The following is a 72,089-nucleotide window of genomic DNA, read 5'->3' on the forward strand; positions in this document are numbered from 1 at the left end:
ATATTGTTAGGAATATCCTCTAAATTTAATTAAATAAAAGAAACTGATAACAAATCGTATAATTAATTTTAACAAAATCAGTAAAAGAATTTATAAAGCAAACACGGTATGATACGGAGATTCGTTCGAGAGCACGTCTGTCGACCAAAAGAGGCCGCACACCGGGTTTCGCAGCCTTTTATAGACGCGCCGCCCGACGGTGGCGCCACCACAGGAAGTTACACCTAACACGGCCTCTCCTGACGGAGCATCGTCCCCGATGCTTTCTGGTCACGGCGCGTCGTCTGGTCCGACTGCTAATCTTATGCGCTCCGTCCAGGCTGAAGGTATTCTCTGGGCTATTGCTCGGAGACGAGTCAACAGTGACTCTTCACAACCTGTGAACCATAACTTAGTGGTAAGCATTTTATTTTTGGAAGTAGGATCACGTTGCCTCACAAGGACTAATCTAAATCTGATCTAAGCTTGTATACATAGAAGCCACACAAAGCTTTATACGAGAGGTAACCTATAACACACTTTACGCTACACAGAGCCTTACACGAGATGTATATATAACAAGCTGGATGCTGCCCAAAGCTTTACACGAGGTGAGGTGTATCTTATAACACACTCGATGCTGCACAAAGCCTTACACGAGGTGTATCTTATAACACACTCGATGCTGCACAAAGCCTTATACGAGGTGTATCCTATAGCACCCTCGATGCTGCACAAAGCCTTATATGAGGTGCTACCTATTACACACTCGACGCTGCACAAAGCCTTACACGAGGTGTATCTTATAACACACTCTATGCTGTACAAAGCCTTATACGAGGTGTATCCTATAGCACCCTCGATGCTGCACAAAGCCTTATATGAGGTGCTACCTATTACACACTCGATGCTGCACAAAGCCTTACACGAGGTGTATCCTATAACATGCTCGATGCTGCACAAAGCCTTACACGAGGTGTTACCTAAGTACCTTACGATAAAATTTATCTCAAAAATACAAATTACATTAGAAAAACTCAAATTCCTTTATGACTCTGCACTATTTTGACTCTGTATAGGTTAGAACAATAGAGAAAGCATCTGTGTGTACGAGAATATATTTGTATTTGTTACATTTTATGTACTGCATCATAAGGTATTGAAAGTATAGTGGACCTGGACATTGGGTGGAGAGGAACGTGATATAAGATATAAGGCAACATGTTTACACATTAAACAAACAATTCCGTGCCCTATAGTATTTCTTTACAAGATGGACCCTACTTTGAAACCGTCAACTAATTTGAACTCGATAACGTTTCCACGTCAATATGGTCAACACGTAGTCTTTAGAAATATAACAATCGCGACCTTTTCCTATAGAGATATGTTAATAATTATTTTCTTTAAGATTTATTTTCTTTATATATCGCAAACTATTCAACTGCCCTTGTACAAGTAGTTTCCTCATCAGCAGCATATGCTACTACGATTCGTGAGGTTATTAAAAGGATTTCGATACGTGAGATATGAACTAACCTTTACGATATTCGAACGTCAAATTACGATCCTGTAGGCACATTCACCAGCGCACTACCCTAGGCAAGAAATCCTCTTGTAATTTTCAGGGCGCTGCAGTTAGTTACTACCCTAAAAATGTTTTCCGATGAGATGACGAAAATGTTGCAACGCCTTGACAACAGCAAGTATCTCGATATATACCTTGGAATATTGTAAAGCTACTGCGTATATGTGTCTGTCTTTTTTATTTGAATTAGTACCGTAACCTAGTGCACTTGCATCCGTATGGACTTCAGTCCATAAATGGTCAAAGATAAAACGCGGATTTAGCCAAAATAGAGGTGATCTCATTTTTCTAGTTTCTATTCTTTCCCCCGTTAAAATTTCAAGAGACGATTTGGGTGTATTACGGGATATACCGCCTAAGATAGCTGACTAGTATCACTAAATGCTATCCACTAAATACTGTACAAACCGTGTCAGCTCTCCTTACATCATATTGTTTGCATTTGATCAGTTCATGAACATGAACGAGGACTGCTTGTAGAGACTTTCCTACTCTAACACCGCTTTAATCTTATTTACTTAATCACCCGATTGATTGCGTATTTAATATTTAGATTTTAATGATTTAGTACTAATTCGCAGTTTGTATTCACACATTTGAACTTAAAATGTAGAGTTACCACAAGGGTTCAAAAGAGCAACAGACTTAGTCTTCCTCATTCGTTCCTTATACGATAAGATAGTTCACGCGGAAGATTCAAAAATAAGTATTACTTGATGAATGAATGAAGTGCTCAAATTGAAATTTGTTTGAACGAAGAATCCATCATTTCTATTTGTATACGCTCGGCCTGACCTGACTCTTACAAATAGTTCCAGTCTCCTAGGATACACAACCTCAGGAGTGAGGTAATTACACTTAGCGGAAATTAATTGTAAACCTGGATTTTCACACGCATGCTTAATTTATAACCGTAAAATAATTTATATGGTCGATTCGGTAATTAACCGTCGTACCTACATAACGCTACTTTGTTAACAAGTAGTCTAATGTGTATCTCTATACGGTATTGACCATAGCTGTGACTGAACCACTAAAAAATTATTCAGAATGTTTATTCATTAAGACTACAAATTTTCTTTTTCATCACCACGATACGGTGTATTTATCAATTGAAGTCTCGCTATCGATTCACTACACGCTATATCATTTTCAAAGAGCGGTTTCTAAAAATACGCTAAAAATCGTTATTTCATATACGCAATGTCTTTTCAATATTAAAAATATCATTACCAATGAGTACCGACGTCTTTAAGATAATCACAAGGTACTAAGAAGTTACTTCTTGTGAGACGTTATGAATTTTGCAGATAAAGTAAGAAAATAATCAAACCGCATATCCGTTTCGTCTAAACAGCATAATATGTGCACCTTACAACACGAAAACGATCATTTGATTTAAAAGAAGTTGAACTACTATCGTACTAAACATTTGTGGGTATAATCAGACCGCATATCCGTTTCGTCTAAACAGCATAATATGTGCATCTTACAACACAAAAACGATCATTTGATTTAAAAGTTGTTGAACTACTATCGTATTAAACATTTGTGGGTATAATCAGACCGCATATCCGTTTCGTCTAAACAGCATAATATGTGCATCTTACAACACGAAAACGATCATTTGATTTAAAAGTTGTTGAACTACTATCGTATTAAACATTTGTGGGTATAATCAGACCGCATATCCGTTTCGTCTAAACAGCATAATATGTGCATCTTACAACACGAAAACGATCATTTTGATTTAAAAGTTGTTGAACCACTATCGTACTAAACATCTGTGGGTACTCGCATATTACGGCGCGATAATTTCGTCGCGATGTGCATTATCACTAGTCCAAGTCACGGCGAAAACTTGCGTTAGCCTAATTCAGATTATTTCTTTGTAAAGTAAGCGTATTCAGTATGACCTATCTTCTCACAAAACGCATATACGATTTTGTCCGTAGGTTATTTTTCAAAAGAACTAAATTTACCTACTCGACTATATTGCAACTATAGCACCGTATTTAAGAATCTACTTCTATACTACGTAGTTTGCTATCATATATGACCAAGTATGATCATCACTAGCTCACTCACGTTACTACGCACTTGCTTCACCTTTTAATGACAAAACTGACACCGTCTGTCGGTTCACTGAATGACCACGATCTACTTCATCGCAACTATTCGTCAATGTTGCGCATACTTAAAAGTATGAAATATAAAAATGGAAAGATCTCACCAGATTCATGACATTAAGCGTCGATAAGACGTTTCGTAATGTCTGTTGAGGTAGCAACCGATCGCGCCACCGCACCAGGTGCGCTCGTTGGCGGGTCTGGCTGGCGCGCCGACTGTCTGCGCGGGCGGCGACAGCGTGGCGGGGCCGGTGCCGGCGCAGGCACGTCGTCAGCATCTACGTCGGCAGCTATATGCGAACCCTGTTTCGCTGAGCTACCCGTACGTTGTTCCAGCGACACCAATTGTTGAGACTTGCGTCCATTAACGCTCCTAGTTCACCTATATTTGATAGGTGGAGAACGGAGACGCGTGCTCTCGTAACGATGGGCGTTTTCTACTCGACATGTAATCAATCCTTAGTCAAAAATGTTATTCGCGACCAAAAATGGCCTCGAATCCCACTTCTGATGTTAGGAATATCCTCTAAATTTAATTAAATAAAAGAAACTGATAACAAATCGTATAATAATATATATATATATATATATATATATATATATATATATATATATATATGTAAAATTAGACAACAATTACTTGTTAATGCAAACGTTTTGTAGGCACGTACCGTGTTAGTCTATAAGCGGAATTAAGGTTAATACGGTAGTAGTTGACACCTTTATTAGCAATTGGTTGGAATAACATCAAACATTAGTGTTATATATAAAATTATATCTACATATGCACAGTAACGAATTATCTCTTTGTCTTATACGCTTTATTGTGAAGTCCGATTTGTTTACAGGTAATAAAATAGGGTCAAGTGTAATATAGTTTATATACCATATATATATACATCATATCATATATATCATTCATTCTACCATCTGCTACAAGTCCAATTTACTAAAGAAAACTACTACAAGAATATTCTTCGTTTATTATATAACCAATCACAGTTAATCGTACAACTCACTGTGACGTAATCAACTGTCCTGTTTCCTAAATCATAAACATGACTATTTATGATTATTGATGCGAAATATTGTTGACAATATAATGCTATCTAGAAGTAACGGCAAACAATAAAATTGTTATAGCTGTTACGAAGGTAGATGCTATTTTCATTAGAGCATTAAGTCAAGCTGCCGAGGTGGGGAAGCATTAATCTGTTTACGAGATATCAAGTTACGTAACCAGTTTACAGGTACACAACACAGAGGACAATCACTTAGAGCAATCACTGAATATGTACATTCAAGAATTTGATTCACAATTAAATGTTTATGTATATAAAGAACTAGCTGTACCCGCGACTTCGTCCGCGTAAAATAGTGACCTTGAGCAAATAATAAAAAATATATATTAATAATCTAACCCAATAGAAAAGTTTCATCGTTCTAGCTTCAAAAATGAAATTTCCATACATAATTCCATACAATTCAATCAACAGCCAAAAACTAAGTTTCAAAGTACTATCTTTAAAATGAAGATACTTCCATACATACCATACATACATTACATCTCCCCTTTCAACCCCTATAACCCTTTTTCTTGTTTTTTTTAATGCTACTTATATTAGTGTCATCGTGTACCAATGATAAGATGTCGCTATACTGTAACCATTTATGGCTGAGTCCTGTGGCGGTAGGTACTGATATTTTCTCAACAGCCTAAAAAATGGGTTTCAAGTTTCTAGCTTTAAAAAATGACAATACATGCATACATCATTTTATTTATATTTAATAAACAGTTTAAACATTTCTTTAAATTCTTTTGAAAATTGGTTGTCCAGTTGGCCAATAACATAATAAAATTTTGTTAAATCAAAATAATAGATGTGATATTCTAAATTGCAAACTATCCCTCTACTTGCGCGAACCATATCTCTGACTCTACTGGCCAGAATGGAGAAACGCGTATTCCGAACCTGAATAGCTCGGATGGAACGGTAGATGTTGTTTCTTCCAAGGAAATGTTGTTCATATGTATTGACAACATTTTTAATATTATATGTTGTTTTATTCTTCAAAAATATTAATAATATGTAAGAACATAGAGCGTAAGAACGCTCTTGTCCAAGAGCAGGGTCATCAGTTATAGGCTATACCAGGATTATATTTATGTATTTATAAAATAAAATTGCAGAGCAAACGTTTATTCATTTAAATTCGTAAGGAGACAACGGATTGACAATAATCAGTTGCGCGCGCAACTTATACAAATGACATATATGTTTATTTATGACATATGAGCGTTAATAAGTCGCATATCTAGTACAATACTGGTGTAATTCAGAAATTAAAAATATTTGAAAATAGACTTAATAACACAATTATAAAGTAGACTTTCCAAAATATCTAATTTTTTAGTTAAGCCATTATTATAATAAGTGTGTATTCAACCGCATAAAGATAACCTTGCATTACCATTTTCAACCCCTTACAACCCTTTTTTCGCATTAAAAAGTAGCCTATGTCCTTCCTCGGCGTCTAGACTATATGGGTACCAAATTTCATTTAAATCAGTTCAGTAGTTTTGGCGTGAAAGCGAGACAGACAGACAGACAGACAGACAGACAGACAGAGTTACTTTCGCATTTATAATATTAGTAAGGATGAATATTTTATATTTACACACATCGACATATATATATTTCTATGTTTCCTTTAATAATTAAAATAAATTTTCATTGCATTATATAATTATAATGCAATGAAAATTAATTTTTTTCCATCTGCAAAAAATAAGACTAACACATGAGTAAAGTGTTGCAAAAGTAATCATCTAAATACATATATTAAATATTAGGTAAACACGTATTCAATTAAAATAAAAAAATATTGAATTTAAAACAACCATCCTCTGTACTAGGTAATTAAAAAATCGACTACATTCATGAGAAAATTAGTATGAATGAAAAATAAACATATACCTACATTTTAATTATAATCGTAAAAAATAAATCAAACAAAAGTTGAAAAAGTTTTTATCGTTTCGATGCTATATTCATTTATCACATCTAGTTGGTTTGTTGCCTTTTAAACTTGTGTATATATAAATATACTTGTTTATAATTTACACAATGGAATTGAATTTAAATTTAATCACAATCTAATCTATAATAGATGAATATATAAATGATCACGACACGATAAAAACTTTATCACGACTAGATTCTATTAGAGGAAATACTTATTAAAATAAAAGTTTTTTTTTATTTTAAAGATAAATTATCTATAGGAACTTGGAAGGTATATTCTAAAATGCTAATTGTAACAGATATACATTGAGTAACGATTACGCTTCAAAGTCGATGGACGACTTCGTGTAAGAATTATTCTTTGTGACGACGCGAGGGAAATTTCTACGGACGCCCGATATTTCCACTTCGTTCACAGTACTGTGAACAAAATGGAAATATCGGACGCTCATAAAAAATGTTACCATGGTAAATTCCCTATTAACATAGCGCTTTTACAAATGCCGTGGTCACGGGTCGATTGGAGATGGTGGTAGAAGTAAACAGTTATTAACCAAGAGACAGATCTTAGACTGATTTGTTAATCTTTTCTACAAATACTGCCACTTCTGCCTTTGGCAAACCACTTGACAATCCCGACAAAGCAAACTCACTGCATCACTTAAACTTTTGGAACATACATACTCGTATGTACATATCTGTTTCTCACTTATTTTTAAGTATACAGAACAGAGGGATTAGCATACTAGATAGCTTGAATGCCTCTTCCCTGTTGCATTTTGATATTTATAATAAGTTTAATTGCTTCCTTCTAGGTACATGTTCTGTTTATATAAAGTATATATATACATATATATATATAGATATATATATATATATATATATATATATATATATATATATATATATATATATATATATATATATAATTATATGTAAACAAGAAAAAAGTTTAAAACCGGGTTTAAAAAATGTACATTTAAGAATATTTTTTGTCATCTCTAATCTGTATTTACGATTCCAAATATAAATTCTTTGATACATTCATAGTGAAATGTAACATGATCTTATAATATCTAATATATAACTCACGATAAAGTTTGATTGAAAATCAAACCCGCTCCATAAAGTTTACCTCTGTGCATAAGTATTAAAATGTCACGAATTTATTACGCCTGCTATATAGACTAGAAATTTGCCAATATTCCTGATAATAATGATATTATTACAGTTGCGTTATTAGATATATTCGATTACAGTTTACAACAGAATGAGTGGGTACGTAAGTCAATTTGTAACCCGTGTATAGATTATGGTCTTGGAAAATTTCGCTTGGTTTACATATATTTTTTAGATGGATCGAAAAACGCTTGTGACATCCGACCACGCATCTATAAATATGTAAATTTTAGAAACGTTAGAGATTGGCTCAACATTTTACAGTATACCATTTAACATCTTTTTGATTTGATTTTGTTGCAAACTGTGGTCAGGCACTGATAAATTGGGAAGTTAATATTCTGTTTTACGCTATTCATTGTAGTGAAATAACTGATGGGAAATGAAAAATAATTATATGATATATTATGCAGGTATCATACAGATACCATAGATATATTGTACTGTTTATTATTATTAGTCATTCGCTAATTAATCCTTATGTAAGATGTTGTTAATACATTGACATCTAGGCAGTATTACTGATGATAGCACGATATTGGCCGGTTACCGTCCTGACCAATTCGCCATGAATAACAAAGATGAAAATTAACAGGATAAGATTTCGTCCGGTTCTTCTTTAGTTACTAAATAAGACCAAATGGTATACATGGGATTTTGTTTCTAATTTACCCACAATAAAGTATAGATTATTACATAGTATAAAGTAAAGTCGCTCTCGAAATCTGTCCCTATATATACTTAAATCTTTAAAACTTCGAAGCGGCTTTTTTTAAAAATAGATAGAGTGATTCTAAAGGAAGTTTTATATGTATAATACATGTACAGCCGGGCGAAGTCGGGGAGAGTAGCTAGTAATATATAAAACTACTAAATACATAATATACGCTTTGTTCATCTGTCATTGACGAACCCCTGTCAATGCTGGTTTTGGTTTCTGAATCGTCGTGGGCGGTCTTTGATGGTTCTGTATAATAATATACTTAAGTCAGAGTGTTGACATCAACATTTGTTTGCTATGAAAATAAATCTTTATAATTTTATAATAAATAGATAGTAGACACTGACAAAACAAGCAAAGTTAGCGAAGCATATCGTGAAACGTGCTGCTATAAATAGCAAACAATTTCCTTCCTGCTTCGAGCTCTCCCGTGAGATTTAGAAGGAGCAGTGTAACTCTCTTTGCTCTTTTAAATCCTATGAATTTATACTAATATTAAAAAGGAAGGGAAATGTTATGTTTCTATATGTCATGATTATTTGTCTTGGAAAATGGAAATATATTCCACGTGAAATGTATGTGCACGCCACATATAAATTTTTAGTTGCATCCGTAGCTTTTTCCGCAATTGTATAACGTATTCTGTATTATCATATTATTATTCAAAGATACTACAACCACAGATGACATTATCTACAACCATAATATCAATATAAATACTAGCAGGTGGCCATGGCTTCGTGTGCTTGTTTTAATTAAAATATAGCCTAAGATTATCTTTTATTTATACAACAAATAGACAGACAGACATACTTTCATATGTGTAATATTGGTGGGGACGTGGTATTCAATTTATTCTTAAATAATAAAATATACACAGTTTTCAATGTTGAAATTGTACAGGTAATATGATTTAAGTATATGTGATTTTCCTTGGAATTGAGGTGGCAAAAGGATAAACATAAGCGGCTTATAAGTTTAAGTTTATTTGTAAGTACCTCTTTGTTGACATTGTCAACCCTTCAGCCCTCTCAATTCAATGGATAATACATACTTGCTGTAGTATTATTTTGTGTGTTTATAGATATTCACATAAGAGAATAGAGTTAAAGTGATAACGTTATATAAATCGTAGCAACTAGAAACATTAGAAGTTGTCAAGAATATCGCATAGCTTATTATATTATTTGAAATATATAATATCATGTACTGAGATATTGTTAAAAATCTACTGCCATTATTTCGACTACCCTAACAAATATTTAAGCAGACTGAGCTGAAACAATAAATAATATTCAAAGAAATAAAATATTTTTTATCCGGAAGCGATATTTATTCATTTTACAGAATTTTCTGATATAACCTACATCATTTCACTAATATTATGATCTGAAACAGATTTTACCAAACAAGGTAATGTAATAACTTTACCACCTCATCGAGTCTGGAAACAATTTGTTGAACTTCTGAATAATTTATATGTATATTGAACAGGCTATCTTCGCCATTTTTATATAAGTACCCACATTTACACGCGAGATCGTTCGACTGATCGGAATAATATCTATTGAACAAAATAGGATAGTAGCCTTTCTCCTTTCAGATACTACCTGTGGCTACATAATTTCATAATGTCTGGTTGAACAGTTAAGACGGCAAAATATAACGAATATATAGATTCATTTTCATATTTTTATAAGAAGGATAATGATTATCACTACCGCTTTAACATACTATTTAGCATCCAAACCGACTTCGTGTTGGAACAATTTATGTATATTGTTATATCTTTCAAATTAAAAAAATATACTTTACTCAAATTGGCCTTGTTACAGAGATTACTTTACACATATACGCAAACTCAAATCTCATTATATTATTTACTGTATAGTATCTAGTTCATAATATAACTAGAATAAATAAAATTGACAATCTACTAACGTAATATAAAAAAATGGCTTCCACTATATTTATTGAAAATATGTTTTTATGACTTTAGCTTACGAGTTATCCTGAGAATAACGGTATTAAAGGGGTTTTAAGCGATCTAATTTGTTTACACTAAATCATACTACTTTGAAAATAATTCTCAATAGAGGCAAAGCAATAAAACCATCTCCACACAATCCTAAAAAGGTTTATCTTCTACTAAGGCGGGAGAGGAACGTTTACAGGCACGTTTCACAATGGCTTGAAAGGCATAGATTGTAAGTGCGCATGCACGCCACCGCGCCACAGTACCAGCCGACTGAAGTACCACTCCAGTACGACTAGGGGACCCGCTCGCGTGGTGGTTCCTATCGTGCCACTGCGTATACCGAAATGTAAACACTTTAATATAATCTGCAAAAACATAAGTGCAACGGATGTGACATCATTGTGTGCTTAAAGTTTACCAAAAAGTTTTTTAACACTTTGTGGCTCACTTCACTTGGAATTTGTGGTTTTAAAAAAAAAAACAATTAATATTGGCCATTGCAATTTTACTGTTTCGTTGAGTTATTGAAGATCGCAAAATCCAGTTCAAGGTAAAAACAATTTAGTTATTGCATAAAAAGTAAAACTTGACAAAGTCACATAACGAATGTAATCATTAGTTTTAATGTGTACTGTGAGCTTTAATCAGAGTTCTAATCACGCAACTTTGCATTTATAATGTAAATTATCTTTATTACGTTTTTATCGTTGAAATTAATAATAAATAATCAGTTTCAATAACGTTATATTTACCTTCCCCGTTGTGAATTCCGCAAAATATTAGACTTCATTAGAGTTGTGTATGAAATAGTTCATATTTAATACAAATCACTGTTATACCAATAGCCTATTATCAAATATTGATGTACAAAGATTGTATAAAAGAAATTCTATCTTTATATATGTTGCATGTGTTATATATGTGTACACATATATTTATGTTAAGAACAATAGCGGAATGAAATCAATATCAAAGGGAATAAAAATAAATTATGTAGCTAAAGTATAGTTTTAAATGTAACAATTTATTTGTTAACACACTCTCTCTGAAAAACTGGCACACTATGTTTATGATATTTTAAGCTGATAAGTTGTAATAAATGCAATTACATTATACAATATTTATAGTTATTATTTTAAAACAGGATTTGAAATTTGATTAAATATGCTATTAATTTTCCTGATAGCTTATTTTGTAAAGTTGGTCAGTTTAATTTAACACTGGGGTTTGATTTAGCATACCTTATTTGACTACGATATCGAACCTTGAGTGAGATTTCCTTCTTTTGCACTGTCATGTGCTCAGTTTTCCTAATCAAAAAAAGTTGTCATGATATCCTGAAGAAGGAATAAGTAAAATTACAAGATAATAGGCATGACATCTTACTGTTTTGGAATGGCAACAAATGAATGGCATCGTGGGTGTCACATGAAAATGTAATACCCGTAGTGCTGTTTATATACATAGGCGATGGTTACTGTGGGCCATCAGGTGGCCATTCCCGTTAATTGGAATGGCAAAACACTTGATTGCTGTTCCAACGTACACTATATAAAAAAAATAGTGCTATAGCTAGATATAGCTGTCAAAAGTTTACACAATAATGGTGCATCATTATACATCGCAGAATATACAATAAACTACGTAACCCGTAGCTCTATTACTAACATTGTTAATCGGGTCTTAACACGGACTATTTTATGGTAAATGTTATTTACTCCGAAACATTCATATGTTTCAGCTAAACTGTGCTAGTCGTAGTTAATTGGAGTAGAGCGATGTCAACATCACTAGATTGACCGATTGTGACAGACAATATTCACAGTATCCGTACACTTATTGACCGATGCCACTGAAACTCGTTTAAACTTATTTATCACAGTATTCTCCTTTAACCATATTTCCGGTTGAAATTTAAGTATTTTTAATGTATGACTCCTTCCGTACTATTCATAACGTCAATAGTGACGATCAATATCAAGACTCGATTAATTAAGTGCATATATTATTAATGTGTACAAGTATATATATTACTCTATAAATTGAGCTAAAAAGTAATAGGCAATAATTTTTTAATGTGAAAAAAATAAATAAATCATCAAACCATCACACATCTACAAAAATTTGCTTTATTTTAGCATTATCATTCTAACAAGATACTTCACACAAATTATTAGTTATTTGTTCAGTAATAATCAACCTGAACTTATGAAATTATATTTAGTTCAGATTGATATTACTGAACAATAACACAATTAGTGTGGAAGTAAATTCTGTTAACTCATATCAAATATTCCAAGGGTATTTAATACTACCAATAGAAAAAAGAGTCATGGATATTCTTTTTTTGGCGGCGATGTCGTGTGATATAATAAGATATATACAAAAAAGTGCCTTCGATTTCATACAGACACCCTCATACATATCTCGTTTATTCTTATACTTTATATATCAATATAAAAATAACCAAAAGAGAAATAGCCGTATCTATGTATGTACATTATAATGTTTGAGGAAAAACTCGACTAAACATAATTCTACATGAAACATTTTCTGGATGTATCAAGAAATCAAGCCGACATTATATATGTCATCTTTTATTGTGTCTCCATAAGAGCCTACTCAATATTCAACATACATGTACTCGTATTGAATGCGTACTGTTTCATTTCTGGAGACCCGGCACTTACTCCGAGACCGTTTAACAAATAGAATGGATAAAACGATCGAACACTGGAAGAAAAGTCTATTAATTATTAAAGATTGTAAATCCAGGTCAAATGGAGCATTATATTGTTATGAACCGACTGTCAGAAGACGAAGGTTCTCCGATCGAATTTTTTTTTGCAATTAATATACTGTATCGGTATATAAATTACATTATTAGCAAGATATATCTTTTTGTGGTTCACAATTTAATAATAACAAATAAGCATAACCTTGCCATACCTTCTTGTACATATTGTGAGTGGAATATTTAGTGAGCTTCGTCTTTATAACTGAAAAATTATTTCTTTGTATTTATTACTCGTTAATAATTTTCTCTTAACTCCAATAATGTCCTGAATAGGTTTCTAGAGTTAATTGCATAGCGATATAATCTTTAGCACTACTTACTTTTATTTGCTTTATTTAAAACTAGTTACTTTATAAATTAAATGATTTGAACAGAAATAAATACCTTTTTCATATATTCCGGTTTCAAAAAAGATTTGATGGTTAAATATATTTAATTGTATTTAAAATATGTAGATGAAGATTACACAGTTGACATTCAAAGTCTTAATATTGGTATAAAATATGTGTCATAATTTATATGCAACAATCACGATTATCGAACTATATTAATTGAAAAGAATCTTCAAGTCTTTTTCAATTAATAGAGTTTAGTTTGAACTTTAGATATTTGTTTAGAATTGGAGAAAATATATATTTAAAAACTCTATACCAAGAGTATTCAATTGATATAGAAAATAGTATTTTGATTTGCCACATTATGTCTTATTTTATAATCTTAAATTAATTGAAATTACATAAATTATAACAGAACACTAATAATAGAAAGGCAGCTCTATCGAATATCATTTGTTTACGTGGCAAAACAATGCTATTGAGTTGTAAAATTAATCTGACAGTATTTCAAAGTTTTGAGTATCAAAATGCTTGTTTTAATGGATATTTATAGTGACAATTCTAATTCCTTGCGAAGACTTGAGTAGGCGTCGCGTTTCGTTTATGAAAGTTTGGTAATAAGAATAAATTGGATTTGAAATTAGTTATGTCTAAAATTAAATTAATCATCTAAAATAAAATGACGTAATAACGCTTCTGATATCTTAGGGATGGAACAATTTGGTGGTAATATTCGTCCTTTGTCACCATAAAAAACCACACGACAACATATAATAAAATTATTAAATTGACAAATATAACCTATATTTATGTGATTGATTTCACAAATAAAAATTACAATCAAATTACTCTTCTCAGGTGGTCACTGGACTACATCTCGAAAGTTGAAGACAGTTTATATATCTACTCAGAATATAGTGTTTTATACCCTATACCTACAGTTGATAATATAATAAAAAAACTAATTTTATACTTTTTTGGTATCCAATCAGAAATTGTAAAAAATGTCAATAAATCACCCACTTCTATTGTTCGCTTCGATATGTTATATTTTATCTATACATAACACTTAAGCAGAATAACCGGTAATCATTCAAACACAGGGTGGCCCAGAAGTCACTTTACATTTTGAAAATTAAATAATTTTGTTTTATTAATATATTTCTTTTTCTCTTTTCAGAATTAAAAAATATAATCCCTGGAAATTTTTATCATGGATAAGTTTACAACAGAACGTGAAGATAATTGAATTTTACTTTGAAAATGGATGGTCAATTGTTGCAACGCAAAGATCGTATATGCGCCATTTTAATGTTCGACATCCCCCTAGTAGGTCTGCAATAAGGAACTTGGTGAAGCGTTTTCAACAGCATGGCTCTGTAAGTGATAGGACTAGAAGTGGACGAGGTCTTTCAGTACGTACACGTGAAAGTACTGAAGCTGTGAGCCGTAGCATTGAAGAGAACCCAACCACATCCACTCGAAGGCGTTGTCAAGAACTTGGCATCTCACGGAGTTCTCTGCAGCGCATTCAAAGAGACTTGCACATGTACCCTTACAAGGTTCAATTAGTGCAATCTTACTGCAGGCCTACTAGGGGGATGTCGAACATTAAAATAACGCATATAGGATCTTTGCGTTGCAACAATTGACCATCCATTTTCATAGTAAAATTCAATTATCTTCACTCCTTGTTCTGTTGTAAACTTATCCATGATAAAAATTTCCAGGAATTATATTTTTTAATTTTGAAAAGAGAAAAAGAATTATATTAATAGAAAAAAAGTTATTTAATTTTCAAAATGTAATGTGACTTCTGGGCCACCCTGTACTTGTTCTGTCAACATCATTGACCTGTACTTATCCATTGCTAGTCTTCCTTAATATCTTCCGCCATATACGAACCTCCAGGTTTGGAAGCCAAGAGTAGCTGGACTTCCAGGTTATAAAACGTTCCCCTTAAATGATGACTAGGCGGATTAGCGATTGAGTGATTGTAAAATCTATTAAAATGACTAAAAGATATTGTTTGTGAAAGTCTGTCAGTGGCTTAGTTTATTTTATAAATTGTTTCAAAATATAACATACTGGCTGACGCCGCAATGTTATTTTGCCTTTTAAATTAAAATCGCGATTAAAATAGGGGTTGATAATAGAAGGGTGAAAATTTATTTAGAATATAAAAAAAATAAAGTTTGTCCAAAATAAAAAATCGGTTAAGCATTTCGGAGGAGTATATAACTAAATATATAAATATAAAGATAACTAACACGAGAATTTTATATATAAGATATAGCATGGGCCTGGTCTCCTATAATAAATAAATCAATTTTAAAAGAAGCTATTATTTAGAATGTGTTTTAAAATAATAATAATGACAGCTTTGGTTCATGAGAGTAAGTACGTAGCATGTGTACGTATTTTAAATCATATGTTACTTTATACTATGAAGATATCGTGCCTGTTTTACTCGCCCCCCATCGGTATATGAATGACGCCTTTAAATCATCATCTTCTCAGCGATTAACCAGCCTTGTAACAGGCTCAGTTCTCCTTATTAATGTCTTCCATTTCGCTCTATCATGACCGTCGTTTTTATTAAGGCCGCAGATGCTTAAGTTCTTGTTGATAACATTGAGTCATTTTAATTTTTGGTTTTCTATTACGCTTTTCTTTTAACATATATTCATTAAATATAATTAAAATTTATATTTTATAGCTACCTAAATATACATTTCATGTAGGGATAATCAGATAACATGTTCTTCAATATGAAAAAAGGAAAAGGCAGATATTTTACGTTAGTAATTGTTATACTAGTAGTTACGTTTGTGTATTGTTTCATTTCAATCAGTCTACACGTTTATCTTTTTTATGAATTTTGCAAAAAATATTATGAAAAAGTACAAATAATTATGTACTTTCGGTATAACACTTCAAAAAAATTCCATGTATGCAATAATATATGTTGTAGATGTTGATATGTATCTTAATAGAGGAGATTATGTATATGTCCGATATTGCCCTATTGGCGCAATTACAAGTTTGCTATGCTGCCTACAACAATAAAAACATTATTTAATAATTAATGGTGCTATTTCTTGCAATAAGAGATAAAATAGATTAAAAATTCTTTATTGTCAACATAACTATATGACGTCGTCTATTTAAAGTATTCTCTATAACTGTATATAATATCTCAATGGTTCTAGGAAGTTAATAAAGCTAGTAGGTGTGATTTTTTAATTAACATTTCAGAAATAGGTTATGTCTACAAGACATGTTTTTGAATAATTGTAGACAGCTACCTACTCGTCGCCCAAGCCTACGAAACCAATAAAGGCACGGAATAATTACTATGCAAAGTTATTACGTGTTCAACCTTTTCATATTATTCCAGGAATTCATCACCGGAACTAGTTTAAATCTAAATCGATCCAAAGTTACGTATCTATACTTGAAAAGGTTCGCCGGTAGATAAATGAAACAAAACAATATTAGGAAGTTTAGTTATGCACTGATGTAACTATTAATTATATTATTAATCAGCACTTTATTAGTAAGTTCAACTGATGGAAAACAAAAAATATTAGCGGTATATTACACTATCAATAGGCGGTTTAATGATTAATTTATAAATACAAGATAAATGTGCTTCTAATCTCCATTTTTACAGACTAATAAATTTAGATAGCACTGGCCAGCGACGTAACTGTTTATTATCAGATATGCAGTCCATATGCATAGTTAAAAGATACTCTATGGCTTTCCTCATTGTCTATCTGCACTTCGAATTTCATTGAATTTTTCCTATTTAATTGTATAAATATAACAAAGGTAACAAACCGTAAAACATCCATTCGCATTTATAATAATAGTAAGTAACACATATGAAGTTGGCAAAAGTAACAATAGAAAAATGTAATTATCAATCATATATTGTCATGGCATTGATAACGGAAAATAATGAAGTTTTATAAATCAACAAATCCAAGAACAAAGTTATAAAACTTAAAATGAGTTACTTACATAAAACAAAAAAATAAATTTATCTCTTTAAAACAAAGAACCAATAATTAAGTAAATATTGTAGTAAAATTCTAATTAATTTACTTGTATAATATAAAAGGTTTATCGGAAGAGGCGTCTAATGATAATATACAAAAGTGTAAAACATACCGAAATCGCTGGATAATGTTCAGAAAATTGAGCAACTTTCCTTATGTAAAGTGGGTAGAAATAGGAAAGTAATTTTTAAATGTTTCCTTGTAAGTCAACAGTCTTCTAGGAAAGGTTACGAAATTATTTTCGTATTTTGTTGATAATTTTGTAATACCCTTTTACAGTAGGTATATGTGTTAGGGACGAAACAGTGCGTAGGAAATGAGGTTGGTAGGTATTAAAGACTTACATTAGATGGATTAAAAATTACTAATTATTTTACCCAATATAAAATTAATTAATGGACGCAACTATCTGTGCATTTAGTCCATTTTATATGTAAATATATTATTATTTAAAATTTATTATTTTACACGAAATATAATATAACTCTTACCCGCAGTTTTGTCTGCTCTATTAGAGTTAAAACAAAGCCTATATCCTCTTGCGTTTAGGCCGACAGACGTAACTTTTGCTTCTGCAATATTAGTATATGTATAGATTAAAATACAGTAATCCGTGCTTGATGACTAATTACAGATACAAAACACTAATGTTTCTCATATATTATTATGCATAGCACATTCAACTATGTATTAGATATTTGAAGAACAGGCCATACCAATAAATATATTTTTTATCTCTTTCAGATTATTCAATAATTAACGAGAGCAAGAACAACAGAGAAGACAGGATAAAATGGTACATCTAGGGCATTGTTATCACTAAATGATAAGTGGGGTCAAGTATAATTGGGGTATTTGTGTAGTGTAGTGTTGATTGAACAGCATGTGAAAAGACATAAGGACACAATGTGGGCGGCGGAGCTGAGCTGTTTTTTCATATTATTCGGTAAGTGTTATTTAATTTTTATCTTATTTTTTTGTAATACAAATGATACAATACAATTCAGTATGAATTCATAGTTCTGCATGTAAATATCTTATACGCAGAACTATGAATTCATACTGATTTTATAAAACATTTGTGTATTTCCACAAATTATTATTCTGTACAATTTAAAACACTTTAAAAGATTTTAAAAGATAAGACATAAGCATAAATTCATAAAACTAATGTGCATTGCAGTGTACCTCCATGCAAACAAGATTAAAATTAATACATATATGGAAAATAGTTTTGTTTTCAAAACTATTTTCCATATTTCAAATCGACTTGAATAAAAGTATGAAGTTAATATTTCAAGTCCACTTTTTGTTATATTTTTGTCTTGGCTCTTATAATGCTGTAATCTTACTTTAACTACGTAGTATTTCATACAAACAGTATCTTCCATTGAAATAAACAACAAAGAGTTTTTCATTTGTTCACTATTGTTTATATATTATTAAATTGTCCAACTCATATGATGTTCAACAATTCAAATACTTGCTTAAATCCAAATTTATAGTTTGATATTTCCGTACTAAGCAGCGCCAATTAAAGCGAGGATAGTGATTGATAACACATATCAGTTGGATGTGGAAATTGATGCGCGAACGTAGCCCAGGGAAATAAAGACGTGGACAAAATCGCCGGCATTCGTTAGCATCAAATATCCAATTAACTATACCACTATGGGTATATTGTTACATATAACATAAAGTAATAAATATTCTTGTCTTGAATAGTTCTAAAACTTCTTGTAACATATGCTTACCTTTTCTAATGTCGAATTGACAGTATATACGTAAGTAAGTAGTAAGTAAATATCAAAGTTTTGGGCTAGTCATACCGACGAACCTACTATATTGAATGTTTGGTTTAAACACTACATATCTATTAGAAATTGCCTACCAGAAAATTCCATACACCTGCTAGAATTCAGTTTCTAAAGTACAAATGTACGAGTACGAGTATAAGTGAAACTGATATTCTCATTTTCTGAAGTTTAATTTATATGTATATTAAGTTATTTCAAAAACTTGACATTAGAAATAGAAATTCTCTACCGCTTTGTAAACTATGTGCTCTATTTTCTTAATAAAACCACTATAATCTTTATCATCATACATAACAACCGTTAATCATTCACTGTATTCACTGATCTCTTGTCATAATCCTCCTCGGATTTAGTCTACCATGCCGTGTTATATATCAGTTTTCTTTTTCCTGTATGTAGCGATGTCTGTATTTGTCTGTGTTCATAGACGCCGCTTACAATGTATTGGAAAATATAATTTATATAATAATATAATAATGTTCTATTTTATGCCTTTGAAATAAGTAATACGAAAGTTACAAAATAATAATGTAAAAATTAATATATGTTAAAAATAATATACATTTTAGTATAGTTAAGGTAAAGTTCTGAAGTAGGATATGAAATATTCATTACTTAAAAATATCACCTAACATCCTATGAGTTCAATGGCTTAATAGAGCTTCTAAAGGTTAATATCCGTATACATATATATCTGTAGACTACAGTCGCAAAATAATTTACCTACATAACACAAACACGGCATATCATGTGTTAATCCTTTTGTTAATGTTCAAATAAGCCGACATATGCAAATGCTTACTAAACTTTTTATATATTTATATTACCAGGCAGGCAGGCAGGTAGACAGAATTGTGGCACTGAAGTGCTATCCTTATATAGAATATTAGTTCATTAATTTTCCGATCTCGTCTGATTACTGCTACACGCGATTTTCGATGACTTTTGACTCCTCCCTCAAGTAGTACACAACCTACTAATAAGTGTAAAGACTTTTGTCTATGTATCTATATATGTACACTTTAATGTGCTGTATCTATATCATTGTTTAGCATGACTTTGGTTGTTTTAAATCGGCACCTGCATCAGTAGGCCTAAGATGCAAGTCTTCGGCACAATTAACCATATGTGGTATATTCTTCTTATTTTTTTTTTCTATATTATCCTATTTTGTTATATATCGTGATTGGTTGATATATAATCAAGAATACTATTAGATATTTTGATAGAATTTATATCTTATCAACATCGATCGATGTATATACCTTGATATTCATAAACTGAATTGTACCTAAATTTTTTATAACACGATGGTAGTAAACAAGCATACGGTCTATCGTCATTGTAAACGGTTACTGCATCCTCTAGACCCCTGAAAGAGAGGGTCACGGGCGCTGTACCGACCCTGACAAAACTTTACTTTTTTTCAATATACTGTAAAAATCAGTATGTTTTTAAAGGTATATTTAATATGAAAGTACATTACACAATACTTATAGGAATTCTGAATCTATTGACTTTTTTTCACACAAATGGCAAATACTACTCTATTTACAATTATTAAGACGATACAGATGTAATAAAAGGCAAATAAACTTGTACGTTGAAGAAGATTTTGTTAAGTACAATATTTTATTTAAATTTGTGTCCGAAAGCAATATCTAAATTAAATCTACACTTCCTCCATGTTCTGTTTTCCATATGACCGTGCTACAGTTAAGCACGTATCACGATGTCGTTAACATTACAATGGGTGTAGATTATTCACACGAAATCCACATTGTTTGTTTTCAGATGAACAATAAATAAGGCAGCCATGACCTAAACGCAATTTGGTTTCCAATTCAAACAAATGAAACCCTTTTATCTTTATAACAACAGAATTTTCTTTTTCAATAGAATGACTACATAATGAAATATTTACAAAAACCTCGGTTAATGTTCAAAAAAGTGGGGGAATAAAAAATAACGCGACGTGACGGAAAACAAAGCACGTTTTTATCGCTGAAAAGGATCGGTTGATGTTAGCTGAACTCGGGAACTTTCGGTGTGTTTCGGCAGCCGTAGTGATGATTCGGATTTTTTTCTCATCATCAATTTTGCTATGTCATCCTTTATCATAATTTTCGGGAATAAAATTATATGAATATGCCTAGAATCAATACAATTAAACTTTTTAGTTTTAAGAATTTGAATCGCATTTCATATATGTTATTTATTTTATACAGATACATATATGTTATATTATCCAACTTAATATTATAAGTTTCGTAGACTTTCAAGTGTAATTTCTACTTACTTAATAAATATAACTTCATCTGTGTTGTGTCTACAAAAGGTAAAGTTCGTTAGTATCTTTATCAAAAGTAAAGTAAACAGACATGTTAAATTGCTCTTCTTATACATATAGTACTCAAACGACAAGACAGGACAGTTTTTGTACACATAATTAATTGTAAATGTTGTTTGTATTAACTTAATGTAGACTGAAATTATTCTAATATAATTGAAGAACATATATCTCAGACATCTGTAAAGTAATATGACGTTAGTTGTTAATAAACTTAATAATAATTACGTATCTGAACATAACAAGGAAGATTACGACAATAATTTTACACTAATTTACATTAACGATCTCCACATGTGTTGTAAATTAATTGCCAATAACCATTGCTTTGCGGCGATAGAACTCTAATCTAGTAACAAGACCGAGGGAGATATTAGACTATATCACTAATATAATCCTAATTTTCATTTATGTTAATTACAGCATTATTACAATACTAAATTACCTTTGTACAACCATTTAACGGTAGATAGGTAACTATAATATAGAAATTTAATGAAATACATATTCTACTTTATATGTACTTACTTACCTACGTAACTTAGTTTGTTACTCTGTCACACTTGTCAAATATACAAATGTCTATGAGAGAAAGCTCCGTCAGCTCATTGGATGCTATTATAGCTAGGTCTCTACTAGTAGCTAGTACTAGCACTTCCATTATATAACAGTTTCATATTCCTTAACCGATCTTCCTTGCACCTACTAACTAACGTATAGTTAATAATATTTTTATACATTGTTTCTAACCAATTCGCACACTTATTACTATTAAATGAATAAACCATCCGTTTTGTTCATATAATTATCGATATGGATTAAATCTTGTTTAAATCCTAAATCATATTTATATAGAAATATGAATACTAGATTAAGAGTTGTGGTGAAAAATACACGTACAGAAGAATTATCTACATATATAATGGTTATTGAATTTGACATTGAAAAATTTTCATGTTTTAGTTCCAACCCAATTCTACCCTAATGTATCCGGACTTTCAAGACTGTGAAAACCTATTATTGAAGAAACTATTATTATTGAAGATTGTGTTAAAGACAGATAGGTTGCTTGTCCGTCATCACCTAACAAACCCGTATCAAATCCTCTATCGAATGGAACACAAACTTCTCCAAATCTGCCAAAACCAACATAATGATAGAAATTATATAATTTCGTACAGCTATCGGGAAATTATAATACGTAAACCTAGATGTAATATGAAGAACGTACCGTGTTAGGCCTGAATGTACACAGTATCTAATATTTACGATTAAAACTACTAGCTCGAATTCATTAGAGTCAAAATATTAAATACATAATGAACTGGCTAAGTAACTAAATAAGATTCGAGCAGCCCAGTCCGTACAAGCAGCACTCGTTCCTTTTTCTTGCGGAAGTTATGTATCTAACATTCGTAATACATCCATACCTCTGTTTCATATAACCGTACAAAATTGAGATCAGTCGTTAGTTTAAAAAATATTGATATTATAAATTATAGATATTTCGATTCAAATTCGCCGATAACTATGTCGAAAACATGGATTCAGCTGTTGCATTCAACACAACGGTGAAAATGTAGCTGAGTAGGATGAATTTTAAAGGTAGACATTATATGTTCACAAAGCAACCCAAAAATATGTCCAAAATCAAGCGTAATATACAATTTGTATGTGCCGCTTGATTTTGATCAAAAGGCTAGGGTGCTCGCATATTCCACAAAGTAGTTGTAACCCGCAACTATGTAACTTTTTTTTTTGGATTGCCAAAGTTAGGCAAAGCCAATATCCGGTCTCGTGATACAGTCTATTTTGTTATTAAATTTCATTGAGATCCTTTCAGATTATTATTGGTCATAAAAAAGTAATAACAGACAGACAAACAGTTAGATAGATAAACAAGTATATTGACTGACAGATATTCTTGAGCAGTTATAATAACAGTATGGAAAGTATGGATGAATACCAAAGACTTACCTGTCAACATGGTTACCAATTGAACACGTCACATTTAGTTTGTCCTTGATACGACTTCACTAGCACGTGCCAAATTTCCAAATTTACTTTAGTAATATATTTTATTATAATATGGAGAAAATTGACAAGGAAATTCGACTTACTTAGTGCTATAACGGAAACTTATGATAGCTAAATACATATTTCATATTATATGGCCTTGATATTATAAATAAAGTATAATTTAATAATTTTGAGCTATAGGTACGAGTATATCTCTAAAATAACTCTTAAATCATACCAGTAATAGTTATTGCATAATCTGTATTCGTTTTATTATTCGGACTAAATAATAAAGTTTTGTAGGTTGCCGAAATTAACATCCATTTATAAATAAACGCTTACAAATGTGTTTTATAATATCAGTTTTTATATTATTATTGTTATTTATTTTTAATCTATTCATACACATATGTAGATCTTAGTGCCAAGAAAAAACCCATATTTAGGCGTACAAGATTATAAGTTTAAGTTAAAAAATATATTTTGCAGGCTTAAGTTTTCCATGTGTTTATATAATTTGCAGTGAACAGTGAGAGCTCTAGTCTTGATGCATATACATTTTACTCAATAGAAATAGAAATACCCAACCAAAGAAATTCGTACAAAGTCCATCTCTAGCTTCCGGCAACGTTTATGGATGCATAGATTTTCATTGCCGCAGGTAGGAGACATAGACTGCCCGGCAGTTTCGTATTATTTTTATTTCAAGCTTCAAAAACATAAATACTATACAGCACCTAAATAACTAGCTAATGTTAGACCTACACAAATATAAATGCACAATTCATACTATACACAGCTATCATAGGCCATGCCGTAACATCTTGTAGCTTTCCTTTTGGGATTTTTATATATTTAAATTCGAGTAAATATAACCTTTCCGCCCTTGTATACATAGTTCTGTTTGTGGTTCAGGTGTGACAGCTGGCGGCGGGGGCTGGGAGCCCTTGGGGCAACCGTACTTCGACAACAGCACGAAGCGCGAGGCCACCGCCGCCGTGGGCCAGCCCGCGTACCTTCATTGTCGTGTACGGAACCTAGCTGATAGAGCGGTAAGTTTTCCTGCATATACATTTATAATAAGAATATAACATTATGTATTATATAATATACTCTAATTCCAAAAACATCGAAGTCTGTTTCTATTTGAAAAAAACTAACTTGAAATAACATATCCTAAGATAGCGTGCAACAACATTAACAAAAGTACTGAATGGATTTTTTACAGTAATATAGCTTATACCTACATCAGAATAATACATAGACTATAAATATCACGCGGGTGAAACCACGGGCACAGCTAGTAATGAATAGATCAGAAACTTTTTAAAATTGTCGAGACTTCAAAACCTAAACTAATAATTGTTAGGTATCTTCTTGTCTCTGAAGTTTTCAATGATTATTATTTATTTTTAGACTTTAGAACTACTCCCTAAATTCCTTTAAAGTTAATCTAAGTAAATTTAATTTACAATGTTATTAAAATAATACTGTATATTTATAAATGTGCTCACTTGAGAATTATTCCATTTTTAATAGCAATATCACATATTTACTCAAAGCTCATGAAAATGAAAAAGTGCATAGTCTTTTTTAATCTTGTTAGTATCAATTTATACATGTGTTATACACAATATTATACTATTATATATATATATATATGTCTAAATTACTTTATATGTGATAAATAGTATAAGATAATTTTTAGTCCACAAAATTTGTACCTTTCACGAAAACAAAATTGTGGGTAAAGGTATAAATATATTTTATTAAAATTATATATTTAATGCCTAATATAAAGGTAAAATTATAACAAACACGAAATATAAACCAAATTGATTCTGCAGTATAATTAAATATCCTACTGCAGTAACCTTACTGAGTGTACATTTTGTTGCTATCAGAATTCTATTTGCAGTGACAATTGCATGCAAAGAATCAGCTACGAAGTTATTTATTTACAATTTATTTAGAAACTATATTTTATTATATCCTATTACAACCTGTATTATATAAATTAGAAAAGATAAGATAAAGATAAGCTGACGCAGTTTATGTATTCGTCGGTTGTGAAATAAATTATAATGTATTTTGTGTATATAAGACGTGGGACGGCGTAAGATAGACTTTGTACGGGTAGACTTTGAATAAAGTCATCTTCAGACATGACACGTTGATTCCCCAAGATAGCAACGAATGAGGGTTAAAATTACATTAAATGACAATGAAGTGTAAATACTCTTATATAAATATACACGACAGCTACCACTTATTAATACGTGGGTCGTAATAGTTGGCTAAAGAGACAAAACACAAACAGATTAACACAATAGAATTTAAAACTTGAAAAAAGCGTTTAATTTTTCATATTCTTTTATAAACTATCTAGTAGGCTAATACCAGCTGACAGGTTTAGCCTGACTAATATGCTATCACATAATGTCAGGTTTATTGTAAATAAAACTGAAAGTGTCCAACAAGGACACTTTCCGTTTTATTTCCCTACTATACCTGTTATTGTTTTCTACTTTGTAGTAGAATCGAAGAATAATAAATACCTTATAATAAAAGAAAAATATTTTATGACATAACTTCTTGATCATATTTTTGATAAATATTTTAGTTGTACCATAAAAATATGGATGTAATCCGAATTTAATTAAACAAATAAAATAAAATAAAAATGGTAGTAGTACTTATTAAGACATCCATTTCAAAATCAAGTGTCGACCGATCGAAGTTTATAACGAAAGATTAAGCCACTTCACATCATACATCACTTTCCTTTTTACAAATATGACTAAATATTAGGTAGGACATGTTTATAGTTGTACTTATCTCATTTTTCACATGAATAATATACGTTTTCATAGACGATGTCTAAAAATGTAACATAACAGATTAGAATATCAACAACGTAAAATTCAAATACGAAAAAATACAACACATTTGTTCATCGGAGATATCTTTGTGTTTCAACTATTCCATGTCCTTGTTTAACTATGGATCCAGGAAGGCAGCACGATGTCTATATACATATAGCGAATAAGAGCTATATAATATTAAAGGCCGTCTGCATATTGTAAGAAATTTTCTCTCAGAAAATTCCAGCCGCTCGCCGGAAGGCACCGTGTGTATGGTATTTATACTAGACCCGGCATACTATCAGGATATTAAAAATAGAGAAGTACTTTAACACCGGTCCCTTAGGAGAGATAATTACCTACTCTGTAACTCGGATACTCAGGGCTGTTGTTATACATTTTGGTATTATCCCTAGATATAAATGGTAGGGTCAGCTAATGTCTATACAGAATATTTTTTAAACTGGGTGTACATATATATAATAATAACAATAATAACTCTTGGTAATCCACACAGTGCAATTTAGTCCCAAGTTATCAGAGTTTATGTTAAAAGTACTAGACAACTGATACACTTACTACATCTTTTTTTAATTAATGCATAATATATGTACATCGTGGAAATAAAATATTTGAACCATGCAAGGAATTAAATCCGCGACAGTTCGAAGTAAAGCCGTATGCTAAATAGCTATATAACCTGTATAGTTTACTTATATATTTTTATTTAATTAATATAAATACATAATTGGCCCTATTTTAGATACTTTTTTGCTTTTTGAAGTTCGACTATCAACTAAACGTCTAATCCATGAAAGAGCAAATTGAAAATAAATTTTATTACATTTATGTCCTCATTAGATCATAAATGTTCAAATAATTCACTTAATGCAGCTTGATGCCTCTATTGTATCAAATCGCATGGATTGTAGAGGTCTTCGTTAATTTGATGAGCGGATGAAGTCGCTAGTGCAGCTAAATAACATCGTAAATCTAGCTAAATGTTCTGTTTCGCCAAATGTCCATATAGATCCTAAAATATAGTCTGTATTCTAGAAATTACTACAATATCAGCAATACCTAATTACTGTGATATGTCTATAATACATTTTGTATGAAATAGCGTAGTATAGTCGTTAGCTCGTCACGTTTCAATCTAGGTCACGCTCATTTGAAACTAAATCAAATTAGCTGCAATGTATGTCAAGCTACCATAATCATAAAGTCTAATTTACAGTTCCACAAATTTTTAATGGTATAGTAAATTTTAATAAAATTTCATGAAAGTATCCATAGTCTACAATATTCTATAATCGTCCTCAAAAGGTATGGTATTATAATACACTCCACAAGATTAGTAGGATATAATTTATAGATATTAAATTGAACTTATAATATATGTATTATTAAGAAAAACGATGTCTTTTATTGTTGTACTTCAAAGTTTCTCGTTAATTACATCTCAGAAAATGTAAACAAAGTTTGTTAACTTTGAATTGATGAATCGAAATAATATATTCTTGGTATTGTCTATACTCATAGATACAGATACAAATACTTATGTTAGTGCTTTCAATTTCATTTCAACTGTAATTGTCATAAATATTATAATGTCTCCTCAGTTTGAAGACACTCTCCTTGATGTGAAGCCAAATCTCGAAGATATATCCAGTGACGTTCAGTTTTGCGGTCATTTGGAGGACAAGGCCTCAAAAAAGCTTGGTTTGCTCAGTAGAATGAGACGGTATTTCACGGCGGCTCACCGTTTGTAGTATACAAGGCGCAAATCCGGCCGCATATGGAATACTGTTCTCTCTGGGAGGGAGCTCCCCAAACCAGATACTTCCATTTGACCGCATTCAGAACCAAGCAGCCTGAATCATTGGTGATCAATGTCTATGTAACAGACTCAACCCATAGGCTTTGCGGCGAGATATTGCATCTCTATATATATATCACGGGGAGTATTCTGAGGAATTGTTCGAATTAATACCAACCGCTGAGTTTCACCACCGTACTATCAGCCAGAAACTAAAATACCATCTGGATGAATGGCGGTCCTCTACAGTGCGGTTTTTTATAAACCTTTTGCCACGCACAACCACATTGTGGAAACACCTTCCAGCAATGGCATTTCCGAACCGATACGATATTGAAACCTTCAAGAAAAAAGCTTATTCCTTATTAAAAGGCCGACAACGTACTTGCAATTCCCCTGGTGTTGCGGGGCTCATGGGCGGCGGTAATCACTTACCATCAGGTGAGCCACATGCTCGTTTGTCCCCTGTGTAATAAAAAAAAAATGTTGGGTAAAATATAAATGTAATGTAAGTAAATTACTATTCTTGTTTCTGATTACTGCAAATATCTATTTAATATAATTATAAATGTTTATAATTATAATAATGATCAGGCCACGATAAACCGACTCCAATCGCTGCCTTATGATTAATTTGAAAACTACTGGATATTTGATCAAATGAACACTGAACCATAATAAACACTGGGTTTCAAATGAAAAATTATACTGAAAATACATTAAAAGAGTTCCGAGATATCCCCCATAAAAAGAAAATACAATCAAATTGAAAACCTCTTATTTTTTAAATCGGTTGAAGGAACTACCTTTTATCTACATGACTATAACAATTATAGTATTCTTCACACATCATCTTCATCATGGTGGACCTGTCTTGTCTACTTATTTTATATTCCTCATGTTAGTTTGAGGTTCGCCTTTCACATTTAAAACCAAAGGTATAAAACCATCACTGCCAGAAGCCTCCCTTGGGGCAATAAACCATGCCAAACAATTAAACTTCCCTTTGTGCAAAGTTCTATGTCTTAACCAACTCTTAATATGTTATTTTGAAATATTAGAATAAGTCAGACTGTTTTAGTTATACATATTATTTTATCTATATTCAATATTCTTCATTTTGTCTGTATTAGATGTCTGATATATTTCTATGTTCAGCACTTCATTGTTTATCTAAATATTAAGACCTGTTTGATTGTATTAAAACAAACTGCGAAATAAAATACATTGTAATTCAAATTCAAATTCAAATTCAAAATATCTTTATTCATGTAGGTCTATTACAGACTCTTATGATATGTCAAATCTACCGTAAGTCGTCTGATAATAATAAAAGTTTTTGAAGTCGCTCAGTTCGGAATGATATCGAGATGAGAAGAACTGACAAGAAACTCAGCTCGTATTTTTTTCAAATAATAGTGGAACATGTTTATGATAAATACAGTTATTAAAATTCAAATTTGGGAGAATAGAGTGACCACCAGCATATGCTATCGCAAAGAACAAAAAATCTAATCAGTGTTCACAACCTGAACAGACCAGTCCCCACAAGCAGCACCCGTTCACGTATGACGTATGAGCCAGCCATCATTGTACTCAACCATATTTGAGGGAGCACATCGACCCGGCCCACCACGCCGCCGCGCCGCCACAAGTTTGAACTTTATAGCGAGCATGACTGTTTCAGGTTACTCCACTCGTCAATTATATTACTTACAGCATAGGCTGTACCGATCACAGTTTTCACCCAGTACAATATTAAATTTACATTATTTAATTTACAATATGTCATTACAAAATTTATAATAAGTTTCTTAATAAAAAAACAAGCAATTTTAATAATAAAATAAACAAAAGTATGTTTATGCAAAAACAATCAATTTGAGAAGATTAATACAGGACAATCATGGGAGTAGACCTTGTGGAATGCAAAAATAAATCATCGACAACCGCTCAAATTTGATAAAGATATTGTTTCGTTGGTCATGGGTGGGCGTCATGCACGGTAATATCGTATACGTATAAATTATGGTTTAAAATCGAATAATCCTGCCATTTTCATGCTATAAATTAATTTGAATTTAGAACCATTTACAAAATGGAATAAAAACAGATTATACATAGAAAACGAATTATTGTGTTAATTACTATTTATGTTTGAACTAATTATAGACGTACATGGACAAATGGATTAAACAATAGAATTCATCAATCATCGTAACATATGTCAAGGTGAATCAACATGTAGGCCGACTTTATACGCGATCGAGTCTAAATCAAATTTTTAACGAGGTGGACTTTGTAAACAGTTGTCTAGGGTGATACCTCTGTCTCGCCTGACTCGACCACCAAACAGCTGGCTTAAGATGTTTCAGTTGAAAAGTAAGATAGGGCAGTGAATATTGTAGGATATGAAAGCATGATATCTTAATCCCGTGGAATGGCAACAAAAGCAAAAGTGTGATATCACGGTCGTTACATGATAACGGGATGTACTGTATGACTCTATTTTTCACATTTAGCCTGTGATTTGGGTTGTTGTGCGTGACCGTGGGGCTATTCATGTATATAGGCGACGATTAGCACTTACCGTTAGGTAGGGCGTTACCTGTTTGGCATTCCAGTTATATAAAAAAAACTAATATTAAAGCGGCACATTAAAACTAATAGTGATCGATTTTCAAGCCATTACTCGTAACGTAACGTAACGTGCGAGACTTGAGTTCTGTACATTCTGTAAAAGAAAGTCATAAGTACCAAATTATAAAGAAATTATGTTCTGCCGTTTTCACTTAATACGGTAATAAATGCCTGGCACTGTTTTACACATACTACTGTCCACAATAAATAACCTATAATCAAATGTATTATTCATAATAACATTTCCAGTCTAATGGGGCATAAAGTGGTGACAGTAGTACTACCGCCATCATTTATCGTACAGATACATTAGAATTACAATGTCGAACTCCTGTCAACGTCGCTTGCAAGTACTTATCTACTTAGTATACGGGCTCAACGACCTGAACTGGCTACATGACGCTATTTAGTTCTACCCCATACTACCTTTTGCTAACCGGTAATCTCAATGTGAAAATAACTCTGTCTGTCTTATCTTTTCACGCCTAAACTTAATTTGTAATTAAAATTCAGTTATATGAGTTGCTTCTTAATTTCATTGTATTTTTTATTTATACATTTTGTCTATTAACCACCGACGTGACATATGCAATAATAAAAGCATAAATCAGAACAAGTACGGAAGAAAAAGTTTTTTCATACCACAGAAGTGGCAATCAAATATACGGCCCATCTGGTAACTGGTAAACACTACCGTACCATGTAGGCATCTGAAGTGGGCAACAATACAAAATAATTACAAAGATCGCCTTAGGCTATCTAAGGCAATCTTCATAATTATTCAAATATATTATTAAATAAATGTAGTAGTTCTGAAAGATTCTCCACACACACAAATATGAAATTCGCATAATATTTAAAATGTTAGTAATTTTAATGAATACCCTACTAGAGGAACAATTGTTGAACAGGATAATTAGGTACCTATTGTACCTACGAGGTATGTTTATAAATTCTAGGGCTTTAATATTTACTTTTACCTTTGAAGTGTCTTGCTTTCGTGATATGCATATAAGTTCATCAAAATTGAAGTTGGTCGTTGTAGCATCAAAGATGACTTTGTTCCAAACAATAAATCCGACTACCTTTTCAAATGCAGTCTATATAGTAAGTAACAAATATGTAAAACACTCACCCTAGGTTTGGAAATTTATCTTATTAAAATATGAATATACATAGTATGTACCTAATGTATAGAGTAAAAGACATTTAGCTTTTTACCCAGGCATAACAGCGCCATTCATTGGAGTGGGCAATCTTTTATGTGGTTTCCGATGCGACCGACGACTGAATAGTGGCCAAATTGCTGTTGAAGGGCTGACTCATTGAAGATTCGCTGATTCACCTCACTTATACCTCGAGTCACGTTTTGACTGGCGATTTCAATTATTGCCAAAAGTAATAAATCTTTTATGTATTTATATAATATTTTTCGCAAGAGATGAGTTTGATTTTTGCAATACGCCACTTTCGTATTGAAAAAAAAATAGTGGTATCATTATGTTATCTGTGGTATCATCCACAAACAATTTCTTGGGCATTGTGTACGTACAATGTTTTTAGATTACAATATACTAGTATACAGATAAATTTAAGTAGTAAGAATCTTTATTGTTCTGATAGAAAGGATTACATATTTTTAGATATTTTCTATTGTAATCTAGTTGTATACACCGTTCTATTTTGGGAGCAATGTTAATGCTTGTTGAATTTTAACATAAATTTGATATTTAAAAAACACTTAATAAACAATATCTTCGGGTAGCTAAATTGATACCATAAGTAAACGGATACAATAAGTCTCTGGCCGTTTATCGAATATTGTAATTACTAAAATATTTTGTCAATATAAAATGAAGTATGTAGTTGTAATTGCTTATTATTTCTTATAAACTCTCTAGGAAAAACGTGTAAGTATATGGTTCACTTTAACATCAATTTAAGTCAATTACAGTAGTGACATCCAGCAGGCATAAAAAACCAAATAATGTCAAATTAAATTTACTTTTGTAATAAATTAATTATTAACCAAAACTACAACTAACATAGGTGTCACACAATTCGATGTTTACAAAACTCGTATGTGTCTTTGAACTCATAATATAAAGAACTTTATAGATTTAATATTAAATTAACAATATTCTAATATTTCAATATAGTTAGAAAGTTAGTTGTAATTGCTTATTATTTCTTATAAACTCTCTAGGAAAAACGTGTAATATATGTTCACTTTAACATCAATTTAAGTCAATTACAGTAGTGACATATAAAAAACCAAATAATGTCAAATTTAATTTACTTTTGTAATAAATTAATTATTAACCAAAACTACAACTAACATAGGTGTCACACAATTCGATGTTTATCTCGTATGTGTCTTTGGACTCATAATATAAAGAACTTTATAGATTTAATATTAAATTAACAATATTATAATATTTCAATATATTTAGAAAGTTTTCCATATTGAAATTGGGATATTCGGTTTAAACTTCGGCGCGTGCATATCTCATCTTTCTCATCAGCACATTTCGATACGCACAGTACAAATAATTAATACATACGTGTGTTTATGTCTATAACATAAACAGACGTATGTCTATTTTATTTATTTTTCCTATTTTAAACTATCTTAATAATATACTTAAGGTTTAAAAAAAAAAGAGAATTGGTGTAATAAATACAATTTTATTTAAGAAATATAACCAGCAGTGTCAACTAAGCGCTGTCAATGCTTTTCTAGTTAGGAAGAATAAAGTCCCGTTTGATCTAGGTTTGACCCATAAAACTTAAGCATTGAGAAAAAGAATAGTCGGGGATTTCTAGTTATGTATATCCAGTTAGTTCTGTCGCCGCCACGCTTTAAACCGTGTCACGAAGAAAGTTTTAAAACCCCGCTGTGAATCGTTCAGAATACAAATTCAAGCAGATACGCTCGACGTGGCTGCACTAAACGGAAGGGCCTGAAATACTTGTTTCCACTTTGTATTACAATTATCTCATAAATTACATTGACTTTCATTGCCTTCTCAAGTGCCCCTTGATGAAATTATCAAAATTATGTGCTCCGAATTTAAGTAGGCGTCCTGATAAATAACTCTCGTCCTTTGTGTATATAAATGAATTAATAATATAATACTTATATTTCTATATCATACTTTGTTAATCTCAAATTATATAGAAAACTTATAAATAGCCAGATTTTAACTATTCTGTCAATAAATTTCTGTTTTCTGTCTTATATTTTTTTCGGGGTTTAGCTCTTGCAATAATAATAATAAATATTAATAATAATATAAATTGCAATAATGAGGTTTGGTAAAAATCATTGTATATTATTTATTCAGCAGCACCGTGTGTATATTTACACGAACCATTTGGAACTTTTACTATAAGACATAAAGTCAAATGATTTAATATATGTGTTGTGTAGTCCAAAAATCGTCATTTTTATTGATCAAATAGAATATTTAGATGACTAGGAAGCAATTCCAGTGTATTATGTGAAAAAATGAAACCAACAGTTATTATTTATACAATTTTTCACTTTAATTGAACTGTTTCAACTTATACTGGGCGAATACTAAAATTCTATGAAAAACAATTTACGTTGACCCCTTCACATCAGTGTCGATAACTAGCAAACTTCAAATATTGCATTGAGCGGTAAACACTAGTTGCTATAATTTAGATTCTGTCTAAAATATACTCGTACTTATAACTAGGAGTATAGTCGAATTTCGTATTTATTATGTTATTAACTGAGATTTGGTATTAATTATTGTTTCAATATTTAGCGCACATCGATAGTGTAAGTGAAGTGCGATAAAACGTTGAACTAACCTATGAGGTTGGTATATGCTACGAAATTCATAGTTTTCTTAAATTATTCTTATATATGTGTGGTTATATTATTATTACATTATTTTAGTAAATAGTATGGTATAGACAATAGTTTGAAGTTATAAGTAGGAATGTATAGTTAACGCGAGAATGAGAACTCATTCAAACTTGAGAATTCAATAGATAATGCTATTTATGAATTAACGTCATGTATATGTTAAGAACAATTCCGTATTTGCTTAACATATGCTATTACTATCCACAAATCACAAGGCCTTAGTTTTGGCAGTCCTCTTCTCAACATAGGGATGGGGTCTTAACAATTTAGATCCAAGTGGGGGTACAACCATCGACAACGTTTGACATTCTCACTTTTAACGACAAGAAAATATGAGGTAAATATTCAGTTATCAAAAATAATTTGGTATTAATTTAGGGCATAAATGTATGATATATAGTATATAATTGTAATATAAAGAGATAAATATACTAAGGACGCTAACTTCGCAAGAGTTTTCATATACGAAATATACTGTAGCCTTCGCAAGTTCTAAACATGTTACTCTTCGGTTCCTATTTTAATATTAGTAGTAACTAGCAATCGAAAGTAATAATTATTCACGAGATCTAACTACTATAAGACAGAAATGATTTAATATTTGTTGTGTAGTTAGTTTTAATGAATTTTAGCACTGCAATTCCAGTGTATTATGTGTAAGACATATTTAAAAACCAATTGGTACGTGATGATGCGGCTCGAATGCTCAGATGGATATATAGGTGATGTTGGCTTCAGCATGATTACGGGTTGTAGAAAATGATAGAATTGCTTATAGTCTTGAATTTAATGGTTAAATACTGTGATAATTACAAATTTGGTGGAGTGAACAAAATGTACGTTAGATCGGTCGGTTGATATTTTAAGTCTGTTACAATACGTTGCATATTTAAATTGGATGGGTGTGCGCTCCAATCAGAACGCTCCTTTTGTGTTGCGTTTTGTTTCTGCTTGTACGCGACACCAATAATTATAATAGAAAAAATGATATATAAAAAATACAATTATTATATGGTGCTTGATGCACATTCACCCGTCTAGAATTTTTATGTCATATATTATATGACATTTCAATTTCAATATAATCAGTTGTGACGGAAGGGGAGGAGATTTACTATAATATAATTTAGGACTTCTCCAATAATCCACAATTTGTATGGGTGTTTCATACATCCAAACTCTAACAATCACAAATGCCGCAGTCACATTGACTAATGCAGATTAATATTCGCAGGTATCCTGGATCCGTAAGCGTGATTTACACATCCTAACTGTGGGTGTGCATACGTACAGCAGTGATGCAAGGTTCGCTGCGCTCCACGCTGACGGATCGGACGAATGGACGCTTAGAGTGGCGCCCGCTCAACCTCGAGACTCGGGGGCTTACGAATGTCAAGTTTCTACTGAGCCTAAGATTAGTCTGTCTTTTCGTCTGACAGTTGTTGGTGAGTATCTCAGACTATCGTAATGTAACGCGGCTTTAATTGTGTGAATCAATGTGAAATTTACATAGATGGTTATGTATTAATATTAGATATTGCTAATCGTAATGAAATAATTAAGCTAAGCAGAGCTATGTTACAGATACTAGGCAACAGATAAATACCTAGCCTAATACATATTTTTATTAAATACATAAGTAATTTAAATAGATAACAGTTTGACCAATACAAACAATCATACCCATGAATGCAAATATTGGTACCATGCGTGGAATCGAACCTGTGATCATTGGAATTGAAGTGGTTTGTTAAACTGCTAGATCGCCCAGGCCGTCAAAGTTATATTTATAAAAAAACAACTAAAAATTGTAATGAAAATATCACAAAATATTTTATTGGAATAAGATGGAAATATTTTATTTTGGTTTTTATTCCAATACGCACGTAACAAAAATGAAGTTATATTGTGATACATTTTATATTACGTAACATACTCGTATATTTCTGACGTAAATCCCACGCAATTAAATTACAGGTCAGTGCATATGCTTTACAAATTGTAAAAATAATACCACATGAAGTAGATAAATACAGAAATAAGCAGAAGAGTAAGTGATGCAAAAAAAAAGGTTTTCCTTTTACGAAATAACACGTTTTGTCTGATGTCATTTAATACCATTTAATTTTTAACATCATATCTCAAACCTTTCAAATACCATACAAACTTTTAATAACAAGTAGTTTCAAGTAAAAGAGAATATATTAGAAGTACTAGAATTTATAAGTATTTTTTCATCAAAATTTTTCACGATCATAAGAAAAGTTCACACAAATGATGAAAATTTTAAAGCGTGGGATCTTTAGTCGATATGGATAATCCTATATACACGCAAAGATAAACCTATAAATTACTATATTCCATTATCACTCCATTATCACTCACGTCGGAGTAGTTCATAATAAATCATAATCCCCACTAACATCTCAACAAAAAAGATATTCTTATCGTACCATCGTTGTAGTAAATATATCTATACATATAAATAAAATTGGAGTGTCTGTTTGTAGTATTGAAATAACCGTTTTTTACTACATGCATATATTCATATATAAAATACGGGACATACACCAAAATAACATTTTTTACAATTTTTGTCTGCCTATCTATTTGTTCCGCTTCTCATAGAAATGGCTAAGCCGATTTTGACGGGACTTTTATTGGCAGGTAGCTGATGTAATAAGGAGTAACTTAGGCTACTTTTATTTTAGAAAAATATATTATAGTTATATTCGACGTGGACGAAGTCCTGAGTTAGTCAGCTAAATTACTATAAATGTAATCATAATTAAATTCCACTTCAATTTATTATTAAATTTTTAAGGACTGACGTCCGACTCAATTTCTTTTGTTTGATTGTTCTCATTTAATACCAAATATTAGTACACAAAATGCAAAATATATTTAATTACAACAAAATATTATTAAGAAAGAAAGAGTGGTTAATTAAAACACAACGTGACTAATAAAACATCGTTTGTGATTGAACTGAAGTGGTTGTTGTCCACATTCTGCCAAGCATAGATGCCGTTAAAAAAATCTATTTGCATGACATTCCTTATATTTAACAATCCTAGGATATGTCCTTCATCTTTTAACTGTACTTTAAATAGCTGATTAGGTTAAATTTATGTCCCATATCTAAAACAACAATGCATGCTTCCGTTTCACGCAGAATTATATAAAATTATTAAGTCAAGCGAAAGCTTTTACAATTTATAGGTATATATTATCGCTTTTAACGTGTAATGTACTGATTTAGAATATTTTCCAAGTATTTATTTCTGTTCCATGTGTGTGTGCCCCTTGCCTGTATTTCAATCATTCTGTAATACATATTACAATATAAATGTATTTATATTCATAATAGAATCTATTTCCAGAAATTTATTGTAACATTTATTCGTATATCTCAAATCAACCTTTACGTTCCAATGTTCTGTACTTCTTAATCGTTAGTTGTGGTTTTATTTAGGTAACGGTATTAAGCAACCCTTTGAAAGTTTACACCAAGGATCAGATTCTGGAAATATATTACTGTAATTTTGCGTAAAATACACTTTCTCACGCAATATTGTTTCTTTGTAAGAAATATAATAATTTGTATCGCGAGCTTTCTACTTTGAAAGATAAAGAAAACAATAAGGATATTGCTTATAGAGCTCTAGGGAACAAAACATTCGCAAACAATATTTTAAAGGCATAATTATTAGATATATAAATTATTATGGCGCTATTTAGTATTGTAGAAGGGTTAATAATATAAATCGAAATATATCCATTAGTATATTACGTCCGGAGAAATAAAATGATATTTGTAACTGTCGATATTTGTAAATTTTAAAATACTTATCTGACTCTTGTCCATTTGATTTTTTTTTCTTGAACCTATTTACTATTCCACTGGTTAGCTGTCATTATCCAATTATAAAAGTCGCAAAAATGTGAAGTACGAAATAATCGCGTATTTTATAATTTGATACCCTACACATCCCTCTATATAGTTTTATTTAATATTAGTAATAAAGTAATTTCTTATCCTATAGTCAATGATCATAATCATATCAACCTGGTCAAACCACGTTATACAATTTTAAATTTATTCCACGTTTTTACTAGTAACAAATTTTTTTGTCAACAGTCTCAAAAGCGGAAATACTATCTGGACCAGAGCTATTCGTAAGGGCTGGCTCGGATATCAATCTCACTTGCGTCGCGAAACACGCTCCCGATCCTCCAAGGTAAGGACAATACACTCAAGTAATACGTCGGCTAGACAACAAACGGGATTAACACCAAATCACTGTTCAAAACAGCGGTGGACATGGTTAAGATCGCCACGATAATTGCCAACCTCCAGTTGGAGACAGCACATAAAGAATAAGTCAACAATCCGTTATTTTTGTATATATAAAAATTTATATTAATTGGAAAATGCTATTTTTTTAATTTATTATTTTTTTTCTCTGTCATGTGCCAACATCAGTACCAACTAATTTACTTACATAGGTATAGATATTTTTAGAGGAATATACAATTCATGTAGAGTATAAAAATAAATAAGTTTATGTTTATTAAACAGTAGGTATATACATATGAAAATAATTAATATACATAGAGTTCAAAATCTTCTGCCAATATGTAATGACCACATGGCAACCTCCATCTTTGCTAATGCTATCGTCGCGGTAGATATTCCAATTTATAGATACTGAATAGAATTCTTATCTTCTATATATATATAACCAGCAACTTCAGATGAGCAATTTATTGCAAAGTAATTTATCGTATATAGAATAGTTGTTTGTGGAAAATACTTTAAATATTTGAAATTTATGGCAAGGATAATATTGATCTGGAATATATTATTGATCTACCTTATTTATAAAGTTAAAAAACTGATATTGATCCTTATACATGAGAATTCATATATATCTATGTATATTGTATACATCCATACTAGCGTCTTATGAAGATTAATATTATAATATTATTTCCTTTCACTCTTATAGACACCCTAATCTGAGAACCTATTTATATTGTGAATACTTTACCGAAATGTACGTGTAATTAAAGAATATTTGAAATTCTTTTTTAAGATATAAAGATAGGTCAAGTTCGACGGATACGTACCTATTCGTTTTATGAAAATAATATAATTCTTTTTTCATTATATTTTATTTACCTTCAATCGTATTATGTAATGTACAACTGCGTCTACAACAATTTTGCTACCGTCTGTTATATAATTCAAGTGAATTTCGTAAATCTCAGATTCTCTACCGTTTACTCTGTATTATTATTACTTTATGACGATAAGGAAAATAACCTTGCCGTATAATAAATTATTGAGGAAATTGCAACATCAAAAACATTTTGTGCGGTCTTTTGTGGTACATAATAAAATAATATACGCACAAGACTTTTGCATAATAAACAACCACGTTATTTTGTATTCCTGCATATGTTAGAATAGTCATATTAAATAAAATGTTCAAATTTTTATTCCAAATGTAAATTAGTCGAGAAGAATCATCTTTATTACGCGAATGAGTTTGTAATTGATTTATACATATTTTATACGGTACATAATATGCAATTAATTTCCTTCTACCTTCCTATACACATACATATGTACTTAGATCGACCTATTTCGCCGCCACTCTGTGAACGATATGCTATACCAAGTATGTTGTATATATTCATTATAAAACCGCAGGAATACCACTGTATGTCATTATAAACTACAGCAATTGTTTACCAAATTAGCGTATGTATCGGACAATAGGTGCTTGTAACTGTCGCGTCCCGCCTATGACTCTAAAAGAGCACGTATGCAAACCATCCCGAACGTACCTGTGCCTGAGACTGAAGACAAGGAATGCTTCTAAAACTAATCCGATTATAAACAAAAGTACTGATTCTGTTTACCAGGTACATATATTTCTTATTTCTATTTCACTGCTTTTTATCGTGTAACTAGCCATTATACAGGCCATTCAAAATATTAAAATCGTTTATTTATATATATATTGGCGTTTTATAAGACTATATAAATAGGAATAGTAAACCAGTCATGTCATGACTATATGTTATGTTATTGTATATAGAATTATTGTATATATTAGACAATAATTATATTATAATTATAATATCTAACATATTATAAAAACAAAAATAACTATCATTAATAATATTATTTGAGTAAAGATTCAACTTACATAGATATTGGTATACTATTTGGGTATGACAATATCGAGTAGTATGTATGTATTACAATAAATATTTAGACAAGGAAATATTAGTTAATTATTAGGCGTTATTCTTTTTAATAAGACAATCGGTATTCTAAATTACTATGCTACAATTGTATAATAACAGTACTAATTTAAATAGAGCGACCTAGAAAAAATGTAACCAAGTATTCGAAATATTTTAGATATCCGAAATTAAAAGGTGGGATTTCCATATGTAGAATAAACTTCTATACTTCACTATAGAGGCAGTCAATAGTGTTGTAAACACATAAGTCTCGGTGAATAGGTGACCCCTTCCAAATCTTACGATCTTATAATGGAAGTGTGTTATCGTGTACCTTTTCACACCGCACTGCGCCTATACATTTAGTCTTCGCATCCATAAACATGATAAGCTTATTTCCAGATAAAAGGGTCGACTGGGGTCCCTAAGTGAGGCATTCTTTGCCTATCACCATTTAATGGTGCCCTGTGTCTGAGATCTCTCGGCGAGGGACCTTCAATTTGAATATTGATAAGATGATACGCTTCGTGTGGAGAGATGACATTTTTTATTCAGGTCACCTCATGAGTTATTGAGATCGGCTCTTAGATTTATTTTGACTGTAAAAGTTTTACAGATCTATTATAAAGCTATAAAGCTTTTGCTATAGTATAAATCACAAAAATAATACGAAAATGACTATAACAGTTTGTACAAAGTAATCTCAAGGTATATAATAATAATAGTAACAAATTTTTGAACAATCCTGTGAACAATATTTAAAAATACAATTGTGTAAACAAAAGACATGGTGATATAAGCCCGACCTTATCATCACCAAATATAACACTAATAATAATATATATATAGGAAATATTAATAATAATATATATCCAACAAGATATTGATTCCGAAACAGTGGAAATATTAATAATAATCATCTTCATTTGTCCCAAATAACACTAATACAATGGTTATATTAATAATCTTATATTATATCAAGGTCACATTTAGTTTAATTTCCATATATAAAACAGTTATACATAAAAAATATTGTTCAAAATTATCAAGGAATAAGATATAATCTAAAACTCCACAATAGCATCAATTTATTTGCCCTTTTCAAATGCTGATCATGCACCATACTATGACATATTTAATTTATCTGTCAATGTCGCAAAAACAGTTATACATAAAAAATATTGTTCTAAGGTCTTCCAAATTCTTAATCTAATCTGTCGACGTTTGTACAAAGCAAACAAAAAGTTATTGTATCTAAAAGCATTTTTACTCCCTATGACATAACCATAAAGCTGGGCGATATATGTAATTCGAATATAAATAGATAATAAATTTCATAACCAAGTTATATATACAATAAACTGCTTTCAATTTGATTGCGGGAAAATAAACACCTGAATTATAATTACAAGTCAATTTAATTAAAATTTTATGAATTATATTTCTAAATGCTGTGGAATACATAAATCGAATAAAGTAAATATTATTAATAGTATTTCTTTATCACGTTTATTGCATTGGTTGTGTAGTGTTAATGTTTTACTATACTTTGCAAAAGTATAGTTAAAGATGAATTACAATTAAAATAATTTTATATTAAAATATACTTTAATAATATTTACTTTAACAATAATAAATTAGATCATAATTAAAATGTATTTTAAAATCTTACAAAAATCGTCTTTACAGATATATAAAATCAGAAAATAGGAGATATCTTCAAATTAAGTAATCATGGCGATTAATATAATAAGCCTATATACTCAATAATAACCTAATGAGGTAAAATAATAGTTTTCTTCCAATTTTCGATTTGCTAACTTCCCGCTTTATCATCAGACCACCAATATGGTAGTACCTACTATGTTGTTTTATTATTGCACTGTCATCGAAGTTATTCATATACATAAGTAGAATATATTGACAGAATTGTTGGCAGACAATTATTTAAATATATACATAATATTATATAACATAAACAGATGAAATTAGTTTAAATATATGTACAAGTACCGATATACAAAACAAATATTCCAAAGTTTAGTGCAATTGGTTTAAGTACTAGACGAACCGTTCTAAAATTTAATTGCAGGATTTAACAACATAAACCACAGCAAGCTAAATAAAATTTGTAATAAAAATATGTTTTATACATTTGAGAAGGAGGTAAAAGAGGGATGTTTGAATTAGAGAATTCTGCGCTTCATTATTTCAGCGTACTTCAGTGAGAATCTGGCATTTAAAAAATATATTATATATCTATGTATTAATATTAGGAATATACGTAACATCAATTTTAGAATATTGAAAGTATTTCTTAACTACATACATTTATGAGAAATTTACTTTAATTAATCTTCATTATATACTTGTTAATGTACAGCAGGTAGGAGCATATTTAAATACAACTTATTTAAACTAATCTTATAAGTCGCTATGTAAGGTAGTCACTTAACTGTCTCAGAACTGATGATTGTAGAAAAAAATTAATTGCAGCTTCATCTATTGGTACCGTGGAGAACAAGTAGTGAACTACGCACAACGAGGCGGCATCAGCGTAGAAACTGAACAACGCACCCGCACTAGCCGACTGTTAATAGCTCGAGCTGCTCCTCATGATTCCGGCAACTACACGTGTGCCCCCAGCAGTTCTGGTAAGTTTTTTTATACTAACACGTCACTAAGCTGTATATTTATTTTCTCACGCCGTTACAAGTATAACCTTTCTTTAAACCATATAAACTATTACTTAAAGAGACAATTAACTATTAAAAGGCAACAACACAAACTCTATTTGTTGTGTTATCGCTTTCATTCAAATGAAATAAATTATTTCTATGTATAGGAAGAATTTGTGTTTTACAAGTCTAATATTATTATTAATAAAGAAGTTAGTATTACCATAGGCTAGCAACAAAACATTAAATATGTTTTGATTATAGTCTGTGATCAAATATAATGCTCCAATTAATGGCGTCTTTGAAGGAATTTTTCTTCAAACAGTTTACTAAATTATACGTTGCTCAGTGTATAATAAATAAATAAAGAATTATGCGAATATAATGAGTTTGAGTAGGAAGGTGTTTCCAATAAGTATATTAACCTACAGTTTACGCTTGCAACGTCCACATATGTATACATATAATAAATACTCTTTAATGTTAACTACCAATAACATGAATAATTACAACAGTAAATACAAAATGACAAAGGAAACGCTCAGGGGGAACGGGCTTATAGTAAGACATTTTGCTTCACTTTAAGATTGGGCGGTGTAATAATTTAATTGTGGAAGTAGTAAATGTTACTATATCAAGTAATTTAAAAGTAGGTGTAATAAATAATTATAATAATAATAATCTCAGGACAATTCACACAGCGCCATCTAGACCCAAGTTAAGCTAGCTAAAGCTTGTGTTATGGGTACTAGAGAACTGATACATATACATAGATATTTTTTTTTTGTAAATACATACTTATTATACATAGAAAACACCCAGACCGATACAAACAATCATACTCATGAATACAAATGTTTGTGCCGTGCGAGGAATCGAACCCGCGACCATCAATCGTAAAGCGGTGTGCTAACCGCTATACCACCGAGGTCGTCTAAATGTTATCCATAATAATAATTAAACACTTTATTGCGCCAAAAATGTCACAAAGAACATTATGTGTTTTATTGTAAACATGTGAATGTTTTTTTTATATAATTAGAATGACAAATAAGTAACCATTGCCTATACACATAAACAATACTAGGGCCATCATGTTGTCACGTGACTCTCGTGATATCGCTCATGCTTGAAAAGATAATAAAAAGAAAAGACAAAGGGTATGACATCTTAGTTCTCCAGCATTGCAATACCTGAGGTGATGATTTAGTCCAGTTACCAAATGGGGCGACTGCTTGTCTGTCATTCAAATTATATGTAAAAATACCGGTTATATATATATATATATATATATATCGTTATTTCAATTCGTGCTACAGGGTCCTTTATCTTTTATTCGATCCATTTTCTTTCAGATTCTTCATCGGATGATATTAATTAATTCTTTATTATACAACAAAAAGAAAACAATAGACCGCACAATATCTGATTATTATAGGTCAGTCTAACGTTCCCCTGATAGCTGTATTGTTCTACTTCCGGCTTGTTTAAATACGGAAGTGGGAGGATAGAGATATCCGTTATACATAACATAGATAAGAGTAATATACTTTTTAAAAAGTAATGAAATATTGTGTATTTAGTAATCAATACTCTAGAACGGTCTAGACCTATATATTACCTAGTACCTATATAATATAGGTACTGTGCCTCGCAGTTTAGTTCAGTAGAAATAATGTCCTGCTTCGCATCGTATCGCCCTTAAACTATACGAGTATTATTTCAACACTTAGAATCTCTATGGGACTTTTTTATTTGTTTAGTTGAATTATACAATTATGATTAGTAGTTTACAAACACTTTAGTTAACACATTACATATGCATCTTATTAACAAAAAGTGTAGCAACATGTTGAAATATGCAGATTATACATATTGTTCATTAGTATCTTGCAAATATTGACGTCGTCGGTCCTCTAGCGATTTAGCACCCCTTGCTTCCGATGGTAGTGGTCGTCGTCTACTACTAGCTACTAAACTTAGACTATTAGCCTAGAAAATGAAAAAGTATTTTTCAAATCTGAGTGGTAGAATCAAATATTAGAGCGTTTAAATGAACAAAGTGACGACGAACAAAGACGAATACTCACCTTTATATTTTTGTAGATTGGTTTTATCAAGTCTGTTAAATGTAACTCATGCTATGTACTCAGGTACAATTAGACTGCTTCGTCAATTGGGACTTCAAAGTGTACCAATCTAAAATAATTCAACCGATATCTAGTTTTGTCGGTTTGCGGATTAATCAATCAACATACGTACACACTAATTGCTAGGGGGTAAATATGTAATTAGGATGTACCTACTGCCTGCACGCGGCGGTTGTTTCTATGCAGCCCCATAATCCTTTGTGTAAAGGGGTGGCATGACATAATTTAGTAGCGATTTCCTGGCTGTTGTTAATAGCGTTAAATGTTCTACACCTGTATTACTAGTAATTATAGTGAATTAATTACAACCGAGTACGAATTTAATAAAGATATTGTAATACGGGAATTCTTTTCAAAGAGTGTTTTAAAATAGCTAATGATGATAGTAACCTAACCAATTATTTTTTTGTAATAAATACTTGCTGTTACATGCAACTTTATCTGCTTTTTGGCCACAATAAAGGTATATTGCATTTCTAGGCCGGATAGGTCTTTATTTTAGGTAAAATATACCCTATATCCATCCTTTACAAGCCTATACTACCTATCTATCGAAATCCGTCCAGTTATTTAATTGTAAAAAATAGCAAATGGATAGGCAGTAAGTTAGACACACTTGAATATTTATGTTATGAGTATAGACAACTGGTAAATACAGAAAAGATCAGTTGAAGATCACACTCTTTAAGTTGCGTATTGGACACATAGATATAGCGTAACAGCATTTAATACCGTAATAATAGTAGCATGTCATAATTATGACTCTCGACCGTAGCAAATGTAATTTACAATAACCAAATGGGACATTACTAACGCAGTTGTATTAAATATTTTGTTTATCCAGATTAAAACTGATACACAAATTGATTTATAATTGCGTAACGAGCGAGTTTACCTATTGTAAAATTGGATTAATCGCCTTTAATTCGTTCATATTGATTCATTTATTTCCCATTAGCCTTATAGTTAGAGTACATAACTGCATCGATTTATATACTTCAGTTTATATTGACTAAACAATGCAGGTTGACTATTCAATTAACAAAGACCTCGATGTCCTACCTAACTTCAAACCACAAGGGTAGAAACTGTATCTTAGTATTGGCGTTATTTGTTTTACAGATTCTGTGGTAATAAATCTCGTTCACTTTATATTCAAACGAATACATTAATAACAATATAATAATAATACAACATATTATTAAATTTAAAAAAATCGGATATGGACGGATATAATTAAAAAAGTTATATTTAAAACACAAATAAATATTGTTACCATAGAAGAAATTATTAAAGAGATCTCTTTTTAAAACCAAAACATAAAATCACAGAAGTACAAATAAGATTTTTTGATTATATTATGACTTTATATTTATTTTTGGTGTGCAAGAATAATATTGGCTAATTTCTATTAAAATGCAACTTTACCACTTGATATGATTATAACTTCAATAATAATGTAATAAAAAGTTAGAGTAGGTACATTGATTTATATACTTCAGATACAGGTTATATTTAACTAAACAAAGCAGATCCACTATCCAATTAAGAAAGACCTCGATATTCTACGTAACTTCATATGCATAACAAAGAAAGGAACAATGTCTTACTACCAATATTATTCGCTTAACAGATTCTGGTAAAATATATATGTACATATTTCTTTAAATTTTACACTTGTAGAAATACATAAAAATGCAATATATATGAATAAAAAAAACAGGTCAATTAATTTTATTTATAGACTATTAAATCGTATCATATTTGTAATTAAATCAGAAAAAAAAACTAAAAAACATAATTTATTACTAGTTTTAGTTGCAAAATTTCCCAAAGGTTAACTTTACTCTTTATATAGTTTGGTTATAATTAAATAAACACATTTATAGTTACCTAACTTTAACATTTATATATTTTTATTGAATATAATAGATACTTATATTTACATTCTATGCAAAACCTATTAAACGCTAGCAAGCACTGAATAGTCTCATCGGTGAACAAAACATCTGGGGCATAATCCACAACGCCCAGATAAAGCCTGTCTTAATCGAACCCATGACCTAATTTATATGAACTAACAACTAGAAATGATCTCTGGTGAACCTGCTTCTAATTTCATAAAATTATTTTTATTTTTGTTACACAAAAATGGTCTCTAATGAAGGCGTGTCTAATTTTATTTTATTTTTTTATTTATACAGAATCAGCATCGGTAATAGTTCACGTACTGAGCGGCGAGCGTCCCGCAGCCATGCAAAGCTCTGGATCTACGCCACATCACCTGAACAGCGCCATTCTCGCAACTGTTGCTGCCATCAACAATCGGCCCACCACCTGGCTACTACTTCTCTTACCGCTCTTTGGGCATCACATCTCAATAATAGCGATAGTCATCTCAATCTTTTCTGCCAATGTCTATATCCATCTTACTGAAATTATAAACAATTTAAGACTAGAAAAACAGTCTTTAAGATGACCAATTTCTATGTGGTTACTTCTACGACTTCCAAAACGTTTTAAACTGCGGAAGAAAATCCATGTACAGAGTACAATTGTATAATTTTTATGTAACATTATTAAACAACTGTTTGTATTGATACAAACGAGTTTAAAAAACTGTTGAATTTTGTTAGTGATTTGTATTTAAAATACAACGATATTATTATTGTATATTTTCTATGAGGTAAATAATATGTTCAAAAGTAATACGTCAATTTTATGGTCGACACTTCAAACAGTATAAAACCCTTTTGTTATTTTACCCTTTTATGAAAGACGAAGTAAAATAATTTCGATAATAAACGGGCTCTAAGAAGATTAGCGGGACGCGTTTACTTTACAAGGAGCGTTATAAGATTATCCTTAGCTGATTCTCCTTTGTTTTTCCAGCTAACTACGCCCGTCGTCTTAATCCTGTGCCGAGATTACTAGCGAATCGATTTCGTTATTCCAATCTGGAACGAACCAAGATTGAATGGAAGCAAGAAGCTTATCTATATGTAATGTATCTAAGCCTTCAGTTGCTCTCTTTGCCACGTTATTTGCCTTCGATCTAGTTGGACAAACAAGCGTCGACAATGTTCGTATGCGATGACGATTCTCATTCCGACAATAAACTTTGTCGATTCCTTTGATCTCACTTCGCATTTCGAAGATATCACTGCGATGTAGTTCTTGATATATTTTAATACGACTATTCAAGCAGTTTTTTTCAAGAGGAATAAATAAATATAACTATAATTAATAAATAATACTCGTTTCATTAAAGGTCCAACGTCGATTGAATTGAAAACTTATTAGGCAAATTCAATGAAAATATATTTCAGTTCGATTTATTATTTTGACGAATTACGGTATTGTTGGTTCAAAAAAAATTAATAAAAAAATACATTAAACTCGTTGAATACGCTATAAATCAACAGAGATTCGGTTACTCATCGTTGCGGCATGGAATATAATATTTATAAATGATAAAATATTTATTTATTTGCACGGTTATCTTTACAGGCATAGACAGAATGCAATATTGTATCTATATTAAAACATTATTTGTCTTTTACAAAACACATATTATAAAAATATTCTGCATACAAACATTAATGCTATCCTTCTACCTAAAATACATAGGCAGCAAGAAAATCTTTTAAAATAATTCAATTGTAATTTTTTTTTATATTTAAAACTTAAATTTAAAACGTGTTTTTAAATCCTATAAAAATTGGTATAAATGATACTTTTACGTTTCTAAAAGGTAACCTTTTCGTCATTAAAAGTAGAGCGTAATATCTTGAAACTATTGACTGTTTATTTCGTAAGTACGTACTCGACTGCCTTTCCTTTACTAAGAGATGCGACTGTTAGTTTTCAAACGACCTCGTCAATTGACATACTCTTATCAATGTTCAAGATGTCCGTTCTTTCTTTTCAGAGAAAAGAAAATACTTTTAAGTCCATACTTTTCTTCAGTATATGACTAATTTAATGAAAGTTCCAATTCACTGCTTGAATTTAGATATATTATTCGGTATTATTACGGTCTATGATCTTATTTTTTATGACTTGATAAATCTTATTTATATGTTTATACTTGCATAGTTACTGAGTTAACACACATATACATTATACATACATTTATTGGAATTAGTAAAAATTACTTATACTGAATTCTCTAGATAATAACATGGTTCCATTCCAGATCATTTCGTAGCATATCTGCCGGATCAGTACTAAACGTTACTTTCAGTTACTTTTGTTTTTATACCATGTTTGTCCTTGTTTTCCTTACTTATGTGGAAAGAGTGAGGACACAAACAAATTTACGAGTTTCTAAGTAAACGGACAAGACAAAAGGGTAAGTAAGACATAAGGTCACTTTATCAATGTTCTATGTGTTTACAACTTTATTTCTTTCATTTGTAGACAAATTTATATAACTGTGACTTGTCGTGGACAAGTAAAAAATTGTATTATAACGTTATTGAAAAATTATTTAGGTTATAATATCAATATTATAAATATAGGATCTTTGAGAATAAATTAATTGAGATTTTTAATACTAAGAGAATTAGATTCTTGTAAATATAATTATAGAAGTGTGTAAATATTAATAGGTGTAAATAAAATTATTTACTTTATGTTTGTAATCTCTTGTCAGCCAAAAATACATTATGTGTATTCAGATTACGTTGAGGCGATCATTCTGAAAAACTCGCTAACTTGACGACGAGTAGTTATTGAAAGGGTTGTGTATTAAATTATCAAAATGTAGATGTATTTAACTACTTAATTGAACATTTGTAAGCATACCAGAATAGTAATAAAATGATTGCGGACACTAATGTCTTTTATTTTGGTAATGTTGTTTGTTTTGATGTGTGTAGGTGCATAGTGTGCATATGATTTTACAGATATAAGGAGAATAACAAAACAGATATATAACGTGAAAGTGGGTGATTATGCAGAGATCGCTCGAAACCTTTGACATCAAATATAAATTATTAAGACACGATATATATAAATATTGACAATATTAATCGTAGGTACGAGATTACAACTAACTGTATATTATTGAAAAAACATCACAATCAGTTCCAAATTGGAGAAGAGATCGCAAAATCTCATATATTAATAACAAATATCAAAACTCTAATGTATATGAAATTCTCCTCCATTAAGAAGTAATATGGATTAACATCATCTACAAAGGAGAACTGAAAACTTATAATGAAAACACTGAGTAAGTATAAAAAGTCTTAGAAACTTAGTTCTCTGATCTTTCGCACTTCATAAGGATACTGGATAAATCTTTATATTACTAGAAATAGTAAAGGGGCTGATGCTTCACCTGATCCACAGCGTTCACATTTTGTTGATCTGTAGCCGCAGCTGTATTCCACAGTTTTGCCTCAATGAAATGAGACAAAATACAAGCATTCTATATGTTTCTTTATTATTCAAAATAAACAGATAAGTCAGTCTTTGATTTAATATCTTTTATTTATAGTTAACAAATAAATAAAACATAATGTGTTTGTAAACCAACAGTTTGTTATAACAACTAAATACAACTTCATCTGCGTTACATTTTCCCCACTTTTGAAACTTTTTTATTACAGGTCTGGCCCTATTTATCGCAACGTAATATTATATGGCCTACAGCCTTCCTTGATTAATAGGCTATCCAACACTAAAATAATTTACAAAATCTGATAATTAATAGTAATACAAAAGATTATCCTGAATATTTAGTATGTTTTGTATTACGATTTTGTAAATTATTTTAGTGTTTGATAGCCCTTTAATCAAGGACAGCTGTAGTACTCACGGTCTTTACTTCTTTACAATATTAATAATAATTATTATAGATAATCTTAATTAAAAAACAAACAATCCAGACAATTATTGAAACCGTAATTATAGAGCCAGATTAGCTATTTGTTATAAAAATATTTTACAGTACCTATTAGTGCCCAAAATAAAATTATATATATTCATATTACACTAAAATTAAAAATATATGGAAGCAGTTGTAAAGAAAATAACTTTTAATTAATGAACCAGCTGGTACCAGGTACTACAATGACTATGTATCTCATCGTATAGTATGTGATAACTGCGTTTCCAATATTCTTCATTCATATGCCTTTAATCTAATTTACAGAAAATAAAATATTTTATTCCTCGACCATTTAAAGGTGCTCATAAAAAATGTATAAACTTTCAGATTAGATCTATGAAAATAAGAACATTATTTTTTCTATAATATAAAAACATTATTTCCAAATTATTACATAAAATATTTAAACGTACATATGTATGTATGTTTAAATATTTTATGTTTGTTACTTAGATCTACAAAGTGCCAAAAAGTACATAATTAATATTATAATAAGTAATATTGTAGGAATAATTTATTTTCGCTGTAGATCTAACAACGAATTAAAATGTCTATAAATATGAAAAATATTTATAATAAATTTATGTGAAAGGAGGCTATTCACCATAAGTTGGCAATAAAAGTCGGTCCTTTTATAGAATAATTCAGTCAAGCGATCTAAGGACAAAAAGTTATTTTATTAAGTAATGTGACTATGGAAGTAGGATACAAAGAGTAGGAAAGACCGGAACGAGGGTATCATAAGAAAGGGCAGGAAACGAGCATTTTCTGCACTTCGCACACAGATATTAGATATTTAAAAGAAAGTATGTATATTTTAACCTCAACATTATTTTGAGATAATTTATATTCAAAATAACATGCATGTTCTACAGATATACGGTATCTGTATATCTCTAGAACATGCATGTTATTATATATTTGTAGTAGGTACTCGAACAGTGTCAATCTCAGGTAATACCATATGTCCACAACACCGTGGTAGACTTTGTACAAAGTCTTCTACGTATCCCAGTCTCATACATTTCTACCATAAGGCAATTTGTCTCATGAGCTTTGATATGTTTGAAAGGTCAGTGATGGCACTGAAGTGAGTACAGACTTATGGAAACTAAGTACTTATAAATGTTGATTTTTCTGTAAATTGTAAGATTTGCCAGGGTAATATGATTGTTCAAAATTAAATTATAGTTAGAGTTCATTCCTAGCAGAAGTATCTTTTAGAATTAGTTACGTGAAGTATTAGTAGTACTAGTTCAGTAATCTATAAAGTATGTCTCCTAACTTAATTTTATTCCATCTTTTTAAACCTTGATATAGAGTAATCGATTAATTTCTACATCCAAATATTTTTAAAAACATAAATAAAATCAAGATGTAACTACATCATGACTGAACATTGTGCAACAAAGAACTTAAAATTAAAAACCTTAAAAATATAATTAATAACTAAAATATATTATTAAAAGAAGTCCCTTTAGGCAAGGTTCCGAAGATACTGGCAGCGTTCCCCCTGTGAATGGCTAGACTAATTCTTTGTCCGAGGTAGTTGCCAGCTCTTTGGTCTTCTGTGATATCAACTAACTTTTTTGTTATTTCCTTGAAAAGTCTAATAGCGCTAGGACAGCACGGACCAAGGGTCTCGACACCGAATGGGACAAAATCATATTCGGAGCCTAGACCCCAGTATTTGGATGCTTTAGCTTTGTCAGCTGCTTCACAAGCCCCACCAGCGCTGTTGTTGGTTTTATGTAGATAGGATAGGGCCAGCGTGTCTGAACAGGTTGTATCCCATACCAGCACCCAGCCCATGTTCCATGGAATCAAACTCATACCTTCCAGTCTCTTGCCATCGTCTCTTACAATACCAGTCGGCTCAAGTAGACATGCACGTTGGCGAGGGACCGGCGGCGTATGATATCGTTAAGTGCGGCATGTTTCGAGAAAATGCCTGCACTTTTTTGGCATGACAGTCCGTGATGTCCTAGTTTGTCGACACCATGATCATATTAATATTATATAATATATTAAGTTGTAGTCAGTCATACAATCATGTTCTTGAATGATTTTGTCACTTTGATAGAAAAATTGTCTTGAAAACAAATGGATGTTATAATTATATTATTAATAAAATATAAGCATAAAAATTTTATGAGTTTGTTAAATGCCATGCTTGTTATTGTACATTAAAGTCAAAAGAACAACGCAGTAATTATCTAATCTGTGATAAAAGTATAAGCTTTTCATGTTTATAATGTAATAATACTTGTAGGTATTATAAAAGGGTAAGGGACGACCAGTCTTTAAATTAATTACTTTTTGCGTAAATTAGGTAGGGAGGTAAAAATGAGTATAAGAATGCGAATTTACTATTTTTAGAACTGATTATACTCTGCCCTTTGTTACATCATCACAATATACTGGGAAGATTTGAACAAAATTTTAATAGTGAGTAGTAATAGTTAAATTTAAAATTTGGACATATTCAATTGCGATTGGAGGAGCTAATTATAAAGTATAGCTAACGGTAAAATTATAACTAATAAATTGTAATGATTGATCACAGCCTAAAATTCTATCCAAAATCATTTCCCAGTGTAACGAACAGTTCCTCAAAGCAGGGAAAGATGGTATCTTATAATACAAATTGATTAATATGTAATTATCTATTCTATTCTATTATATTCTATTCTATTTCTATTTCTATTCTATTCTATCACATTTACTCACATCAGTTCTGTATGAACGCCACGCCTGTTATAAAAAATCTAACTAAGATATACATATTATAATAAAAATAACACTTACATATACCTATATACTTTTAAAGCTAACAAATTCAATAGTACAATAGGTATTTGTTATCTTCGGTTGTTTCAGAATCTAAATTATCGAGTTTGACTGTTTACATAAAGTGTTGTATGGTTTCCTGAATTCCAGTTTCAAATTTACCTACAATAACAAACCATTAACGTCCCATTGCGGAGTACCGCTCTCTATTATAAAATGATTATATTATGTTTTCTTCAATTACTACATTGGGAGGTGAATGAAATGAAAAAATAACTAATACTGTGAAATATAATGGAGGTGTAAAAATAATTACTATTTAAATCGTTCACAGAGGAAAACGTTTTATTTTTAAAAAGTCTTGCTTTAATACCGTTGTCTCACCCATTTCAGCCATTCTCAACTAAGCTTTGTAAGCTGTGTATCAGTTTTTTTAATGGATAATAATGAAATGGTGTACACACTACGCTAACGGTTTACCCTGGCGGTGCAGCAGTGGAGGATGAGCTGAATAAGATTAGTATGTGACTAGACCACATACTCATCTTATTCAGTAAGTTCGAGGCAAGGAATTTAATTTGATGATTTCCAGCCGAACCTGGGTGCTAATGTCGTAGTGCTGTTCTTGTATATAGACGACAGTTATCATTTCAATTACTTAAAAAAGTTCTTTGTTCAAAGAAAACCGCATTTTCGCGATAATTCGTACAAATTTTATTAATTAAAGTGTATATATTCCTCTTGATAAGTTTAGCTATGTTATACTATTAAAATTGAATAGAACTATATAAATACTTATAAAAAAATTCACATTCATAAACACACAATTACCAGGTAAATGAACAAACGTATTTCATCAAACCATCAGACAGTGATGGACGCGGCCTTTCTGAGGAGTGACCGATGACTCCTTGAAACAGATGGAGTGCGGTACGAGCGAGAATACCGCCATAAAAAGACATGCTATTCGGTAGTTTTTCTAATAATCTATACAGATTCATATAAATATAACTAACAGTATAGTAAGTGAATATGTGTAGTAAACATTTTTCAAAATCGATTGTAGAATAGATGATATCTAGATATATGATAGAATAGATAAATATAAGTAGATTAAGCATCTCTAGAACTAATACTAATACATTAATTAAATAGACGATCCTTCCGGCCTGGTTTCCTATGGGTATTTTAATTAATTTTATACATATTATAACATTATACAACCAAATCCAAAACCTAATAATAATAATAAAACCTCATGAAAAACCGTACACTTTGTTTTTTAATATGCACAGATGTTCCATTTCGTACACAAATCTCTCAGATCTTTTTCTTTAGTCTCATACAACCTATGTATCCTATCTAGCAGCTTTGATATTGTATATATACTGTTGGGCTATATTTTACTTCTACTGCGCCGAAAGCAATTATAATGTGAAAACGTCAACCGAAACGCATTTTACAAAGCAAGCTCCTTGGCGACAATTACGTATAATTACGAACCGTAAATCCTAGTCCAATCATGATTAAACATATCGTGGCCTAATGGCTAAGAGCTTATGGGCTACAGCAGCATATAGGTAAAGACAAGTCTCAGAATGGGATAAACAAAATCGGTTATTACACACAAGGTAATTTCTAGCCTTACATTCTTCATTAAATACGCCTAGAGTAACTTTTAATATCCTCCTTACATCGTGAAGTATAATATACCTTATATTTCAGGAAATTACTTCTCTTTAAGTTGACCTATTGATTGCTGAAGCCCAGTATTGGGTGCGCTGAACTATCGATATATTACAAGAAAAGGCAATTAGCTTTGATATGTTTGAAAGATTTGAAATGCATTGAGTAAACAATCTGTCCACAACTCCTTTTATTGTTATTTATTTTAATGTCTCTAGAGAAATATTACATTGTTGTAATTATAATAAATAAAACATTAATAAATTATTTTGCATCATGGAATATAAGTACATGAAGAATATGTATAATTTTATAAAAAGAAACAAAACAATACCACCGTTGTTGGTCCGACGTTCTATTTTCATATTGAGTGTTTACTTTTATTGATAGCAAAACATTTAAAGGCTTTTGCGAATATGATATTTAATAATACTCAAAACCCATTCATCTAGATTAGGTATGTTTGAACAAGTACATGCGTTATTAAATTTATATAAATGTGTAAAAAATCTATAATACCTAACAATAAATTATACTAAATATATAAATATTTATTATCAGTAAGGATGCAATTACTAAATTATCTGAACGAATACTAGATGCATATTTCAAAGAATATTTAGTTAAAAGAAGAAATTTACCATTAGGTTAATACTTACTAATTTGTAAAAATTATCAGTATTGTATATTTTGAAAAATATCTATAATATTCTCATGAATTATATCTATAATTATCTTTGTTATAACAAAAAATATTTTTTTAATAAATAAGTATGGGTATTTCATTATTTAACAACGTTATTTAAAAACCTTTTCCATTTGATTAAATGGTTTTCATTTGTATGAAAGGTTAAGTACACGATAGGCGTAAGTGTTTACAAAAAGTTTGCGTTGTGAATTCAACCCAAAAGATTTTTCCAATTTAGCGAGAAAGGCTCGAATATCGGAGAGGTCACAAAGCGAATAGTAAAAATACATTCCCAAAACGTGACCGTAACTTTTCCTACCCCAGGGAACCGGGCAGCCGAACATGACATATAAACGAAAATACCAACCAGGCCTAGAAAAATGTACAAACTTCCAATTTTACGGCAATCGCAATACAAATTTAAACATCTGGTATTCCTGAAGGAACTTTTAAGTGTTTTACTTTTTCATTTGGCAGTCAGACGAATTCTTAATTGACTTTTATTTGTTTCTGTGAGTAATTAAATGTAGGTTAAGGTAATAAATATTCGCTTAACTCTAATTGCAGGTGTGCATTTTTATCCAGTTTTAGGTATTTTATTTATATACTTTCATTAAAGTTAGGTTAGTTAGTGTCTACATACTATACTAAATACCTAATCTACATATACTGACAGTAAATATGGTAAATCAAAAGGATGATAAAAATTATTACAAAACTCTTTGTAATATTATTCATATATAGAATTTTCGATCAAACATAGAAAAAGAGTGTAGTATTTTATTTCGATAAAAAATGACAAAGCGCTGTGTTGAGTCCGTACTGCTAGCTCTGTAGATAGATGCAAATACATTATGCGAAGTCATTAAGCTTTGCTTTTCGAATCCAAGATTCATAGATCTATACCTAATCAATTAATGCATGTCTGTTCCACAACCTTGAGTAAATAAGCCTCAAAATTTGTAGCGTCTTAATCAGTTTACAAATGTTGTATCTACTAAATACTTATGTTTTTAGTTGTATTGTATTGTATTGTTAATTGTACCTCAAATTTTAAAAACTATTGTTGTTACGACCTTGTTATTACGTATACTGTCATAGAATATACATAGGTATGTTTAATTTTTTTTTTTACATAAACTTTATCCAACATCTAGTGGTAGATACAATTATATTTATTTGAAGAAAATAAAGTTAATGTCGACATTTCAACTAAGTAAGTATGTTAGAGAAATATTGTGCAACAGTACTCAATAAATCTCAATATTTTCTTTTATATCCAATTTATTGACCGTAAAGTCAGAAAGGTCGTAAGTTCAAATCTAGACGACTAGAAGAAAATTATGTAATGTTTATTACTCCTAATTAATTAGTCAATGAAAGCATCGGTACAAAATACAAGCCTAAGAAAATATTGGACTCGCATTCTTCCACGGTGTGTTCCAATAAATATAAGTACTTGGCAATATGCGGGTAAGTCCAATCTAAAAATCGATTGACTCTGCAAATTTTCTTACACGTAAGTACGCGGAAAATTCTTGCGAAAGGAACCATGCAATAGAAATTCATAACACTCTAAGTTAATTTTTACGTTACACCAACGGCAAAAGTACATACCTTTCACATTTGTCGTATAATCCTGAGTTTATTATTATTTATTATATGAAACAAGTACGTGAGATAAAACAAGTAAATAAAAAATGGCAGTAGTTTCACACATTGTCATTACGTTTCACCAGAACGACAATGGTTAACGATGCCTCTTCCTTTCTAGATAACATTATATTCATACTTTATATAATATTGGTAAAATTACCGTCGTTATCGTAGTCGTTAAATTATAGACTGAATCCAAATCGATATTTTAAAGAAACTCGATTAAGCATAACGTGGAAAATTGTGGACCAAAAATTGAAAAAGGAGTTGCGAAATCTATTTCTATCGATGTCTGTAGTATAGACAAATCGTCACATATTCCCAATGACACAAGAGGACCATCAGGCTTATAGAAAAGAAAGCTATGGACAACTTGACTGTTCCGTTGTCCCACAGGGCCCGGACATCTATTTCGTTAGTTCGCCGAGTCACGAGGACGCTCGTTTGTCATCCGTCCCTTATTGAGGGGTAAAATTCAGACCGCCCCACGCCTGTTATCTCCCTGATATTTTCATAATTCCCCTTGAAAGACATGTTTGGGTAAACTTGATGTACGGGATTGTCGTTTGTTTTGTTGACTGTAAGACTTATTTGATACTTTTATATTGTTTATTATGTGTTCATTATATGTAATAATTTTACCTTGTTTTACTAAAACCAATTCACGTGAAAATTTATGTAACTATCTTATTATGAACCTACTTTACATGCTTCTGAAACTAACCTTCATGAATTTCTGTGCATAATTTCTCGACACTTGTGGGCTATTGCATTTTCCACTAACAAGCGAGTGATTAATATGGAGGTTTAAAATTATTGAAGACAGCTAATAAAAACAAATATGATCTATACCATGAGAAACATAACCATTGACAAATATATCAAGTCATTGGGAAAATATGACATGGCGACAGTAACATTAACAAGGGTATCATTTAAATGCATCTCAATCTCGAGTACGGAATTTTTGTTACATGTAATTGCGCATTATTTCTCTCTTCTATTGATATAATACATAATAATTTCTTGTAATTTATTTTATTAAATTCATTTTCAGATCACAAAAATTACCTTAGTGATGTGTCACCCGTTATTTAGTGTTTATCCTTCCATAAATCTTGTTATCTGTGGATAACAAGATTTATAGGACAAACACTTAATAAGTATTTATTCTTCCATATTAGAGTTGTCAGAAATATTCAACTTCTACACAGTACGACATACTTAAATAACTTTTTTCAGTATTACTTATTCAGTCAAATATTGTTGATATGTTATTCGGCCATATATCCAATGTTGCAACTCAGGTTGTTGTGCTGACGTGTAACGATGTCCAGATATAACATGTGGCGAAACCTGCTGCTGTTGTTCGTATTATTTTGTATACACTACTTGACATAACAAGTAATAAAATAAACAAGTTACAATACGGCGTACTCGCAAATTAAACAAATACACTAACCTAGTATCGTCGAATGTATGGCGATTCGGCCCAAAGCCTAGGCGAATATACGTTATACAGTTTTCGATAAAATCGTCTATCACTATTCGCAGCTTCTCTTTTAAATATATTTCATTAATAGAAATAGTTTTCGGACTGTCATAGATTTTGGTTAATATTATAATATTGAGTAGTAACAACTCACGCTAATCTTATTAATATTATATTATAAATGCGAAAGTTTGTGAGTATGGATGTATGGATATTTGTTACTCGGCTATGGATGTATGGATACTTGTTGAAATACGGGATGGATTTTGATAAAACTTTACTTTAATATAACCTACACAATAGAGTAACACGGAGACTATAAATTTCATGCGAGTGAAACCGTAGACACAACTAGTTAATTATATTTAAGTTTGTAGAGTACTCGAAGACCAAAAATAATAGTGGGTAAATCTTCTTTTCTAATCTAATGTAATATATTAATTTATATGGTACATCAAATATATAAAAAAATCATAATAAACATTTAGACACAAAACAATCCAAAAGAGTAATTGTGATATCTAATATTTAAACAAGTTCAATATAAGTAATTTGATTAAGACAAAGTTTTAAATTATAATCAAAGTTTATAAGTCCATAGTCTAGACATGTGTTTGTAGTTCATTATTCTAGGTTTATATGGATAAGTATTTAGTGGAATATTATTTATTTTTAATTTGAATATATTATTATAAATGTAACATAGACATATCCAATATTAAGATCAAACGAGACCCATAACTATAACAGTTTGTACGTAACAACAGGATCGAGTTCCCTGCGTGATTTAGATATAGTAATTGCTTTCGATGTACGCAAGCCGCAAAAATTGCTCTTTGCAGATCAATAGGCCGGGAAGCAAACTATTGATCGATCCTAATTTAATTGTGATGTAACTAACACTAATATATATAATGAGAGAATTATTTAGATTCACGAGAAAATTGTCGTCTATCTATTATTTAATTAAACAAGTGAGTTTTTGATTGATTGAAATAGACAAGAACACTTTCTCACCTATTTCAGCCGCCAAAGGCTTAGTACAATGTGTGACTGTTGAAAAGCAAGGCTAAGCGTTTAAAGTATAAGAGGCATAATATCTTAGTTCTCCTGAATTTACGAGTGGTATCACGGGCGTCACGTGATAGCGTAATATTCGTAGTGATGTTCTTGTTATAATTACCATTTAATGGTCCGTCAGTTAATTTGCTTATTCATTTATATGAAAAAAAGTCAATATAGCCATTTATACTACACACGACTTGTACAATTCAGTTAACGTAAGCAATACTTTCCCGAGCGGTGTTCTCGTTTCAGCTTGTAAGCGTTTCGGTCTCGCAACATTTTTATTCAACGGCTCCTCTCACATAAATTAGGCTCAGTCTACCGTCCCGGTGTCGTTTAGCTCGGCAGGGCCGGCGCTCAGAAAGTAAAACAATACCATTGCAAGTTTAATTTGCCGTTATCACTTTATCAATCAACCAAAAAAATCAGCTTTCCCTGGTTATGGTACTGCTAAGTTTAGTGATAGTACGTAATCTTCAGATGCTAATCATTTTCATTTAATTTTTTACGTTTACGTTATCAAATAATACCTTTCATGCGTTGTCTTTCCAGAGAACGTATGTATATGAACCTGGAATTTCACAATATGACCGACACTGTTGACAGCTGAAGAAATTTTACGGTTTACTTCGGTGATACTTGTATAACATGTTATAAATGAAATATAATTGTGTTCTGACTATCCCAATATCTGGCGATTCTAACGTAAGTCTTTCTAGAAACTGTGATGTATAACTACTCTGCGGTTAAAATTCCCTCTAGAGGTATTTCATACTTTCCGTTATTGAAATCTCCAAGAATATAACGTATTCTAAAATGCCGGCAACATACAAGCATTTCTCAGATGTTACTGATACTCAAGCTGACGTAATCACTTATATAAGTTGAAAGACGTGTTCGACTGCCCCTATATAATTCAAAAATTCACTTTTCACCCTTGTAACAAGTTCAGGACTGGATCCAATCTAACAAGTGTTCGTCTTCATTAATTTTGTACAATCAAAATTACGTATATGAATAGCGGCCAAGAAATACTTGTAAAAACATTAATAGCGATTAAACGTACAACCTCCTTCTATATTTTAGTTTAAAAAACAAATATGTAGAACAAATTTGTCTTAATATTTTTCTCAATCGCTTTTAGACATAGTCTTGTTTAATTTAAAATATCTTCCTAGAAAAATTATAAGAGCTTTTCATCTGTATTTTAACATTACATTTTTAAACCTTTAACATCACTTATTCAAAACCTCTCAAAAGATACCTAGGTTTCATTAGCAATAGCAATTCATGTTAAATGTCATAGTTTTAAGAAATTGTTCTGCTTTCTACTACACCTAGATATCTAAGTACCGTTTACGCGACGTAGCGCAAGTTCCTAGTACAAATAGAGGTTATTAAGCTTGAAACTAACTTCAGAATATTCAACTGGGTTATGGCGGGAGAAAGTTACTTAATGTACTAAAATCTTTCGATTCTATCTGCTACAGTTCTAAAAGGAAAGGAAATGTGGAGAATTTTTATGTCAAATTCTTTTTGAATGTGTAATGTATTCTATAATATTATATGTTAACTTGAAAAGATTGATTTAACGATTGTTCAATAAAACAGTGGAGTGCATCAAACGCTTTATCTATGCATGATTTGCAGTTTACTACAAAATTCTAGGAGTAGAGATCCGACTGTTCAGCACTTCAAATACAATCTTATGTAAACCACCAACTACAACTACTACTTGATGGTATGGTAATGAGTAGGGAGACCCATAATTTATATGTCAAATGCAGTTGTTTAAAATGTGCTGATAATATAACATTATTACCTACTTTCTTTTAGAATCAAGATCTCTTCCAGAAAGTTAGTTTATGAAATGTACCTAGATATTAATATCTAATAAATTGATTAACTGATAATATTAAATTAGGTATACTACTTTACGGTAAACAATACCGAAGCCTTAGTACAAACTAATTAATAACTATAATATATTAATAGATTACATACTAGGTAATTACAATGTTATATCTATTAATCTTGTTTTATTACGTAAGTTTACCACGTAGTAGATATCAATAAAATCTTTTGAATTAAGAACTTGTGTTACAAATATAATAAAACTAACGGATATTAAAACAGTCATTTACGACGAATGTTACTGTTTGTCAACCCGCTAAGTTACGTTAAACACAAAGACAAACACATAGTGTAAATACTGTAAACTTGTGTGTTTAGAAGCGCCGGAGCACGCGCTTGTTTGTTTAATTCAAATTAAAAGCGAATAGGAACACGAATCCTAGCATTTAATACATATAATCCCATTGTAAGCACTACTACCATTAGCATGAAACGGCCGTTTGGACCGCGAAACATCGCTCCACCCCTCAGCTCCGTTCCTCACCACCTCTCCCATACCGCACTGTACGAGTTACTTTTTATTTCTCACTACCCCTCATAAATTGGACTGAACGTCCGGTTGGCGAATAATTCACGTTTTGCTTTCCCCATCTACCCACTTGTTACAATATTTACTGTCGTCTTTCAGTCAATTACGAAGGTTATAACCACAAATCGTTATGGAAGCGAAGCCAGGGTTGCAATAAGGGCTAGATTTATTGTTTTATTTGGAGCCGGGAGTATAATACCGTCAATGCATTAAAATTAAATACATTGAATAATAAACATTTTTTTTAAGTTGCTATACAAAAAAATCTGTTGCTTATAATTCCATAAATCATATAATATTCGAATATGTATGTGCTTTTAAATTTTACGATAATTGTTATATTTTATTAATATATTATAAATTTTATGTAATATTTCTTATATTATTTACATTTAATTGTAATAATAATTTTCATTAATAATTTTGTTTTATTAAACAAATCTTTTAAAATTATCAATATCTGCAATCTTTCAAAAAATTATATGATTAAACATTCTTACTAGTTTGTTACACAACTACTACTATATTAAAGTGATGAAGACGAGTTTCAGTAGGTATAATAAATGTATATTCTGTAATACACAACACAAAGAGAACAGCAAAGGCAATGGATATACAAAAACCATGAAAGTGTCACTTCAAAAGATACATACAATAAAAGGTATATTTAAAAAAACATATATGAAAAGCAACCTTTTGTCAACGGCGAATATGTGATGTAGAAGTTATGCCAAATCATAAGCATATATATCTAGTTCTTATTCGTACACACATAGGGTTGAAATCGTTATCGTACGTACTGCGAGTTGTTAACAGTTGAAATTCTTTTGACATTTGAAACTCTTTCTGTTTCAGTGTATCCGAGTACAAAGTCATATACGTCAAGTGCATAGATTTTTTTTCTAGGTAAGCTGCTGACTAAAGAAAAATTATATAACTACATTTATTGACGAGTAACGTCGAATATAAAGAAATTGGCAATGTTCTGAAGAGACGTCAGATTTAATATACATAAAATCAACTTAAAAAAGTATGATTAGCGGAAGAATTTAAAACAAACTCATCTGAGTGATATCTCTGTTACATTTATTTTCTCCAGGACAAGTCGCTACAAGATGTTTTCCGTTGAAAGTCAAGATATTATTATGGCAGTGATATGATACATTATTATTATAATATATATATATAGTGGTGGTAAGAATGCGAGACGGGATTGACCCGTATTGCCGCTATAAATGTCAAAGTTAGTCTCTTTTTCCCTAGGTTTGCCTTTTTTATTCGATGTATATACCTGATGAAAGTAATTTGTACCTACAAAAGGAAAACCTTCAAGTTCTTTTCTATAATACTTATACCTTTATGTGACATGTACATCTGTGAGAAAATGTTTTTGGAAATTTCCACGGAATGGAAAAATACACATGAACTCGGCACGGATGAACCACTACATTCTAAATACTCGTAAATAGACATTGGTCAATCACATTTAGTAGAAATCTTACAAATGCCAGACTCTCCCTTATATTGACGTTTATATGACATAGTAATTCCCAAGTGGCCAATAAAAAATAATATATATATATATATAATAATATATATATATATATATATATATATATATATAAATATCCCCTTGGGCACTTTGTGGCTCAGACGTGCCGTATAGGTAGTTTTTTGTTGATCCATTTTCACTTGTTGATCCGGAGGCCTTTTGTTGATCTAATGCCAGCTGACCATATATAAATGTTGATCCGTTTTGAGCCACAACTGTCACGACGGGTAATAATAATAATTAAGCGATTTATACACGATTTTATACAAATCCACCTTTTTGGCATACGACCACTTCTTGATCCAATTCAAACGGGCCAATCAGGGTGCAGCATTTGCCAAGGGCTTCCTCATTGGCACGTTTGGGCTACTACATTATGGCTACAGTAACTTAATAATGTCTAGCTAGTATTTCAAGAATAATAGTCTATCTAATCTAAATATTTATAGAAATCAGTCTGGAGTAACGTGACTCCAGATCAAAACTCAATACTTGTTATTTTTTGGACGGGAATTTTTCCTTTTGTAACAACGTACTGAGCGAATGAAGAGAAGACGCAACAGCGGATCTAGGGGGGAGCGTCATGGAGGTCTTTGGAGTCATGGGGGGTCATGACTCTCCCCCCGCTTAGCCCAGGACTTAGGTAGACAACTAATTGAACTAAAAAATAATGAAACAGCAAAATTTTTTGCACGATCGGAGTGTTGTTGCAGTAGTATTAATTATAATTAAACATTGTTACTTAAAATATAACACTTAAAGTACTATAACACTAAAAGCAAAATAAGTATTTTCAAAATACTTTTACAGAATAAATTACCTTTTGAGTTTTTGTCCAAACCTGAGATATTTTATTTATTTTAGGTATATCAATCATTACATAGTATAGTATAGTATAAAACAAAGTCGCTGTCGCATCTAACAAGTACATAAATAAAGAAAGAAGACTTTTTGGCTCTGAATATATTTCAAAAATCAATATCAATTTATATACTCGTTCTTTTGGTCTATTAATTATGAATTTATTATACCTAACCTAGATATTTTATTTTGACGAGACTCCGTGTAGTAGTAGTATCCGATAAGGGTATGCGAACCCTAAGTATTATTTCAAAATGACCAGTAATTTCGAAGAAATAAGCCTTTGAATTTCAAATCAACTTACCAAACGGACGCTCAATGTTCGATTCCCGCCACCGATTTTTTTTTGTTGTTATTTTTTTTTTGTTTTGTCTTTATTTTATATTTTAAATTAACTATTTTAATAATGAAATGAATTTAATCGAACAAAACGTTGTTAAGTATTAAATTAATTTTAATTTACATTACCTATTATACTTTCTAAATTGTAAAGCAGCTAACAATTATAGTAAGATCTTATAAATAATTAACACAACAAGTAAAACATTTTAAATGTATTTTCTTTATTATCACAAAATATTTTTTATGCGTAATATAATAGTTAATATCACTTAAAATTAATTTAATACTTAACGACGTTTTTATCGATTAAATTCATTTAATTATTAAAATAGTTAATTTTAAATATTACTTTAAAAAAAAACAAAAAAAAGCCAATGGTAGGAATCGAACCCGGGATGGCTGTGTGGTAAGTTGGTACACAGGTACATTCCTAACTAGTAAAATTAATTTAATGCTTAACTACGTTTTTATTATAAATTAATAGTCGTATAAATTAAATTGATTATTAAAATATTAAATTAAAAAAAAAAACAAAAAAATAAATAATAAAAGTAAACGGACGGAAAGAAATTCGAACTCGGAGTGTCTGTGTGGTAATGTGGTATTGTTACACAGGTACACTACTAACTAGGCCATATTGGTTTTGCTTGTTATGGTGAAAAAACTACTAGTATATATATAAGTTACACGTACAATTTCAAAGACTTATTTCTTCAAAACTACTGGCCATTCTGAAATAAAACTTTAGGGTTTGCATATGTAATGTTTGCATATAAAATATGATTAAAGGTTACCAGTGTATTTACACTTTTACTGAACAAACAGAGTTGTTTAATACTAAAAATATTGTGTGGAAGGCACCAATTACTTTCAGTACATTTATAGCTTTGCTCTTTTCCTAATTATTATTATTAAGTTTTAAAGTGGTTGAATTTTACGTAAGGGGTATTTATACATTATTTCTAATTTACCATTTATTTTAAGTTTTTTAAACTCTATTCATCGAGACCTATCTAATGAGTCCAAACACGATATTTCTGCTGTACGTTTTCGAAGAGTATGTTCATCATCTGATAATACTGGTGCCAGCATGAAGTCAAGGTTAACAGATAACTAATTACTTTTATTTCGTCAAAAACTTTAGATTACGTATAATAAATTCATAATATCGCTACCTATTCAAATCAAAACAAGTATTAGGTACTTCATGTACTAGTATATAAATTCATCAACACACAAGTAAATGATTTTTAAATATATTCAGAGGCAAAAAATCTTTGTGCATTTAAAAAATTTTGCCGATACGGATTCACTATTGCAGTAAATTGTTGAAAAAATATATATCGAGTATAGGTATCTACTACTATTGACGAATACATTTGGCAACAACGCATGGTCTCGGTCGGAACGGCAACATCGTCGAATACAAAGATAGTGGTAGAACGCGGAACGGCAACATGTTGCCGGATCCACCACGCTACCGTTATAGTGATAGAAAGAGAGAGACAGTGGAATCAGCAATATCTACGGATCGTGGCTGGATCAACTAAGTGTGCAAGTTTATATACATATATATATATATATACATTTGTCTTTAATTCAAAGGAAATATAAATAATGAACGCATCACATTTAAAACAGTAATAAGTACGTACGTAATATTATCACATGGTAACAGCACGTATTATGGCAAAAATAAACATCGGCTGATTTGAAAAGATTTATTATAGTAATAATAGTAATCTCAGGACAATTCACACAGCTTCATCTAGACCCAAGTTAAGCTAGCTGAAGATTATGTTATGGGTACTAGACAACTGATATAAATACAAAGATTTTTTTTCGTAAATACATATATATTATCTATACATAGAAAACACCCAGACCGTTACAAACAATCATACTCATGAATACAAATGTTTGCAGCGTGCGAGGAATCGAACCCTCGACCACCAAGCAGGAATCAAAGCGGTGTGCTAGATAAATCGCTAGACTACCGACAACTAGCTGTACACGCGACTTCGTCCGCGTGGAATTTAACTTCTTATATTTTAGGAAAATAAAGTGAAATTCCACACGGACGAAATCCCGTGTACAGCTAATCATCAATAAAAAAACACGTAGGTATCTCTAATATATTATACACTAGCTGTTCCCGCGACTTCGTCCACATGGTTTTTAACTTTATTTTTCTAAAATAAAAGTAGCCTAAGTTACTCCTTGTTACATCAGCTACCTGGCAAAAAAAGTCCCGTCAAAATCGGTCCAGCCATTTCAGAGATTAGCCGGAACAAACAGACAGACAGACAAAAATTGTAAAATATGTTATTTTGGTGTATGTACCGTATTTATATTCATATGCAAGTAGTAAAAAACGGTTATTTCAAAATTACAAACAACAGGCTTCAACATTCTCAAGTACCACAAAAAAGATGTTTTTTCTATCAAATAAACCGTTTTTATTAAAAACAAGCTGTTCCCGCGACTTCGTCCGTGTGGAATTTAACTTTATTTTTCTAAAATAAAAGTAGCCTAAGTTACTCCTTATAAATCAGCTACCTGCCAAAAAAAGTACCGTCAAAATCGGTCCAGCCATTTCAGAGATTAGCCGGAACAAACAGACCGACAGACAGACAGACAAAAATTATAAAAATTGTTATTTTGGTATATGTACCTTATATATATTCATATGCATGTAGTAAAAAACGGTTATTTCAATATTACAAACAGACACTCCAATTTTATTTATATGTATAGATTATTATTTATTTATTTATTTATTCATCCAAAATAATACAAATTGTGTAGGATAACGTAATAGTAACATTACAGTAAAATTTTGTCAACAACATAATAGCAACTTAAACATTAAATCTCGGTATATCTATAGACTAGTTGGCCCCAGCGACTTCGTCCGCGTGAAATTTTATTTTATTTTTCTAAAATAATAGTAGCGTAAGTTACTCCTTATTACATCAGCTACTTGGCAAAAAAAGTCCCGTCAAAATCGGTCCAGCTATTTCAGAGATTAGCCGGAACAAACAGACAGACAGACAGACAAAACTTGTAAAATATGTTATTTTGGTGTATGTACAGTATTTATATTCATATGCAAGTAGTAAAAAACGGTTATTTCAATATTACAAACAGACACTCCAATTTTATTTACATGTAGATAGATTTGAGATTAAAAAAAAAAAAGTAACAGTCACAAGGCTAGTCGTATGCCTAATATATATAATAATGTAATAAATTCATTTAAACAGAAATTGCGGCAACATTATTTAAATTTGTAACTTTTTTACTGTCCTTCTCCTTTTTTCACATCTTTCTGTTATATCCCTATAGTTCTGTCTATATTTTCTGTTTTTCTTACTTTCACTTTGAGACTGTACTTATAATTTGATTATCGGATCATTATGTATTTATTTATATAGAATATTTATACATTTATGGGTTATATTTACATATATATTTATGTATGTATATTGTTATTTTTTTATAAAAAATTATATTTTGCTTTGTATTTATATATCTTTTTTTGACATTTCTTATTTATATTAGTGCACCGCCAATAATCTTTTTCTGCACCACTCATAGTTGCCTGGTAATTAACGCGGCAAGATATTACGTCCACCACATGTACAAATTTTTTTGCGCATTAAAGTTAAATAAATAAATAAAAATACACTACTGTTTAATGAAAATGCGTATTGTCTAGTGCTTTGAGATGTATCAATATAAGGTCAACAAGAAAGTCCGTGATGGTATATGTCTATCTCTTAAGGATAACCAACAATAACCATTTTTTATCTTTTACATTTTACGGGAATTTTTTTTATCGTATGTTTCCCTTAAAATCATGTAAACTATGTTATTACGTCATAATCTAAAGAAATAATAATATTTTATAGTGAAATATCCACTATAAAATACCAAAAAATAGCAATGTAATTCGTTACGCGCGAATCAGCTGTTATAAGGTCAAAGGTCGGTGCACCCCGCGTATTTGATAAATAGTGCTTCTCTGGATGTCTTTAAGAGAAAATGGCAGTATGTACGTGTATATGTACAAGTCCTTAACTGTTAAGTTTTTCAAATGTACAATAAAGAATAAATATTTTTAAGTACGGTACTTACGTACATTAATATAATACCTACTTTTTACTTGTATCTATTGTTATTAAAATTAAATTATAAGTTCTTAACTTGACCACGACTATGTGACCCTCTCTTGGCGCCAAAACGAGTGAAAAAATGAACAGCATACGACGACGACGCAGTACCTATAGAGTGGAGCAACTGCTTATTCAGTTTTATTCAACTATTTAGTTCATAGATTTATAGACCGTTACGGTATCAGAGCCAAAAAGTCTTCTTTCTTTATTTATGTACTGTTAGATGCGACAGCGACTTTGTTTTATACTACACTATGTAATGATTGATATACCTAAAATATCTGAGGTTTGGACAAAAATTCAAAAGGTACTTTATTTTGAAAAAGTATTTTGAAAATACCTATTTTGCATTTAGTATTTGAAATACAAAACACAAAACTATTTTTGTTTTTAGAGTGACATTTCTATGAATTCACTGTCGATAGCGAGCGGTGCGATGGAAAAAGATAACTGTTTATAAAAAATATAATAAATAGCCCTGGACAATTAATACAGACTGATACTGAACTGATATAAATAGATATTTTTATTTTGTAAATACATATATAATATACATATAAAACACCCAGACCGATGAAAACAATCGCTGACCGATGAGTACAAATGTTTGCACCGTGCGAGAAATCGAACCCGCGACCATCGGATGTAAAGCGGTGTGACCACCGAGGCAGTCGAAATATATGAATAATCTTATGAATTTAATTTAATTTAACAAAGTGCCCAAAGAGGTGTTTATATATATATATAAACACCTCTTTGGGCACTTTGTTGATCACGCCACAACCTAAACACTTGCCGATTCCACCTTTGCACTGAATAACTTGACTCCTATCGCGTAGATCTCAGGCGGTATGGCAACGTCGCATTCTATTTTGCGATGTGGCCATATATATTCGTCGATAGTACGATATACTCGACACATTTTTTACTAATAATTCGTGCATGACTGGCTCCGAACGGCTAAATTTTTGGTATACACAAAGACTTTTTGGCTCTGAATATATTTCAAAAATCAATTAATTATGTTGATCACTTTATATACTCGTCCTTACTGCGATACTTATTTTCATCCGAATATATATAGATACCGTAACGGTCTATCAATTATGAATTTATTAATTTACTAATCTAGATATTTT

The 72,089-nt window shown here is 30.9% G+C and overlaps 1 protein-coding gene across 1 annotated transcript; it reads left to right on the forward strand.

The window, feature by feature from the left end:
• Positions 1-18,583: 18,583 nt before the first annotated feature.
• LOC131846382 (hemicentin-2-like) lies at positions 18,584-50,165 on the forward strand. Its single transcript, XM_059195657.1, has 6 exons — positions 18,584-18,745; positions 24,901-25,037; positions 36,444-36,654; positions 39,351-39,450; positions 43,967-44,124; positions 48,503-50,165. Exons 1-6 carry the CDS (start codon positions 18,706-18,708, stop codon positions 48,775-48,777), a joined length of 921 nt encoding a protein of 306 aa, XP_059051640.1. The 5' UTR covers positions 18,584-18,705; the 3' UTR covers positions 48,778-50,165.
• Positions 50,166-72,089: the final 21,924 nt, after the last annotated feature.

The sequence above is a fragment of the Achroia grisella genome, unplaced genomic scaffold (genome assembly GCF_030625045.1).
Source record: "Achroia grisella isolate CSIRO2021 unplaced genomic scaffold, CSIRO_AGI_Agris_v1 utg511, whole genome shotgun sequence".
Lineage (NCBI taxonomy): Eukaryota > Metazoa > Arthropoda > Insecta > Lepidoptera > Pyralidae > Achroia > Achroia grisella.

Bases quoted from the DNA above. Each gene is read 5' to 3' on its own strand.
- LOC131846382 (XM_059195657.1), top strand. From the start codon at position 18,706: ATGTGGGCGGCGGAGCTGAGCTGTTTTTTCATATTATTCG. The intron at 36,655-39,350 runs GTGAGTATCTCA...TTTTGTCAACAG, and splicing joins TTTTCGTCTGACAGTTGTTG to TCTCAAAAGCGGAAATACTA. The intron at 44,125-48,502 runs GTAAGTTTTTTT...TTATTTATACAG, and splicing joins GTGTGCCCCCAGCAGTTCTG to AATCAGCATCGGTAATAGTT.